Below are 72,089 nucleotides of genomic sequence, written 5' to 3' on the forward strand. Positions count from 1 at the left end.
CCGAGAAGCAGAAACAAACCACCGATGTCAATGTGGACACTACCATAGACCCCAAACTATTTCAAGAATGGCAGCAATTTCATTCCATCATCAGTGGATTGGAATGTTCAAAAGATGGGGACACTTCCAAGACAAATGATACGCAGGACATCACTTCTCCTCAGGTTCTAAGTGGAACCAGCGGCCCACCCATTTCCCAGGATGTTGAGGTAATTCCTAAAGACCCTTCCGATCAAATTGTTCTCCAAGTGGAAGATATTCCTCCCTTGGATGTTTTCTACAGCCCAAGGCATAGAGCAGTTGTGAAGCGATCAAGGAAAAGACGAAGGATTGATCAACCTTCTATCTTTCTAGAGCAAACAATCACGGGTAATGTAGTATGGAAGGAGGAATTGGACCCCTCCGATGACCTAACAAAGCTGTCACAGTATGCAGGTGCCTATTCTGCAGCGACTATTGATAAGGCATCAGAGGTAAGTCTTCTACTGAAGACTAAAGATCAAGAAATTTTTGCACTACAGGCAGAAGTGACCGAGGCAAAACAGAGGGCAGCGCAAGCAGAGGAGCAGTTGCTGGTACAACAACAAATGAATGATCAATTAACCCAGCAATTGCAGGAAGAAAGGCAGAGGATCGACCAAAGTGCGATCCAGAAACAAAAGGAGTTATCGGAGGCATTGGCACAGTTGAGGACAACAAATGAGCTGATGATGAAAACGAAGGACGAGCAAATAGCTCAATTATCATCATGGCTCGAAGTCATAAAAGGCACCCAAAAGGTGGAGGATTTCAGAGCAGAGGCATCGCAAATAAACAGTGCTTTAATATCGCAGATTAGACTCCTGTGTAATCAACTCACTGAGGCAGAACCATTGTGTGAGCTAACCACATCCATTAATCAGCAGGTAGATAAGGCCATGAATGAGTTAGACCAGGCCGATGAGATCATAAGTGGATATCTTGACTGGCAAGATTCTGATGTGGGAAAAGCAGCGAATTTGCCTAGAATCCAAGAAACATATAAGGACATACTCTTTACAGAATGGCACACTCAAGTGATGAAAGCAGAAAGGGCGACTTCAAGATGTAAATTAACTGCCAGCAATATGATTGATCTAATCAACAACACCCTCTACCTGGAAAATATGATCTCCAGGTGTACACCTGGAAGAATAACAACAGCAAATGTGATTGAGCAAACAAGTTATCCTGACTTAGAGGAGAAGGGGAGATTAATCGTTGGGGTTAACACTTTGACTTTCGATGCATATTGGCTCTTTCTGATCAAGCCACATACACATAGGTCTGCCCTCAAGTGTTTGACTGATGCACTCGGGTGTATAATTCCCGATATTCAAGATGCCACATACACTGCTCAGCTCAGTTCGCGCCTCAAAAAACCGCCTGAAGTAGAGCCAATGCTAGCGATAAGTCAGCTCAGGTTCAAAGGCAAAGAGCCTACCTGATGAATCATTGCCGCCGATTGCCAGATCGCTCCAGGAAATAGGATCAATATTTATTGATACCAATTATGTAGGATTTCTGTTTATTAAATATTTAGATTAGCTTAGTATTTATAGACCCTTTCATTGTTTTGGAAAGGGTCGTAAAATTTTGTAATAGACTTAAAGACTGAAGTTTGCACTACTGTGCTTCAGCCTATATTCTTTTATGAAACTCGACCAATCGTTCTTAATTTGACAAGGAAGTTTCTTTATGCAATTGCGCACTACTGTCTTTTGTTGGGGATGTTTTCTGAGTCGAAGGAAGAACTGCGACATAGCGATTGATATATGGGAGTGTTAAGCAGCTTATATGGTACTTTTATCTGTATCTGTATTCATTCCTTTTAAATGAATTGTTGTGTAATTATTCTTGCTATTGTTGAATACATGTATGTGCTGTAACAGCAAATCTCTATCTCATTCCACTATTGGATGTTTTGCGATATGCCTTTTCCTTTAATCATGCATGTAACAATGATATAAATGATAAAGTGTGGTAATTTCGCTGTTATCGCTTTGCGTAACTATTTATGCACAACACTCTTGAATGATTTAATATCTATGTTTTAGAGATGGAGTCATCTATATGCCTGTCTTAAAGCACAGATCATCAAACGCTACACTTTAGAAATCAATAAGTCCCCGGGATAGATTATAGTTATTATATTTTGCTAATAGTTTTATTCGTTCGCTTATCGCCAGCATATTCTATAAGTCATTCATCCATCCCGTTTACCTATAATTTTTGGGAAACTGGTCCCATTATCCCCAGTCGGAGCCACTATTCCAAACGGAAAAGGAGCTGTACTAAGGTCCGGACCGGGTGGTTTCCCCTATGTTGTTGCAGTGATTTTCGAGGCATCAACAGGATCATAGACCCTCTCTTTGATGTTTAGTATATGCTCTATTTTGACATTTATGGTTATGATTGGTAGTTTGTTCTCATTAAATTTTTAAGTCTTTCCTTCTCAAGTTGTGGAATTTCATTTTTTTGGATCTGAGCTAAGTAAAGGTCAAAGCGGGTAGTCTCAAGTTCCTTTTCAAAATTTTATAAAAAATTATATGGGAAGACCTTAATATTTTGGGTGAGGAGCTTAGACATTGTTAAAAAAATCAAAAAAAGTATTGGGGATAAATGGGCATACCAGTCCTTTGAAAAAATCTACAATTTGAGGGGAGGGTTATTGAAAATTTAAGCCATATTAAAGAATATCATATACAAAGGGAATCCAATTTGATACTGAGAATGGGGATGAGAGGTATTAAAAAAAGGAACAACCACCTCTTTTAAAGAGGTATTAAAAAAAAAAACCCTCCACCTCTATGGAATAAATACAAAACATCTCGGGACAAAATTATCCTTGAACAAATGGAGCTTCCCCCAATAGTGGAAATTGATTTTGCAGAGGTAAATACCATCTTCTCTACCATGCAAAAAAGGCAACCATTTGCTGATTTAATGGGTTTTGGCCAAAACCAAAAGCATTACGTCAATGGATATTCTCCTCATGGACAACTAACTATGACCTATACCTATGCTCCAAAGGATTCTTCATTTTACATTTTGATACAAAGAAATAATATGATTTTGTTTTAAATGAAGGGCTTTGGTTTTGGGGAAATGTTGAACTCTTTATAACCCCATGGTTCTCAGAATTTGATGCAACAAGCATGGTGGTCTTAAAAATGTTGTTTTGTGTAGGCTCACAAATCTTCCTCTTTCTTTTTTGCACCATAAGGTTCTAGAGGATATAGGTAACACTTTGGGAAAATTCAAAAAGAGGAACAGTGACAGAACTGAGAAAGGCATTTCACCTTTGCTAGAATATGCGTGGAGATTGATTTAAGAAAAGGCTTACTAGATCACATTATTCTAAAACACAAAGATATCTAGTGGTCCTAATTTATGGACTACGAGAACACAATTTTCAAATGTAGGTACTATTTCCAAAGAAGACATTTGAAGAACAGATGCCTACACATAAAAAAAACTCCCAAAAAAAAGGCAAATAACCAAGAGGATGGTAGTTTACAGACAAATATACTCTTGAGATGGAAGAAGAACAAGAAATCATGGATAATTCAGAAAAAGAGGAAGGGGGCATTCAAGATCATATTGATACTACTTATAATCAGTGTGGGACATACGTAATACTGATACAAGTGACAAATTTAGAACAAAAAATTAATCAAAGGGAGGATGAAATAGGGGGTATAAAGCAAGCCCATGTGTCAGAAGGATTAGAATCAGACAAAGAAAACCCACCAGAGTCATCGATGGGTGTTTTGGCCTTGTTTCCAGTGGATCCCAAGCTCGAGGTCTGGCACTTGGTCCAAAAGAAGAAGGGAAAGAAGGGGAATACTGGTGATGCATACATTACTCGTTCTCCCTAATGTACTATATTTATATTTATATTTATTTTTTACTTTTTTGTTGGAAGAATGTAAGCATATACACTAGTGGTATAATCAATGCAATGATTAACCACACAAGGATCTGGGCAGATCCTTGATGAATGCACACTTTTTGTGTGTATATATAAAATGTATTTTCTTTTCAATATGAATGAAATAACTAGTTTCTTTTCGTAGGAAAAAAATGTAATTTAGTGTTTTTATGATTTTGGTATAGATATCCTTTTGTTGTCTTTTTTCTTTTTAAACTATAATTTACTAATCATTCACATTATAAACAAAATTAGAGTACAAGCATTAGAGTGAGGAATAGTAGCCTATAGGAAAGAAACCACTCAAAAACTCCCAGTTTCACTAGTTTGGCCATTATGGAAATAATCTAAACAAAAATATATAGAAACAAAGGTCCCAAAATAGGTCGATGCATCTTTCTATTAACCTATACCTAAGATATTGACAAAAAATACAATAGATAAAATGAAAAAAATCCTTAACTAGAATATGGGGCCTATATTTGTTGAGATAGTGTCATTATTCCATATTCCTCAGTAGTAGTGGTAAGGGGAATGCTAGATAACAACATGTCATTACTCAGTCTACCTTGTCTAAGATGACAGGGTTGGTAGTATTTTCCCCAAATGATTCTACCTATCCCACCTTTAAGTCTCCCTTCAAAGTTAGTTCCACTTTGAAGTCGATTCCATTACCCCCTAGCACATCACTTTGAATTTTCTTTGAAAAATTCTCAATTCTTGAAGAGCATCATCATGAAGAGCTTGAGCTCTCTCCAATGCTTAAGCTAAAATGACATGGGTTGTCTAAAATATATTTTCAATCCTTTCAAACTTTGTTTCCTTGGTGCATGAGTGAAGGGGTTATGATAGCCAACCTTCCAACTCATCTAAAAATTTCCTTCTATTAATCCTTTACATTTTTCTACTATCCACTTTTCCACTTCAATCATCAACTGACATGCCTCCTCTGAGATCAATTCGTGGTTGCATTGCTTTGCTACCCTAGTGTGTCTTGTTTCTCTCATTGAATGGTGGATGGGAGGATGAAGAAGCTCAACCTGCCGAGCCATGACCATGTTTCTTCTTGCCTCCTTGACTCTATCCTTCTCCTCTTAACATTTTTTCCCCCAATTTCTTAGGTTTCGCCAAAAATTAAAACCAAAACCCATAAAATTGATTATATAAAGGGAGATTACCCTCAAAATAAGACGAGATTAGAAATCGCTTCCATAATAATTGGTCAGTTCTCTATGTCTTAAGATGTGTTAAAATATGGTCCCATTCTACTCTTATGCCCCTTGGAGTGGGCTCTTTCACTCTACTTTTATACCGAAGAGAAAAACTGTGAATGCATTGACTGAGAAACCAACCAATAATAGTACTCAATATAACTATACCATGTTTTCTCAACACCCAAGAGAGAGGTATTTTGTGATGATGAACTTGTCCTCTTCCACTAGTTTTGATGAGGCATCTTGTCTGAAGCACAAATCCACTAGTTCTCTTCACCTCCCTTTGCCTATAATTCTCATAAATGCCCTCGATCTTAATGACTGTGAGGTTGAATAGGTCTCTAGAAGTCTCAACTTGGATCGTACTAGCATTCCCTTTGGGGGTGGGTTATTGCCTCATTTGGCTAAGTCTCATGCTAGGGATTTTACCATGCATTAAGATGATACCAAGGTATTTTCCTTCGAAGGGGGAAATGGGTGACATGCATCAGCTATCATGTCTCCCTCCATATTTACCCAATCTAAAGACAAAATTATTTATTTCAAACTTTTGTATTTCAATATAATTACCTTTACTACATAAATATATTATATTTTATATAATTACATTATTTCTTGATTCTATTTATAAGATATATTTTTATATCCACTATAAATTAATAACGCATTTTAATATTTACCCTATCCATATGAATTATTCCATAACTCTTTTGAGATTATACTTCTTTCTTTGTGTTGTAGAGGTCAAATTTTATATAGGACTATAAGGGCACTACAAGTTTATGCATAGAATCATATTGATATAGATTGTGTAAATGATTTTGAATTTTTAAAACTTGGAACAGGCGGTGGAGCTCGGGGAACCCTAGCCATGGCGGAACCCTAGGTCTACATGGAACCTGAACCGGTGTTTATTACCAGCGGCAATGGATATGGTATGTTGGAGGTATACCACACGGGTCTAACCATGGTTTAGGCTTTTAATATTGGTTTTGGACCTCAATATCATCAGGCTTGTCGGTTGCTGTCTGTTTGTTTGAGGATTACCGTCCATCGGCATTACAACTCCGTTTTCTCAGCTGCCTACCTTCCCCTGGTTATAGGTGGTCAGTTTTATACTGTCAGTTACAATGGTCGAAGAAGACCTCGTGGACTACGAGGAGGACCCCATGCCAGAACAGGAGATATGGGCTCATCAAGCTGGCCCGGACATGGGCCCCTGGCAGAATAAATCGCTACGGATGACAACTACAATTCAGTCTCTGCAACACCCCTCCTCCACCAGTAAACAACACCCTCCTGATGTCAATGTTGATGATTTACCTGGTTTGGAATGCCCTCCCCTCTCTCCGGCCACTCTGAATCTGCTCCGAACTAGTCTGCAAGCATCGCCCACTTTTGACTCTCCCTTGACTCATCCCCCGCAACATTCTTTGCCACTGAACCATCCATCCTACTCCTTGGCTCCGGCTAGCCCCTCAAACCCCCACACCCTGCTCAGTCCTTCGTACATCCAAGCTCGTGTAGCTACAACCCTCACTCCCCGATTAGATCTGGCTGCTTCAGTTCTCCCATTCCAAACCCTAGACCTGCAATATCTGCCCAACAAGGCTCCTTGGAAGTGTGCAGAAGTTTACTCAGAGAACATCCGACGGGTCGTCGAATGGACAAGCCCAAAAAGGGTCGGTGCCTCAAAGCAGTGGACACTGACATAAATTTGACCTTTGGAGAAGACGTTCCTATGGCAGACACTATGGACACGGCGAGGAAAGTTCTTGTTTGACGTGTACGAGGCAGGTACTATTCAGTGGAGCATCTGCGTCAATGGACCATGGAGATTTGGGGTTCTCTATTGAAAGAACTTCCTGTGATTAGGGTTTTGGCCAGAGGTTGGTTTGCCCTCCGCTTTCATAGGGAGGAGTGTACGGACTGGATATTATCGCGCTACTCGCATATTGAGCTTGCTCCTGTACTGCTGAAGAGAGGGGATCCACTCTTTGATTCGGAGCGTGAATAGTTGGGAGCAGGGCCTATTTGGGTCAGACTTCCAAGTTTGCCCATATAGTTTTGGACTCCTCAAGTTTTTAAACGTATTGGTGATGCATTGGGGACTAAGCTTGAGCACGATCAATCCTATGAAAAGATCCGCATTATGACTATGGCAAGGATATTGGTACACCTTGATACCAGGGAGGGGCTTGAAGAAAAAATCACTCTTCACAGGAGAAATTTCTCGTGCAAACAACTCCTGGACTATGAAGGAGTCCCATTTCGATGTAGGAGGTGCCACAAAGTGGGTCACCTATACAAGGACTGTCCACTGCTTTCATCAGTGACTTCAGAGACCTCTCAGGGGACCAAACACCATATCTCTAAAGAGATGAATAAGGGAGACTAGCAATAAGGACAGGCTCCACCTGAGGCTGTGGCGGGCGCTACACAAAAGGCAAAAAATCGGCGAAAGGCTCCGACCTCTCCTCCGCGGACTCACTCCAAATCTGCTGCGGAAGCGCCTCCTCTTCCGGGTAATGGATCTGTTCCCATAACCTCTGTACATTTTTCAGATGTTATGTTTGCTACTCTGTATTCATCTTTGAATCCTCCTTCCACTGCTCTTTGTTCTATCCCTACCATCCCTTGCTCCATATTTCCTCCTCCCCCTACTTTCTCCACTACACCTACCTCCCACAGGGATTTTTCCACTCCTCCCTCTCACTCATCCTCCCCATCTGGGTCGGGATCCCATCCCTACAACCTCAAATCCAGATCCTGACATTTATCTCCACAATATGGATTGGGCCACTCCCCCATAAGGACCAAAAAAAATAAACCTACCAGAGGGTGCCCATCCAGGATCAAAACAACCATCAAGACGACAGTGGCTGATGTAGCGAGGGGACGTCAATACACCTTTGAAAGGGCACTTAGAGCAATTGAGCCCTCCATCCCTGTCTCCCCATGATTTGGCTCTCCTACAATTGCAGGGGATTAGCCAACCCCACAAAGAGATTGGCTCTAAAACGCCTTTTACATAGTTCCAATTGTGACATCCTCTTCCTACAGGAAACCCTTGGCTCATCTGACATCATTACCAAAACCCTTCACTCTATCCTTCCGGGCTGGGTTTTTCAGGGATTGGATGCTATTGGCAGATCCGGAGGTCTTGCTATAGGAATAAACCCTAAATCTGTTAAGCTCATTTCCTCTTGGGGTGGTTTGGGCTTCATTGGAATGGATATTTATGCGAGTGAGCTAGGGTCCCAGTTAAAAGCGATAAACATATATGCCCCTAATCATAACAGAATGGAGTTTTGGAAAAATTTGTTGGATCATAATCTGTCACAAGCACCACCATTATTGGGGGTGACTTAAATTTTTCATTGGGTATGGAGGAATCTTGGGGACATCACTCTCAGATTGACCCTATATCGTACTAGATGAGCACTCTACTAGATACCTTTAAACTTGTTGATGTTCCTATGAACAAGAAATTGCCCACATGGCATAACAGGACGATGGGTGAGGCTGCCCTGGGTCGGAGATTGGACCATTTTTTTATTCATGAAGACCTTTTATGTACCCTACCCTTATAAAGATAGTGGGTTGGTACTGGAGGATCTTCCGATCATCTCCCCATATATCTTCAAATCTCTAGTCCCTCAAAAAATCCCCGAGCTCCCTTCAAGTTCTTTACTGGATACCTAAAAGACCCAGATTTCATCAATCTGGTAACTGAATTCTGGAGAGCACAACCCCCTCTTAGGGAGCAAAGAATGGTGGCTGATTTTTGTGTTCAACTTAAAAAACTTAGGACTATGACAGAGGGATGCTCAAGGCAGAAGAAATTGAGAGATGAACAGAACCTAAAGGACATTGAATTACAGATAGCTCAGCTCACGGATGAAAAGGGACTTGGATACTTAACGGATGACACCAAAATCCAACTGATATATCTGGAAAACTAAAAGGCAAAGATTCTACTTGAAAAGGAAGAATAGTGGAGGTTGAAAAGTAGGGCTATTTGGCTACAAGCAGGAGATGGAAATACTAAGTTTTTCCCAAATTTTGCCAATGGTAGGAAGGCCTCTAACACCTTTTGTGTTGTTGGGAAAAGTATCCAGTACGGAATGACCCTATCCCACTCTAAGGGTGATAGTACCTCAGCAACAACCGAATGCAAAGCTATTCAAGATTACTTCTTTATGAGATGTAAGAGAGAGGAGAAAGAGATCCACTAACCGTTATCTTCCGCTAATGATTGATCCAATCTTCCCTCTTTGCTGCTTGCTCCCAGCTCCTTGCTCTTTCACTGGCCCAGCTACATAAAGATCCTGCAAAAGCAAAAGAAAGGGAAACTACAAGAAGCATACATCCATAATTGATTCAAGGATTAGAATAAATCAAATATACAAGCATCAATACGCCATTGAGACACATGCATATAGAAGAACCTCAAATGCTTTATTTAATGGAAGAAGTAAAGTTCTGAGAGTGTTACAACCATAAGAGGCCCAATCCAGCAACACCTCCCAGCAGAAAGAAATCTCCTCTTCACCTCCTTCAAGCAAATCACCCAATAGTTCTATACTCAAACCAACAGCACTTCCTTACAGTCACAAGATTCCAGCCTCCCTAGACCTCATGAGAGAGCTCTATATATAGGAGTTTTGGAGAAAGGATGAGTCAGCTTGAGGTTGGCATGGAGCTGACTAGTGTCCTCTCCCACTTCAGTTATTCTTCAGTTCTTGAGTCCACTTGGAGGTTCTTGCTTCCACTTGGAGATCTAGACCCTCTTACTCATCACAAGGCGAATTCCTTGATCCAAGTGTCATTTTGGAAGCTTCCTGGGCATTTGACACATTGAGGAATGACTGTGCCACTTGGCCAATCTTGCCCAGTGCAGGTAGCCTTCATTGCTTTTGACATTCAGCGCAGGTACAGAGTGGAGCAGTTGACATTCAGCGCAGATGCTCAGTGGAGCAGCTGACATGATCCAAAATTAGCTTGTTTTTGAGTGTTTTCAGGTGGAGAACTGATTTTCAGTGCTGTGGTTTGCTGACCTTGTTCCTCTAGGGGTAGGAAAATCATGCTTAGGGACTTTGGATCCCTTAGATTATTGACATTTCATGCTTCATTCTGTAAGGCACAAAAATGTCTATAACAGTTGCCCCCTAAAGTATGAGGTCGTTTATCGGGTGAAATGCTTTATCAGGAGGATCCAAATTTCATTCAATCGCTGAGAGGCGCCCTGTAATAAATACAATACAATACATTATTTTTCATTCTGCTTTCATGATCTAGCTGAGGCGGGCGCATTCCCATGCTCAGCTTTATAAATTCATTTTGGTACATATAACAGACGACCGTCTGATGGTAGACTGATAATTCTCTGCTGAAATTATCATCCTTTGAGTAGGATGATCATCTGCTGCAATAATGTACATATCAAATGTCTTTATATTTCCTGAATATATATCGCAGCCCGGATGGATGAAACTAGATCCGGGGTCTTCAAACTCGTTCGATCTTCACTCTAAGTACAAGTCGATCCATGTGAGAATTGCGCTGAAGTCGAACATGGAAAGACATCGCTTGATTACCGGTCAATAATGTAAACCGTTAACAAGCGCGAGAGGAATCACCGATAATGATAATGACCCTCAAGGTACTGCAGTACAATTCACGTGGTGTGAATATAGGACTTGGCGTCGAACACCACGCAAAATCTTCTGGTCGAAGGTCATTGATGTATACCTGTCGCCGGAAGTGAGAAACTTGCCATTGAGGCATGCAAGCTTCAAAGTACTGAGGGGGTGTTCCTAGATCAACTTCTTGGATAATGAGCTGAAGTCGACAAGAAGCGATCCGTCAAAGGAGGGCCTTAATGAATCCCACATCAGTGACACAGAACGGAGCTAATGATTTTAGTGGAGGTGAAAACAATCTGGGAAATATGATTCAGGGTGGTGATCATGGGTGGATGAAGGACAATGTATGGTAGTGGATGGGACACGATTGACTCTTTCTGAACAACATCTCTTGAACATATAACGACACTGATGCGATGGATCGGTAGCATTGCCCCAAATGCGGATGGTTTGGCGAAGACCATGGTGATGAGACCGGTGAATGAAACAACCCAACCCGATGTGATACGGAGGACAAAGTGTCATGTTCAAGAGCGACTTGCTACCATTAAAGCTTTGAGGTTCTCCCAATTTTTCCCCAGTCATTTCTGACCAGTACCTCTTTATTTTTGTCAAGCTTGAGGAGGATAACATATGCTTGTTCTATAACCTGCCCTTCGGGCAAGCCCATCGCTATGTTTTAACGAGCTTAGCGATAGGGAAACTCGTTCTCGTCTAAAGACAAGTTTGTCGCTATTTAATCATTTTAACGAGTCTAACGACAAGGAAAACTCGGTCCTTTTCATTTTTAGAGATTCTGAAAAGGCACAGAAAGTTAACTCCAAAATTCCTTTTTCGTCATCTAATCCCTTAAGTCCGAAAAAATATAAAACAATACAGAAGGGATGAGTTTTCGATAACTTTAACGAGCCGAATAAAACAAGCGCTCGACCTTTTTGTGCAATAATCCCTCAGGTCCAATTAAAATCTAGAGGAGGGATAGCTCTTCCGGTCACTTTAACGAGCTGGAAGGCCAAAACTCAGCAAACTTTTCATATTTTACGAGTCAAGAGAAAAGAGCTCAAAGAAGACTCGTCTTTTGAGGAACGAGTGATAAACAGGGATAGCAGCAAATTCCAGGTACAGGTTGGAATTTTCCAATCACGGCAGTGTCACAAGGATGGCTAGGTGAAATCACTCTTCGCAGCTGTTCCTCAAAATGGGTAAACAATCATATGGGGGTGAACGATTGGCCAAATGGAATGGAGGTGGCAGGTGCAAACACGACCAAGGCTTTTTTATGGCTAATAAATTTACGATCACAATGGTTATTTACCGAAATAGGTTCATTTTTTAATGAGCTTAAACTCTGGAGGAAACTCTTGCTCACGCTTTTCTATTTTTTAACGAGCATAAATTTCGCGGTAAAACTGCTCGATCTTATGTTTATTTTTTAACGAGCATGAACTATGTATAAAACTGCTCGGATATATGGTCAAATTTTGATTATTTACCATTACTAGCTTTTCTCTTTTCAAATACAGTACTGCATTTTCAATTGCTGCAACAAACTTTGTTAGAAATGAATAATGTTTGCATGAAAATGAGATTATAACCCTAATATTTCACTTTGAACTACGTAAAAAGCCATTAAAAGGTGTTTTTACCTCTCATTTACCATTTCATTTGCATTTGGTTTGTTGGATCTCTGGAGGTGCCTCTTCCCCCTGATTTTCACTAGCTGATTCCGGGAGATTCTGCGGACGATTTTCGGCGCCGTCTGGACCAGGTAGGAGCTAAACCCTAGCTCTTTCTTTTCATGGTTTTATTTTCCTATTTCATTCCTTTTTTCCGGTCTTTCTGAGCCCCTGGGGTTTTTCCAGGGCGCCCTAGGTTCAGCGCAGGTTCCCCATTCGAAACCTGCACTGAAGGTCAAGTTGCCTTAAGGCAGACTGACCCTCAGCACAGGTGGGAGACTCTCTGCCTGCACTGGGCTCAGAAAACTGGGTCTTCAGGTCATTTTTTGATGAATTTTCGCCAGTTTTTCATCGAAATCAGGAACTTACCCCTTCCCTTGTTTGCTTTGCAGGGAACTTTGAACAAAATGTCCCTCACATGGCGAGAACGAGAACATGAAGAGGAGGACATGATTGCCCTCCATGACCCGGTCACGGTGAACGCGCTGCGGAACTGTGGCCTGCTGAAGTTCTTCCGTATCTCTAGTATGAGAGCACAGATTTCTTTGCTGCAGTATATGCTTGATGCTTGGGATCCTGTTAACCAAGTATTCCAGATTAGGGGAAAGGCCATCCCCTTGACCATAGAGGACATGTACTTCTTGACTAGACTGTCAAGACGAGGTGCCCCCATTTCCTTATCAGGTACGGCCCGGGGGACTGATTCCACCAGAGATTATGTCCGCCAGTATTGCAGGGAAGGTTCTCAGCCGAGCAGAGACGGCAAGATTGTTATCCGTGAGATTATTGATCGGGCTCTCAGGTCCATTCTGTTCACTATTGGTAGGATGGCCGGCAGCGCAGCTCTACATGTTGCCAACAGGTCTTATATGCAGCACGCCTTGGAGTGTCTCCAACCGAAAGTATTCAACTGGTGTGATGCAGTACTTGTTCAGATGAAAAGTCAATCGACCAAGGTAAAGGACGGGAAGCTGAAGAACTTTGTATTTGGTTCTATTCTGACTGCCTTCGCCTTGGAGAAAATCCCACTGATGCAGCCTCAGTATATCATACTCGACTTGCCTTCTCCGACCGAGCCACGCATGCAGAGGTGGGTCGACCACATGTCTAGGCATGCTGGTCAACCTCAGATTACTTTTACTGAGGCCTTCTTTAGGTGGTTCGAGCGCCAGGAGATGGCGTTTTCCGAGTATCCATATGTGGGTATGGATTTCCGAGGTGATCCGGATTTGGTGCTACCGGATGGCGAGCAGTGGGGCGCCATTGGTAAACTCCTTGACCATATTACTGTTTACTGTTCTTATTCATAATGTTGATGTGCTTTATTCTATCAAGACTTTTAATTGTACTCTTGGGTGCATGCAAATATTGGTCCTGTTCGTCCAGCAGTTCATCCGAGATCGCCAGCTGCTGCCCCGGCAGTGGAGCCTGCTAAGAGAGTTGTTATCCGCGACCTTGACGATACTGAGACCCTTACAGCTGTGCAGGAGCAGGTTGAGAGCCTTACTCGTGGTCTTCCGGATGTACAGATTGATGAGTTACCTTTACAGCTGCAGCGGCATACTATTGGTGTGCCTAGACGATGGACTCGTCTCTTGCGCATGATTGCACAGGCCGTGACATACTATCATGAGCACCATTAGGCTAGGGTGCCCCCTAGCATCTTTTTGAGTTTTTAGGTCATATGACCAATTTTGTCTTGGTTACAGAACATTATGTATGAACTTATATAAATAGCTTATATATTTTGATTTTCGGGTTTTATTCTGTTTGATTTATATGATCCATATGTACAATCTTTGATGATGTGTCCTTTTTATAAATGTTGCAAATGTCTATCTAACACATAGTTTGCTAATGAGTCGGTTTTTTAAGTTTCTTGAAATATGTTGATATTGAATTGAATCAAATCGTCTTTCCAAGATCTTAACCCTTAGGAACATGCGATAAATAGCTGGATTGCGAACATAATATATACCATTGAGTTGTAGTATTACGAGCTGTGAGTCTAGCCTGAAAATTAGTTGGCGTATGCCACGTGTGATGGCATCAGAGAGTAGTTCTATCAACGCGCTATACTCAGCGATGTTATTCGTTGATTGCCCAATACATACACCTCTGAAACTTACTAACTTGCCGCTTGGATCAAAAATGGCCCAGGATGCGGAAGATAGGTTCCGCGAACTACGACTCGCTCCGTCGGCATACCCAACACATGTCTCCAGAAGGTTCGACATCTGCAACAAATGGAAAAGGTGGATCACTCGACCAGAACAAATGCTTTAGCGAAAACAAAATACAACAAAAGCATGCAGGTTACTATTTAAGCATAGTAACGCTTGAGGTACAGCCCGTTGCGGGGCTGCGCCAGTGGAATTCCATCGTAATCCATTAACTCGTAGGCTCCTTTTGCTAACACCCTTTTAACAATATAGGGGCCCATCCATAAGGACTTGAATTTCCCTGCTCCCAATTTATCGGATTCTTGGTCATAAAGCAAGACCAAATCACCTTCTGAGAAGACACTGGGTTTGACATTTTTTTCGAACTGAGCCTTGACTCGTTTCTTATGGGCCTCGTTAGCCAAAGCGGCGTCATGACGGGTTTCATCCAACTGGATTAATTCCAAGAAACGAGCCTCTTCCTCTGAAGTTCCGGGGAGGAGATCGATTGCGAGTTTAAGCGACGAAATTTCGCACTGGATCGGTAAGACTGCTTCCAGGCCATACACCAGTTGAAAAGGTGTGAACCCGGTGGCATTCTTTACCGAGGTTCGGTATGCCCACAAAGCTGAGTACAGGATTAGGTGCCACCTTCTTTTATGAACCCCGATCATCCTTTGCAACATACGCTTCAGGACCTTGTTGATTTCTTCAACTTGTCCGTTGGCTTGCGGATAGTACGGGGTAGAGCTGTCGTGAGATAGCCCTAGATTGGCAGCTAATTCGACCATCATGTGATTGCGAAAATGCGACCCATGATCTGTAACTATGGCCTGTGGTACGCCGAACCTGGCGACTACATGATTGAAAAAGAAAAGGGCAGCTGTTTCACCAGTGTTATCCAATGTAGGCATCGCCTCGGCCCATTTGGTAAAATAGTCAACGGCGACTATTATATACCCATGCCCCCCGGTCGAGGTGGGGTTACATTGCATGAAATCGATGCCCCACTTGGCGAAGGGCCCAACAGCAACTATCGGCTGTAAAGGTGCGGGTGGTCGTCTGGTTTTGCTATCAAAAATTTGACAAGCATGGCAACCTCTGACTGCGTTTATGCAATCTTTGAACATGGTTGGCCAGAAGTATCCTACTCGTAAGATTCTTTGTGCTGTTGCATATCCAGACTGATGCCCCCCACACGTGCCTGAATGACAATCATTCAGGGCTTTTTTGGCCTCCTCATGGGTAAGGCACCTCCTCAGAACTGTATCGACACCACGACGGTAAAGTGTATCACCGACGATCATGTAGTCTTTTGATTGGTATCGTATACGTTTTTGTTCGGAGCAAGAGGTGTTTGGCCTAAATTTTTGGGTTTGGAGATAAACTATGATATCTCCATACCACTCATCGCTTACAGATATTAGAAACAAACTTTCGTCCACGATTGACTCTTCCGATGTTTCATCGTTGGACAACGATGGGAGATCGCATAACAATTCTGCGAAAACTAGAGTTTTCTTTGATTTGGATTTTACAAATTCCATATCAAACTCTTGAAGGATCACTATCCATTTTGAATATTTGCCCCCCAGCAACTGTCACGACAGTATATAAGTCATGGGGTTGCAATCTGACAAGATGGTAGTTTTCCGAAAGAGGACATAATGTCGAAACCTTTGAATCGCTTGAACAGCCGCAAGCGCTAGTTTTTCAACATAAGAATATTTACTTTCTGTATCGTTTAAGTTTTTACTTAAATAATAGATAGGATGTTCAATTCCATCGACTTCTTGAACTAAAACCATCGCAATGGTCGTATCCGCCGCAGCTAGATACAGGTTAAAATCTCTTTGATAGTCCGGGGCGTACATTAATGATGCTTTTACTAGACAATCTTTCAGAGCATCAAAGGAAACTTGCGCCACCTGGTCCCAGACAAAAGGTACATCCTTTTTCAATAGACGAGTATAACCTTTAGCAAGTTTTGCGTAATTTGGAATGAACCTCATCAGAAAGTTTGCTTTCCCTTGGAGTTTCTGAATCTGAAGCAAAATTAATGATTGCCTAAACCTTACAGGGGTCGAGACGAATCCCCTCCTTAGAGACTACAAAGCCAAGTAAACAACCAGAACCGACGCAAAACACACATTTGTGCGGATTGAGTCTTATCTTGTAGTGTCGGCAACGTAGAAATATTGCTCTTAAATGCTGCGGATGATCAGTCCGCTTTCGCGAATGAGCCGGAAGATCGTTGAGATAAGGTTGAACAATGTTCTTGATGTCATGGAAGGCATAATTCATTGCCCTCTGAAACGTCGCCCCTGCGTTCTTTAAACCAAAGGGTAATTTTCGATAAGCGAATGTGCCCCACGGACAAATAAATGCAGTCTTTGACTGGTCCTGTGGGTGGATATTTATTTGATTATACCCGGAAATTCCATCCATAAATGAAAAGATTTCACATCCGGCGCATTCATCAATTATCTGGTCGATGAAGGGTGTAGGGTAGTTGTCCTTCGGACAAGCTTGGTTTACATCCCTATAGTCGACACACACTCTAATCGTCCCTTGTTTTTTCATAACAGGGACAATATTCGATACCCAATCGGTTAGAGGAACCGGGTAGATGAATCCAGCATGGAGAAGTTTTTCAACTTCTGCATTAATGGCAGCGGCTTTCTTCGGGTGCACTTGCCGAAGCTGTTGTCTTACTGGTTTGACATCAGGATACATTTTAATTTCATGTTCAACTATACTCGAGTCAATGCCTGGCATTTCATCATACGACCAAGCAAAGACATCTCTAAATTCACGAAAAAGAGCATTATATATTTCCAGTTCTGAAGGGGAACAACCTTTGCCGATATAAATATTCTCTACAACATCTGTTTTAGTTGAGATATTTATGGCTATAGTCTCTTCAATATTGGATAGGTTTCGCTCCGAATCCACCGTATTTACAGTATTTGTTAGGAATTCAAATACTGAAGGGTGATAAAGGTCACCTTGAGTATCTTCTTCATATTCCGGAAGAAGGGAACGATGGTGGTGATCATTCCATGGTGCCCCCTCAATCATCATTGATTGTAAGATTCCTTCGTCAGTCCCATGTACTTTCGACCAAGGATCTAATGGGGTTCCATATTCTCTAGACCTATCTACCCAAACGTTTGACGAGCGTTGATTTGGGCTCGCCTCCCATGCTTGAAACATTGATTGCTACAATATTTCTAAAGGGCTTGGGGACAAAACCATCGCATGATCCATGTTGACCTCCGTGGAAGATATCATGTTGCAGGTTGCTACAAACGGTATATTTCCCATATAAATAGGAGGTGGTAGCGCGAAAGTTCCCATCAATGTGGGGTCTTTCAATAATCCTACTCCGATATCTTGAATCGAATGGTTACTCTCATGGATCATGGGAATGCTTCCTGTAACTTGTGAACCATTAGGGAGGAAATTCTGTTGGTCGACGATCGTTATCCCTCCTTCAAACGGGAATGCGATCTTCCTAAAATAAGTCAACACGACCGCTGCCATGGCATAAATCCATGGTCTACCCAGTAGGATGTTATAGTCAAGATTTCCATCAATGACCTCAACATCAATTTCTATTGTCTTTCCTCCTAGTTAAACTTTCAATTTATTAAGGATACCGTATGGGGTATAAGTCCTTCCGTCAAAAGCTTTTAATGTCGTCGAAGATCGCGACAAGGTTGGAGATCCTAAAGTTTTCCAGCAGCTCATCGACATAATACATGTCGATGCCCCCTCATCAATAATTGTTCTGTGAACAGTTTTGTTGAGGGCTTTCACTTGAATAAGGAAAGCTAGTTGAGCTGGTAACTGAGGATCATATCCCTTGTGATCAAAGGATACAAGATTGGAATCCTTAGGATCAACCCCACCAATAGCTGATAACAATGCCTACCTTTGGGTTGGACAATTTTGTAGCACCTCAAGAGTCGACATAGTGGATGGCGATTGAGCCAAATCTTCCACTATGTTATAATGCTACGCCACTCTGGTGCGAGGATTAAATGTCGATTTGTGTACTACACCCTTTGGCGGTTTTATTGCTAATTCAGGGATGATGGGTGGTACAACTTCTGCGGAAGTTGTCGTCGAACTGCTTGGTTGATCTTTACCTTTTTCGTTCGACAGCTGAGGATTCCCATAATCTTTGTTCCTTGTCGAAATCAAAGCATCATTCTGCTGTTTCGAAACCGACAACATGAGTACTTGCGACGGGGAAGCATTTCCACTATCAACCAGATTTTGACCTGGGTTGGGAAATGGATCAGTTAACACAGCTGAGGTTTGGGAACTTTTAAAGAACCTCTTTAACTCAGCTTTGAATGGGCAATTCTTTGTGTAATGATCCTCTTCATCACATATTTGACATGGATAATTTTGTTTCCCTTTCCCAGGAGGGTTTGAAGAATTTTTTCCAGGGGATGACTCACCCTGTTTCTTCTTCTTCCCTTTGTTTTGTTTCTTCTTGCTTCTTGGTTGATTGGTTTCTTTTCCCTTATCTTCTGATACAACATTTACTTCCGAAGCAAGAATTTCTCCTTTTGCATTTTGATCCGAATTCTTACGGGCTTTCTTTGCCGAAGCCTTTATCGATTTCGTGTTTGCTGTGCCAATCACGCCATCACCGGCATGAGAGTCACTATTTGATTTAGGAGGGGGAGGAATTGAAAATTCCGGTCTAGGGGCGTTAGGTATTTTGTTGTAGAGCGTGCCGGACTGAGTATAAACTAAGTCCAAATATTGTGCACGAGCAATAACTTGCTCCTCTGTTACGACTCCCCCCTTGGCCACATCTTCCGTAATAGCCGGAAGTAATGACTTTATGAACCATTCAGCTAATAGCTGATCGGGAACATATGTTTTCACCATCCTACGACGACGACGCCACTCATGTATATGATCAGATATATGGGTAGCAGTTGTCTGTTTGAAGTTGGTTAATATTTCTGTTCTCGTTTCATACCTTATCGGTAATTGAAAATGGGTTAAGAAAGTCATGGCTAGGGAACTAAAATTGTCGAAAGAGGCTCTTGGCAATTCAATATACCATTTAGCCGCTGGACCTGTCAATGTCCTCTGAAAAAGGTGAAGCCTTATCGAATCGTCGTTTAGGGTGTTCGACGAACACCACAGATGAAAAGTCATCACGTGATTCGATGGGTCTTCACCTGGATTTCCATTGAATTTAGGAATGTCAGATGGAAGTTTATGAGGAATCGCTGGCCACCAAGGGGCATAAGCAATCGGATCGTTGGTTAACCGGTGTAGATCGGGTAACTCTAAAGTCGCCACGAATGGTAACTGTTGATTCAGGTTAGGCGAAGCATAACCAGGGTACGATGGAATCGCTTGAGCAGTTGGCCTTTGCATACCAGCATAATGTAATTGATGTTGGTATGACTGATACGGTTGGTGGATTTGACCACTATAAAGTGGTTGGTTTTGACCGTTTTGGATATACGGTTGTCCACTATTCGCAAATATCTGCTGCTCAGAACCTTGGTATACTTGCTGGAATTGCGGTTGTTGGTATTGCACAAGCCATGGTTGTGAAGCCATGTTTTGTTGTGCCATGCTAACCATTGGACCGAGGTGTGGGGTAATTGTACCCGTTTGTACTTGTGTCGCCCCACCAGTTGGCGATTGTGGTTGTGACCCATGATCAAGTGGCTATTGCATTACAACCTGAGAAATCTGAGGTTGACATGCAACAGGTATCGCTTGAATTTGTGACACTGTTACAATAGCCGGTGTGGTTGGGATGTTCGTCACAGGTACACACTGTTGCATAGAATATACAACCCTTGGTTGTTGAGGTAGCATAGGTACCCAACTACTTGATGCAATTCCAGTATAACCTGAATACTGTTGAGAACTGCCGTATGGATATCCTCCCAGAGGAGGTAATGAAAGGGCATACTGCCCCCCATACGGTAGTAATCTGGAACTCAGAGGGATTGTTAGTCCTTGAGGACTAGATGGCCAAAATTGACCTCCATGAGGATCAATCTGTCGAGTCTCAACATAAGAGTTGTCGGGTATTACTCTGGATGAACAAACTGGAACAGACCATACTGTCGAAATAGTCCCTTGGTGGACTCCTTCTAGCGGTTGAGAGCTAGTCGGGACAACTGGTATGCCGGCAAACATCGTCGGAGTGACGGCAGGGGCTTCTGCTGTCGTTGTGTCATTTGACACAGTCCTAGATGATGACGGTTGTTCAGACATTTTAAGTCTATCCAATAGATTGCCTAGCGATTCTACAGGAACTTCCACTTGTGGTGGATTAACTTCTGATGAAGGAAATAGAGTGATCCCGACTCCAAAATGAGTTGGAGTACTTGCTTGCGGATCCTCTGCAATTTCCTCTATCGCAATCAAACCTGGTGGAAGAGGAAGACCGTCAGGTCCCTAAAATATTTCTGGTGCCGAAGAAGTGGTTGTTTCGACAGCGACAGTTGTTTGAGGAACAAAACTCTCTGGACCGGTTACAGATGGAACTGGTTCAGTTATACAAGTATTTGCCCCCAGACTAGGATCAGTATTACTGTCCTTCTGTGGCTGTTGAACTTCTTCTATAGAGGCAGGGTTTCCAGAAATGTTAGGAGTAACCGGAACCTCAGATGAAGTTGGAACGCTTGTTCTAACTTTTAAAGGAGATTTTGAACCGGTTAAACGAGTTCGCTTTGTCCGTACTGTTTTCGATTCCGGAGACAAAGACGGTTGACTCGTAAGCCTCCGCGAACGACGGGGTTTCAATTGACTTTCTTCCACGATTGCGGATTACTCGATCAACCAAAATATTAAAAGGGGAAATTTGTGTTTCCGAATTGAATGAATTTTATTAGACGCTTTTAGACACAACTTGCTTTTTCACTTTTTAAGAGTCGAGAAAAAGCTAAAGATGACTCTAGTCTCCTTCGATGTATTAACGAGCCCGAAGTGACAAATGCTCGGTTGGACTTTTTCAGTTATAGAGTTTGAAAAAGGCCAAAAGAAACTACTCTGGAGATCTAGGCAGAGGGTGTGCCAAACTTTTCGCAAAACCACAGAATACGTTTTACGGTACGAGTGGTCGATCTTCGTGAATGCTGTGTTCACTGCATTGCGATTAGTAGGGCGGCCGACACGGTTTCCTATGGATAAAGGTTTTGATCCTATAGGGGTCTCCCAATATATACGCGACAGTACATGGGAACACAAGTCCGTATTAGTGCCACCGACTCTCAGGAGGAATCACCCACCTTCGTCGAGATCGACAGTCTCTACGTTTAACGACGCCGGAACACGTCTCTAGCTTAGACCTCTATGTGTTTGCTTTATGTTTCAAAGCGTTGTTAGGTTCATTCAATATATTTTAAGTTGATCTTTTTAAAGTTTGCCTTTCAAGGTTCACCACGAGATGTTTTGATACAAATTCCTAAATGCAGTCTAAGATGAGAAGCAAGCTTTTTCAATCTTTTCGACTTATGAAAATCTTAACTACCGAGGGAAAAGAGAGATAAAATCTTTTCACACAGATCAAAGAGCATACACTAATGCACTTTTTCCCTAAATCAACATACAAACTTATATGCAAAATGCAAAATGAAAGTATTTCTTTTCTCTTTCTTAATGTTTGTGCGACACAAAAAGAAAGCTGTTGTATAATTTCGAATTCAATTTCAAGTGAAAGCAAACAAGCTTGTCCAAAATCAAAAGACACCTTAAGATTTACTTGTTTCGACACTAGAAATATATAAACTCAAACCATATGACGAAAGAAAAAGCTCAATCAGCTATGAACAACAAATAAACTAACTCTTAAGATCAAAACGACACTTAATCACAGGTCTAGATCTAAGAGGCCACAGCAAGACTAGTTCACTTTCGTTATGGGAAACTGTAAATGATACAAGAAATACATAAAGAACAAACACAGTTTCTTTATACAACCGAGGCGGAATAGTGGCAAGGAAAGTTGGTTTCAGATAGGTACATTGACTGGCAACAGGCAGCAAAACAAGAGTGAAAACAGGGCAAGAAACAGCAGGAAACCCCAGTAGCACTAGGCAAAACTGGTCCAGCGCAGGTAGTACACAGGCAGTTTGACCTTCAGTGCAGGTAGCCCCTTCGGGAACTGCGCTGAAATGCAGACAGCCTTCACACAGCCTGCACTGAAGAACAAAACTTTCGTTTCTCTTGGTTTCCGGGTCACAGATTGCTCAAAAATTCACAGTTTTTGGCCAAATCAGAAGCTATCAGTCAAGTACACACTAAGGGATGAAAAGGAGGATGAAAAGCTATCACTAAGATCTATTTAGAGTCCTTGTGAATCAGCTCTTCAAATCATAAACTTGCCCAGAAACTGAGCTAGAATAGCTGCCCTCTACTTTGCATTTGAAAGATCCAAATGCAGTTCGATTCGATACTCCCTTTGTTTATGAAACGAATAGCAAAAACAAAAACAACCAACAAGATATGATCCCCAGTGGAGTCGCCAATTTGTTGTTGGGAAAAGTATCCAATATGAAATGACCCTATCCCACTCTAAGGGTGATAGTACCTCAGCAACAACCGAATGCAAAGCTATTCAAGATTACTTCTTTATGAGATGTAAGAGAGAGGAGAAAGAGATCCACTAACCGTTATCTTCCGCTAATGATTGATCCAATCTTCCCTCTTTGCTGCTTGCTCCCAGCTCCTTGCTCTTTCACTGGCCCAGCTACACAAAGATCCTGCAAAAGCACAAGAAAGGGAAACTACAAGAAGCATACATCCATAATTGATTCAAGGATTAGAATAAATCAAATATACAAGCATCAATACGCCATTGAGACACATGCATATAGGAGAACCTCAAATGCTTTATTTAATGGAAGAAGTAAAGTTCTGAGAGTGTTACAACCATAAGAGGCCCAATCCAGCAACACCTCCCAGCAGAAAGAAATCTCCTCTTCACCTCCTTCAAGCAAATCACCCAATAGTTCTATACTCAAACCAACAACACTTCCTTACAGTCACAAGATTCCAGCCTCCCTAGACCTCATGAGAGAGCTCTATATATAGGAGTTTTGGAGAAAGGATGAGTCAGCTTGAGGTTGGCATGGAGCTGACTAGTGTCCTCTCCCACTTCAGTTATTCTTCAGTTCTTGAGTCCACTTGTAGGTTCTTGCTTCCACTTGGAGATCTAGACCCTCTTACTCATCACAAGGCGAATTCCTTGATCCAAGTGTCATTTTGGAAGCTTCCTGGGCATTTGACACATTGAGGAATGACTGTGCCACTTGGCCAATCTCGCCCAGCGCAGGTAGCCTTCATTGCTTTTGACATTCAGCGCAGGTACAGAGTGGAGCAGTTGACATTCAGCTCAGATGCTCAGTGGAGCAGCTGACATGATCCAGAATTAGCTTGTTTTTGAGTGTTTTCAGGTGGAGAACTGATTTTCAGTGCTGTGGTTTGCTGACCTTGTTCCTCTAGGGGTAGGAAAATCATGCTTAGGGACTTTGGATCCCTTAGATTATTGACATTTCATGCTTCATGCTGTAAGGCACAAAAATGTCTATAACATTTTGGCAGCTACCCTGTGACATGGACGGATGGGCCTCTACTCACCCTTAATTAGCCAGGTTGGGGAATACTCATTTCAAAAGTCAATTTACTACATCAGCAGCCATCACCCTCCCAGACATCATTAACCTGGCTGGCCACTTCCCTAGGTTTGTGGAACCAGATGATGTGGAGGAATTGATACAACCCCTCACCATGGAGGAGCACTTAAATGGTTCAAGAAGGACAAGAGTCCTGGATCGGATGGCTGGTCAGTTGAATTCTACACAGCCTTTCTGGAGCTTCTGGGACAGGACTTGCTGGTGGTCATTGAAGAAATTCGAACTATAGGACACATCCACCTGTTCAGCCTCAAACCTGCACTTCTTTACACATCCTCTCAGCCTCCTTTTCCTATTCATTTCCTTCTTTTTCCACTCATTCCCTCCATCAAATTGCTCAAATCATTGTATTTTAAGACTTTTTACATGGTTTGCTAATTATGCTAATGACTGTTGTTGGTTTAGAATTTTGGTTCAAAGTGCTGCGTTTCCGCAGCTCACACAGGGTTTCCGCAGCTGATCCCGGTTTCCGCAGCCAACCCCGGATTCCGCAGCTGTTTTATTAAATGATATGTTCCATGTGTCCTCCGGGAAGAAGAGCCACATGGGCAAGTTCATGGAACCAAGGACATGGTGTGTGTCCTTCCATCTCACCCAAACCGGTCATAAAAACCCGTGGTCAACGAGGAGGAAAATATGGTCAACAGAAGTCATTGGCGGTGGCACGGCTCCGCGTGTTCTGTTTTGGAGCACGTGAAGAATAGGTGGCATCTTCCTCAGCCACGAAGACAGTGGGAAACATGAATCCAACAGCAGATTGAATACCCACAACGACCGTTGCCTAAATCCGAGGACGCAGCAAGATTACGTGTTTTTACACAGCTGCTTGAATAGCTTAGTTTTCGTTAAGTTAGTTTGCTTTCCTCTGTTATAAATAAAGCGTCTTTGAACGCTGGATAGTTAGTCGTTGTTGTAATCGCTTTGTAATTTTGAGCTCCCCACTGTACTTTTACATTTGCTGTCAATACATGAGAAGGTTGTTTTACACTTAAGCGTATAACTGCTCCTTGAACCGGCTGAAGTAGGCAGAGGGCCTCTGTTTGCTGAAGCCCTCTATAGTAATCTTTAATTTCCTGCATTTCTCTTTCTTGTTTCATGTATAATAGCTGTACAGATGTCTTTTAATTGCTGCATTTTTATTTCTTTTCAACATGTATATTAGCTGTACATAAACTTTGAATTCTGCTGATTTACATTTCTGCACTTTTGTTCATGACTGATCAGTGTGTTATGCAGGTTTCTTAGGCAAGCCCGGGACAGTTTTCTTTCTTTTCTTTTCATAACTAGTGGCATGCGTGATCGTCTTGTCTATGTTGTTGACATTCATTGTTTTGCAGTTTTGATTTTCCTTACTGTCATTTCTTTAACTTGCACTTTACTTTCTGCTCTTTAGTTATCAAGTTGTTCATTTATTGATGGTTCTTTTTCTATAATCAACTAACTTTATTGGAGCCAAAATATCACTTAGTGCAGCTTGGTTTATTTTGCTTTAAGACTCACATTACTGACCTATTCATAATTGTTCTCACATGATTAAGAAAAGGTTAAAATGGTGTGATTTGTCTCACTTAAATTTCACATTGATTAGATTTACATGAAGAGTTAAAATAGTGTAAAGTAGTGTAAAGTAGTTGTTCTTGCTTTTAATTGAGTTAATATAGATTTCATTTTCATTTTCATCAGCAGCAGAGATACTGGGCCGATGCCATTAGTCCTTTATTTGGTTTTAAGCTTTGATTTTATTACAGTTGTTGTTCAAGCTTTCTTGTAGAATACTTTTCAAGTTTTGAAGAAATCATTTAGAGATCACCACAATCATCCACATTTCACTTGCTTTATTCCATTTCCATCACATCACAGTAGGAAAGATACATTTGAAAACAAACTTAAAAAAACTAAAAACGACAAAATATTAAGAAAACGATTACCTAAGTACATATAGTACACCTCACTTCATCAGTTTACGAGCCCCAGGTTGACATTTAAAAGTTGCAATTTAGACTTCACTAAATTGACCAAACATTTTGGCGCCGTTGTCGGGGAAGTGAAATTAGGTAGCCAATTCTTAAAAAAAGAAAAAAAAAACAAGAAAATTTCAAGGAAGGAAAATTAATAACCTCTCAAAGTATGCTCTCCTCTTGCACCTAGAGTGATCTGGAGGATCAGAAAATAGAAAGTTATTGGTTTAATAGTTTCTTGAGTATGCTCTCTTCTTGCACCTAGAGTGACTTGGAAGATCAGAAAGAGAATTATTACCCCGACTTGAAGGAAAATAAAAATGACATGCATAGAGCAAGAGATTCTAGGGGAAGGTTTTTAGCTAGAGCTAAGAGTTCGATTTTTACAAGTCCATCTAATTCAAGGAATAGACAAGAGACACCTCCATCATCTCCAACTTACAATCCAAGCCCTAGGATTCCTGGAATTCAAGAGGCAGGATTCGACTCTCCCATACCTTCCATCGAATCTGAATTAGAAGGATATCCTTTCCTTTCTTCTACAGAGAGACAAATTGTAATTGAAGAAGTAGAATCATCTAAAGAAGAGGGAGAAATTCCTCCTCATGCACCTTTAGTAGAAGAACCAGAAGACTCTGAAGTCTCCAGGGAAACTACCATGACAGAGGAAGGAGCAACTGGATTTGGTAGAGGTAGAGGTAGAGGAGGAGGAAACAATGGAGGAGGTAGAGGTAACATTGGAGGAAATAGGGATGGGGATAACTCATTTGGGATTCCTATAGTTGATGAGGACTCCCGAGCCACAATGAAAAACATCTCACCATCTGTCCTCCCAAACTTCCATGGGATGAGGAATGAGGACCCTTAAACATTTCTATTTGAGTTTGAGGTAGTGTGTCGAACTTATGATTATCTGGATGACTCTCAAAAACTCAAACTGTTTCCTTCAACATTGAAAGGAGCAGCCTTGAAATGGTTCATGGGATTACTCACTCAATCCATTAGGTCTTGGAATGATATGAAACAAGCATTTTTGGATAGGTACCTGGACTATTGTATGCCCACCAATCACAAGGATGAGGTATTCAAAATGATGCAAAAAGAAGATGAAAATTTGGAGGATCTGCTTGAAAGATTTCAATACAACTTGAAAAGAGCAAAAATGAACAACTTAGATGAGGAGACCTTAAAAGCCCTTCTATTGAAAGCCATTAGAGATGAATGGATAGATATTTTGAACATGATGGGGAAGGGAGATATATCTCAACTTTCACTCAATGATATAGCAGAACTATGTGTCCATCTCTCAAGGGGGAAATCTAAAACTCAAAAAGGGCCTAGAGATCCTTCTCTCATCAGAGCAAACAAATCTACAACTGGATCAGTAAGTAGGGCTGCGATTGGCAATATGCTTGATGAATTTAAAACTGACATCTTAGGGAGTCTTAACGAGCAACTAGACACTCTTAAGATTCACAATAAGCAGAAAGCAGAAGCTGAGGCTTTGGCCATCTTTTACCCAAAGTGTAGGAAGAAACATGCTCTAAGGGAATGTCCCTTGGATGCAAAAGTTGTAGAAACATGTGTAATTTGTTCAGAGAATCATGAGACCAAGGATTGTCCTTCAATCCCTGGGCTCAAAGCTGTCTTTCAAGAATATCCAAATACACTCGAATCTCTCTGTTTTGTCGCAAGGAGACCTTGGTAGGGGCAACAAAATCAACGGTTTAGCAACTCTATGAATTTTCAACCCCCACCAAATTGGAATCCTTGGCAACAACCTTGGTCCCAACCTCAAAATCCTTTTCAATCATGGGTACAAGGTATGCAAAATCCTTATGGGAGATTTGCTCAATTTTACCAATATCCTCCATCTTTTCAAAACCAACAAGCTCCACAACTTCCAAATCAAAATCCACAACTATCATTGCCATTTCCACAACAACAGCAACCTTCTCAACAGAATCCAAACTCTCAACTCTTGCTTCCATTCCAACAGAAGTCAAATCAACTTCCTTCTCAGCCATTGCCAAACCCCAATAATAAAAACCCTCAAAATGCTTACATGATGGAAGGTCAACAGTTTCCTACCTATATGATTGTTCCTCTCAATGAAGTACAACTCAGATCAGGTAGAGTCTTAGATAAGCCTTCTATAAATGCTCAAAAGCAAAGCATTTTTAAGGAAGAATCTCTTGAAGCCAATAAGGGTTCTGAATCATCTCTTCAAAACCCAAACACTCAAAAAGAAAAAGAAAAAGAATTAACCCCCACAACTCCCATAGTTGAGCAACCTGCATCTTTATCCACACCTCCTTTTCCTGAAAGATTACAAATTGACAAAGGAGTGGAAAAATAAATTTGGTTGCCTGACTATAATTTTCTAGATGAATTGAAGAATGTCTGTATCAAGATTCCCTTGTTACAAGCCATTAAGGAAATTCCTATTCTAGCAAAAACAATAAAGGAGTTGAGCCTTAAAAGACCAGGAAGGAAACCAAGAGATACCAGAAGGATCCACCTGGTAGGGAAAATTGCAGATATCATGATGGGAAAAATTACTATGTAGAAATATGTAGACCCTAGTAGTCCAATTGTCAAAACACATATCAATGGGGTAGAAATACCAAATACTTTGATTGATTTAGGGGCTGCTATCAACATCATGAGTAGACAGACTATGGAACAGCTAAAACTTCATAATCTTCTTTTTACACCTACTTTATTGCAAATTGCAGATCGATCAATTATTAAACCAAATGGTGTATTAGAAGACATTCCAGTCTCCCTAGACTCTTGGGAATATCCAGTGGATTTCATGATTTTAACTCCTAAGAGTAATCTAGGAGGACATCCTCTTATTTTAGGAAGACCTTGGCTAGCCACAACTAATGCTTTCATAAGTTGTAGGTCTGGGGATATGTATATTTCTGATGGTAATTCGACAAAGAAGTTCAATCTGTATCCTCCAGCAAAAGCAATTACAGAAATAGGAGATAATGAGTGGGTTGATGATGAAGATACTATACAACCTGTCTTTACCATTTCTGAGATTAGTGAAGATAGTCAAATTCTGAACACATTAGAAAACTTTGAACCATCTTCAGAATATGACCACACACAATTTCAGTTGGATTCTGACATTGAGTGTCTATCATCTAGACAAATGTCTCTTTTCTCTATGGAAGAGTTTGGTAGTTCTGCCATTGATATTTTTCCAGGAAAAACATTAAATATCAACAGAAACTTGGAAAAATCACAACAGGGAAAGATAACCAAAATCTTGCAAAAACATTCTACTGCATTTGCATGGGAGTATACTGATATGAAAGGTATTGACCCTAAGACTTGCATTCATCACATCTACATTGAGGAAAATAGTAGACCAATCAGACAACCTCAAAGAACGATGAATCCAAACCTTAGGGAGATAGTGAAAGAAGAGCTCCAAAAGTTACTTAATGTAAACTTCATTTACCCCATTTCAGATAGCCGGTGGGTTTCCCCTTTGGTTATAGTACCTAAAAAGAATGGTAAATGGAGGGTTTGCATTGATTACAGGGAATTGAACAAAGCAAATTTGAAGGATCACTTTCCTTTTCCCTTTATTGATCAAGTATTAGATACTTTAGCAGGCAAAAAGTATTTCTCATTCTTGGATGGTTTTAGTGGTTACAATCAGATTCAGGTAGCACCTGAAGATCAGGACAAGACCACATTTACCTGTCCATGGGGAACTTTTGCTTACCGAGTACTTCCTTTTGGATTATGTAATGCACCTGCAACATTTCAAAGGGTAGTACTAGGAATCTTTTCTGATCTAATTCATGATTGTGTAGAGGTCTATATGGATGATTTTACAGTCTATGGTAATTCATTTGAAGAGGCATTAGAAAATTTGGAAAAAGTCCTTATAATATGTAAAGAAACAAATCTTTCATTAAGTCATGAAAATTGTTTTATGATGTTTACTGAAGGGATTGTTTTAGGACATCATATTTCAGGAGATGGAATTAAAGTTGATAGATCAAAAGTTGAAGTCATCTCCAAGTTACATATTCCAAATTGTCAAAAAGATGTTAGAAGTTTTCTTGGATTTACTGGATATTATAGAAGATTTATTGAAAACTTCACCAAGATAGCATCTCCACTCTTCAAATTACTTACAAAATACTGTGAATTCAAGTGGGATCCTGACTGTCAATCTGCATTGGAAAATCTAAAAACAAGAATATCTGAAGCACCCATTCTGAGAGGGCCAAATTGGAAACTTCCTTTCCATATTTCTACAGATGCTTCAGATACAGCTCTAGGAGCTGTGTTGGGTCAAAAAGATTTAGTTCCTTATGCCATTTACTACACCAGTAAAAATTTGACTCCCACTGAGTTAAATTATACTGTAACTGAAAAAGAGTTCTTAGTTGTTGTGCATGCAATTAACAAGTTTAGACATTACATAACTGGCTATGAAACTTTTGTCCATACTGATCATTCTACAATTAGATATCTCATGAAAAAACCTGTTACTAATGGCAGAGTTACAAGATGGCTTTTACTTTTACAAGAATTCAATATTACTGTGTTAGATAGACCAGGAAAACAAAATACAGTAGCTGATTTCTTGTCTAGAATCCAAAATACTAACGAAGATTCTCCCGTAGAGGATAAGTTTCCAGATGAATATCTGTTTGCAGTAACTAATAAAACTCCTTGGTATGCAGATATTGCTAACTATTTGGTTACAGGGAAGCTACCTCCACACTTATTTCCTAATGAGAAAAGGAAAATCATTCAGGAGAGTTCAAAGTATTCATGGATTTCTAATGAATTGTTCAAAACAGGGCTAGATTGTGTGATCAGAAGATGTGTTCGGGAAGATGAAATGCCTGACATCCTTAAGGCATGTCATGATGAACCGTGAGGTGGACACTTTGCTAACAAGAGGACGGCCTATAAAATCCTTTCTTTAGGATATTATTGGCCTTCTCTCTTCAAAGATGCAAAACAATATGTTAGAAGGTGTGACAGCCGCCAAAGAGTTGGGAGACCAACTCTTTCAAATGAAATGCCATTACAGCCACAGGTACTCATCGAACCCTTTGAAAAATGGGGGCTTTAGATTTCATTGGACCTATTATTCCACCATCTAAACAAAAGAAGTATATACTGGTTTGCACTGATTATGTTACTAAATGGGTAGAAGCCAAGGCATTGCCTTCTGCCACTGAAAATTCAGTTGTTCAATTTCTTTTTGAGGATATTTTTACTCGTTTTGGCGTCCCAAGAGAAATTGTGACAGATCAGGGAAGTCAATTTACATCTAACTTGATGGAGAAGCTGATGGAAGAATACAAAATCAAGCACAGAAAATCTACTCCATACCATCCGCAAGCAAATGGTCAAGTGGAATCCACAAAAAAAGTTCTTGAGAGCATCATCACCAAGACTGTTCATCTCCATAGAAGAGATTGGGCAGAAAGGCTTCCTGAAGCCTTATGGGCCTATAGAACTACATGGAGGAACACAACAGGACATTCTCCCTATGAACTTGTTTATGGGAAAGAAGTCTTGCTCCCCATTGAGTTCCAAGTCAAGACCTTCAAGATGGCAGTTCAGTTGGGGATGAGTCTATCAGAAGCCCAAAAGCACAGAATGGGGCAGCTGAATGAGCTAGATGAAATAAGACAAGATGCAATTTTAAGGACTGATCTAGTTCAGCACCAAAGAACTAAGTGGCATGACAGATATATCAAGGAGAGAAAGTTTCAAAAATGAGATTGGGCATTACTGTTTGATTCCAAATTTAAAGACTTCAAAGGAAAATTTCAAACTCATTGGCTTGGACCATATGAGACTGATGAAGTCTTTAGCAATGGAGCAGTTTGAATCAAGACTATTGATGAGTTTCAAACTCCTCTCATTGTGAATGGCCACCGATTGAAAATTTATCATAAGCCACTCTCAAAAGAGGACTTTGTCAAAATTTTTCAAGAGAATTCTGCAATGAGGCTGGTGGAGAAGAATTCTTCTCCTCCATCAGCCTAGTCTTTGTTTCTTTCTGAATTAAAAAAAAAAAAAAATATGTGTATAAGCCTGAAAACCAATCCCAGATTGGCGGTCTTATACAGAAAATATGGAGTGAAAATCAGGGACACCTGACACTCTATATTTTCCAAAAAAAATCTATTTCTCTCCATCTTCACTCCACTTGTCATTTCCATCTTCACCTCCATCTCATCTTCATCTCCATTCCACTTCACTCCACTATACTTCCATCTCATTCCACTCATTTCATTCCATTCCATCAATAAAAGTCCCTCTCAGGACTATTTCATTCAGTTAGTTGATTTTCTAACTAAATTTGTGCAGTTAAAGGGGTGTTGTCTCAGTTTCCGCAGCTGGGAACCGTTTCTGCAGCTCGCACCAGTTTTCGCAGCTCGAAACGATTTCCGCAGCCAGCATCACTCTGTCTCTACAGCCAGCAACACTCTGTTTTCAAAAAAATTACAGTCAAAGGTCAGCATCATCATCACTAAAGGCAGCAAAGATATGAGGCATCTGCAAGATCAGAAAGCAATAATGGGTCAGCAACCGTAATCAACAAATGGCAAACTTATGAAGGTATGATCAAAATCTTTTCCAAACAACAATTTAATGTCATTTTATGCATAGTTATTAAATCGTGGAAAGAGCCACTAAATGCAATGATTCGGTAAGATCATCCCACTCCTCCTCCATGATAATGCTTCATCCACCTCATACCTTTCTAACGGTCCCCTAATCATCATTAATTCAAAACTTGAAACGGGGCTGCTCCTCCATTACTGGCCGTACCTCTGTGACGTAACCCAATGTACCACGACTCTCCTTACCACCATTTCTGCAGCCAACGCTGAGACGTGTGTGTAAGCCACCCGACTCTAAAGGATTCGGCCGTTATTCCGTCCACTTATCACTCCATTTCCGCATGCATTGAACTCATTTCTCGTGTTTGTCTTCTACTCCCTCGTACTCACACCATTTCCACTCTCATTTCCGCTGCAAACTCCACAACTCTGTTTCAAACCCCGATTATAGTTCTGCAATACGCCTTGCATTACATTACGGCTACTCCACTTACAGCCGTAATCCACCTGTTTTTTCCCGTGAGCATCCTCCTTGAGCATCCACACACAGTCAAAGCTTCAGCCGAAGTTGAGAGCCAAAGATGGGGAAGCTTCTTAGAGCTGAACCTGAGGGTCCAAAGTATTTAGAAGGGTATCCACAGACGAAGGAAGCATTAAAGAAAGCAAAATGGTTGAAGTTTATTCAAAAATTCAGAGGGTATAATAAGGAGGTAACGAAAGCATTTGCTCGATCCTTGAATGGACACACCGTGGAAGTAGGGGACCTGAAATTCACAACAACAGAGAACACCATAGCAACAACAACCAGTCTACCTCAGGAGGGAGAAAGATGGTTTAAGAACAGAGGGCTAGAAGATCAGGGATGGAAAGACATGCTTAAGAACCCAGGTATGGACACTTCAATATTCACTAAAGGGATTCCTGTGCATGTAATTAAAGAGGGATTGTTTGCGCTTTTGTTACCTGTTCAGAAGTTTATTACATGCGAAGGTCACTTTGGCACCATGTATATGTATCATGCAAGGATTTAGATGAATTTTATGGAAGGCCATGCCCTTAATTTACCTTACTTTCTGCTAGCAAGTCTAAAGAAAATGAGCTTTGCTATTCAGAAACATGTAGGCCATATTGAATCCCACCTTTATCATCATGGGCTCATTAGAATTCTCATTGAGGATCAATTGAAAAATAGTTACGATACTTGGGAAAAGTTTTTGATCAGAAATCACTTCCAAGAGGTGACTAAAACCTCTGCCAGTAGTTCCCAAAAATCCCAAAAAGAAGTAGGAGGAGAAAAAGAAATGTTACAGCCCAAGACCTTCCTATAGTAGACACTCAGGAAACTGTTCATGAGGAAGAAGAAGAGGGAACTAGAAATAAAAAGCAGAAAAAGGACAAAGGTAAAGCAACTATTCAAGAGACATATCCATCCCCTGAACCATCAGTAGAAGAAGAGTCTCAAACTTTGGCAGAAAGGTTAGCCCATCTCCAAACTGCTGCCTCAGCAAAGAAACGAAAAGAAAAGCAGAGTGCCCAGAAAGAGAGCACTAGTCCACATGTGAGGAGGAGCAGTAGGCTCAAAGGAAAGAAAGTGACCCAAGAAAAACAATCACACTTTATTGATTTAGGTGAAGGAACACCTGAAAAAGGTCCAGCTCAGCAATTCATTGAGGCAAGTCCTCCACGTGAGGAAAGTCCTTTTCAGCTGGAAAGAGAAAACAATCCTCCTTTTCAAGAATTTGAGTTCAGGCGGAGACAAATACCTGAGGTAGACTCCACCCAGCAAGAAGCATATAACTACTTAGAGTCCTTGGAACGATCAGTTGCAGGACCAAGAACTACCTTGCCACTTGATGCACAAGTGCAATCTTTAAAACAGGAAGTGTTTGAGCTAGAAGTCCTAAACAGGCACATTAAACAAGAAAATGAAGCATTAAAAGAACAAAGCAAGGTGGACAAAATTGTCCATGACAATACCATGCTTCACTTAGGACTCTGGCAGAAGAAGAACAGAAAATTGAAGAGAAAATGTAAGAAGCTGAGCAGAGCAATGATCAATTTGAAATTCAGGTGTTTAGTCAGAAAACCAAGGACAATTTTAGCAGCCAGGAGAAAGATAAGAAGGCTAGATGTTTTGGCAGAAGCATCTGAGCACATGGATTGAAAAACAATGACAAAGTTTTGGTTGCATGAGGACATGCAACACCTTCACAGTGGGGGTATGTTGAGCCTCAAACCTGCACTTCTTTACACATCCTCTCAGCCTCCTTTTCCTATTCATTTCCTTCTTTTTCCACTCATTCCCTCCATCAAATTGCTCAAATCATTGTATTTTAAGACTCTTTACATGGTTTGCTAATTATGCTAATGACTGTTGTTGGTTTAGAATTTTGGTTCAAAGTGCTGCGTTTCCGCAACTCACACAGGGTTTCCGCAGCTGATCCCGGTTTCCGCAGCCAACCCCGGATTCCGCAGCTGTTTTATTAAATGATATGTTCCAGGTGTCCTTCGGGAAGAAGAGCCACATGGGCAAGTTCGTGGAACCAAGGACATGGTGTGTGTCCTTCCAGCTCACCCAAACCGGTCATAAAAACCCATGGTCAACGAGGAGGCAAATACGGTCAACAGAAGTCATTGGCGGTGGCACGGCTCTGCGTGTTCTGTTTTGGAGCACGTGAAGAACAGGTGGCATCTTCCTCAGTCATGAAGACAGTGGGAAACATGAATCCAACAACAGATTGAATTCCCACAACGACCGTTGCCTAAATCCGAGGACGCAACAAGATTACATGTTTTTACACTGCTGCTTGAATAGCTCAGTTTTCGTTAAGTTAGTTTGCTTTCCTCTGTTATAAATAAAGCGTCTTTGAACGCTGGATAGTTAGTCGTTGTTGTAATCACTTTGTAATTTTGAGCTCCCCACTGTACTTTTACATTTGCTGTCAATACATGAGAAGATTGTTTTACACTTAAGCGTATAACTGCTCCTTGAACCGGCTGAAGTAGGCAGAGGGCCCCTGTTTGCTGAAGCCCTCTATAGTAATCTTTAATTTCCTGAATTTCTCTTTCTTGTTTCATGTATAATAGCTGTACAGATGTCTTTTAATTGCCGCGTTTTTATTTCTTTTCAACATGTATATTAGCTGTACATAAACTTTGAATTCTGCTGATTTACATTTCTGCACTTTTGTTCATGACTAATCAGTGTGTTATGCAGGTTTCTTAGGCAAGCCTGAGACAATTTTCTTTCTTTTCTTTTCATAACTAGTGGCATTCGTGATCGTCTTGTCTATGTTGCTGACATTCATTGTTTTGCAGTTTTGATTTTCCTTACTATCATTTCTTTAACTTGCACTTTACTTTCTACTCAGTAGTTATCAAGTTGTTCATTTATTGATGGTTCTTTTTCTATAATCAACTAACTTTATTGGAGCCAAAATATCAATTAGTGCAGCTTGGTTTATTTTTCTTTAAGACTCACATTACTGACCTGTTCATAATTGTTCTCACATGATTAAGAAAAGGTTAAAATAGTGTGATTTGTCTCACTTAAATTTCACATTGATTAGATTTAAATGAAGAGTTAAAATAGTGTAAAGTAGTGTAAAGTAGCTGTTCTTGCTTTTAATTGAGTTAATATAGATTTCATTTTCATTTTCATCAACAGCAGAGATACTGGGCCGATGCCATTAGTCCTTTATTTGATTTTAAGCTTTGATTGTATTGCAGTTGTTGTTCAAGCTTTCTTGTAGAATACTTTTCAAGTTTTGAAGAAATCATTTAGAGATCACCACAATCATCCACATTTCACTTGCTTTATTCCATTTCCATCACATCACAGTAGGAAAGATACATTTGAAAACAAACTTAAAAAAACTAAAAACGACAAAAGATTAAGAAAACAGTTACCTAAGTACATATAGTACACCTCACTTCATCAGCTTACGAGCCCCGGGTTGACATTTAAAAGTTGCAATTTAGACTTCACTAAATTGACCAAACACCACCCGCCCATCAACTTCACCTATTTGGCTTTGATCCCTAAGACAGATTCACCTACCTCTTTTAACGATTTCCGTCCCATATCCCTTTGCAACTATCTGTATAAAATTATTTCCAGAATCATAGGCAATAGCATCAAGCCCATTTTATCTAACCATATCTCTCAGGAGCAATTTGCTTTCCTCCACCATAGACATATTCAGGATGCTATTGGCTTAGCCCAGGAAGCCCTTCACTCCATTAAGCACAAAAATCTGAAGGGACTTACTCTCAAAATTGATCTATCAAAGGCTTTTGACAAAGTGAATTGGCTATACTTCAAGATGATTATCACTCACCTGGGTTTTCCACCAGCTCTTATCAACTGGATCATGGGTTGCATCTCCTCTGTATCATTTTCTATTCTCATCAATGGGTCTGCAACTACATCCTTTAATATTGATAGAGGGATAAGGCAGGGATTCCCTTTATCTCCACTACTTTTCCTATTAGTTATGGAAGGATTGAGCCGGCTAATTGATTCAGAAAAAAGAAGAGGGGGTCTCAAAGGGCTAAAAATTATGGACCACTACTACCTGACACGTCTACTATTTGTAGATGACATATTGATTTTCTTGAATGGTAGTGTTCTGGACACCACTTCAATGTATGAGATTCTAAACCTCTTCAGCAGAGCAACGGGAATGGAAGTTAATAGAGATAAATCCACCATCTCTCTATCAGATTGTACACAACAGGAATCATAGCCAGCCATTCAAAAATTTCCATTTCAGACTACTGAGCTGATGGAGGGGCTCAAATATCCGGGCTTCATGCTAAAACCAGATGGGTACAAAATCGCTAATTGGACCTGGCTTATCACAAAAGTGGAGAAGAGAATAAACTGCGGGTGTCACAGGTTCCTCTCTAGGGCAGGCAGACTAATTCTGATCAAATCAGTCCTTGAAGCCACTCCGGTTTACTGGATGTCACTTGCCTGGATTCCAAGAGGGGTCCTTCACAAAATTCAACAAATTTGTTGCAAATTTCTTTGGAATGGAAGAAAGGAGGGAAAACCTTTTGCCTGGCTGAAATGGACCAAAATTGCTACTCCGAAGAAGTGGGGAGGTTGGGGTCTCAAACTACTTCCTGCCTTTGCACAAGCCTTGGCTGCAAAATAGACCTGGTTATTAATAAAGCAAAAAAGTCTTTGTATTGAGTTATCCTACATAAATATATCTGGCCATCTACTATTATAGACTGGATTAGAAGTCCAACATGGAACAGAAAAGGTATTTCGGTGATATGGAGGGCCATACTAAATTCACTTCCCATTATCAAGGATGGACTGTTATGGAAAATTGGAAATGGAGCCTCAGTCTGCATTGGAATTGATCCATGGACTGGCAGTGGAAACTCCCATCAGCTACCAATTGGACTGATAAATCACTTAAACAACAGATGCATTAAGTATATTGGGCAGATAGGTGATCAACAAAATACTACTTTTCATACATAAGCATGGCTGACAGAGCAGAACTGGAACATACCACATGAATGGTGCGGAACATGGCAAAACTATATCCAGGCACTCATAGAAACACATGTTAGATTAAAGAATGAAGAGGATGAACTCATATGGGCACACTCAAAATCTGGACAATACTCCTCAAAGCAGGGCTATGATACCATCATTGTAGATAAAAAATCGGAGGCCTTAAGGAGCTGGTGGGTATCAATATGGAAATTAAAAGCTCCATTGTGCACCAGACCGTTGATGTGGAATATTTTAGAGAATAAGATCCCCACTGGTACCTATTTAAAAAAGAGGGAATTTTTGGGACCTACCTGGTGTGTCCTATGCCTACAAGAGGAGGAAATGACCCAACATCTTTTTCTCTCATGTCCGACCACCAGGAACATTTGGACTCAAGTCCTACAAACTCTAAATCTGAATATGAGTTGGTAGGGCATAGATATTATAACAGCTTGGGACAGCTGGTGGGGTACTACTACTGTGAAAAATACAAGAAACCTTCCCCTCTTGGTCTCATGGCACATATGGCTCAAGCGAAACATCAAAATATTTGAAGACAATCCAGTGAACTGGAACCTGCTCCCTCCGAAAATCTGCACTGCTTTTAAAGAGCTACCAAATGATGAGTGCCAAAAGAGACCTAGACATATTCGACAGGAACAGATAAACACAACAATTCCTTGGGCCTATTTTGATGGTGCTGCCCAGTAGCATGGATGTGGGGGAGGCATATGTTTTTACCTCTCAGATTCACACTTTTACCAGATTAGTATGGGATTGGGACCGAGCATAAATAATCATGCTGAACTGATATCTCTTCGCCACCTGATATACTTTGCCATTCTGAAACAATGCAGAAACATACAAATATTTGGGGACTCAAAGAATGTGACTGATTGGTTTAACAACACAACTTTTTGTAATGCTTACACTTTGAGATCTATTTTGGAAGAAATTGTTTTTTTCAAAACATTCTTTGATCATATTTCTATTTCTCATATCTACAGGGAAAGAAACGAAACTGCAGACAGGCTATCGAAAGAAGCGATGCATCGTCCACTAAGAGAGTGGATGATCACTGAGCATACACCTGCAGGAATCTATCACTTCTTCCACAGGCCATACATCGATGGGAGACTACAGAGGGGCAACAGTCCCTAATTATCAGCATCTTGATATTGAAATTTTTGAAATTTTGATACAGTTTTTAAATAGTATTTATGAGTAAATAATTGTAAATATGGTCAACATAATACACACCCACGTGGGTGAATATTTTTGAACTTTTTATTGAGGTCTTGAACCAACACAGTACACCCATTGGGTTTCATTGTAAATATTAGTTTATAACAGTGGATAGACAACCACGTTACAGCATATGCCTTCAGGCATCTACAACATGTAATTTCATCAATGAAATTATGAATTTTCTTTACCGGAAAAAGATTTTGAATTTTAAATTTAAGATCACATAATCTATGTTGTGACAATATAAAAGGTCATTTAAAAATTAATTAATATCGTTAATGGTTAAATAAAATAATATTGGCACTTGTATATATGTATATATATATATATATATATATATATATATATATATATATATATATATATATATATATATATATATATATATATATATAAAGTGCCTCAAGGGCTAGATGTGAAGTTCTTTGATATTGTTGCTAGTTATTATTGATCATAGGTTTGACGCTCTTCCATTCCCTTGGGGTAAGGCCCCGTAACTAGGGCCGAGGGTTTACCTAATTACCTAATTTACCATCTACAAAATGTGGAAAAGTACTCTGGGTTTCCGTGCTTTCATTATATATATATATATATGCTAAATTTGTAGATGAATATATAGTTGTATAGGTTGTGTTAATTAATTTAAATTTAAATTTAGAATTATATAATCAATTTTGTGGAAATGTTAAAATAAATTGTATTTAAAGATTAATTAATACTATCGAAAGATCAATGAAACTAATAGTAATAGATGCATATTTGTGTGCATGTAAATAAATCATGAATTATGAGACACAAAGGCATGCTGTTAGGATTTATCACCATGTGTTATTTATGTAGTAGCCCTTCTCATTTATATCATCATTTCAACGCTAAAGAGTTTACATATAATAATGAACTTGGATGGTTTGTGAGAGGGTTTCTAAGCATAAATATAATCCATTTTTATATACTTCATATTGAAATGGTTCTTTTTTTGTATTGCATTTGGCTTGGGACATGGCTTCTAATGTCTTTTAAGCATAACTACAATCCATTTCATATACTTCATATTGAATGGTTATTTTTTTGTTGTATTATATTCATGTGGTTATAGTTGGATGATTAGCAAGGACATATTGACATAGTTAGGATTCAATAGATCCGGAGTTTGAAGGTGTTAATGGCAGGTGGATTTCCCAACCCTTCAACATTTTTTGGTAAAATGATTGAAATGAAATTAGAGTTGTAGAGACTTTAGGATGCGTAGGATTTGAAATTCCTAGCCTAGGGGTGATCAATCACTGTCATTTGGTGGAGCCTGGGTGTGATCAATCACTGTCATTTGGTGCATACTAGGGAATTGGGATCGATCATGTGGAATATGGACATAATTAGCATGTGCATAATTATAATGAATTAGGGAGAAATATTTATGCAATTGGGATCGATCATGTGGAATATGGACATAGTGAGCATGTGCATAATTATAGAGAATTAGCGAGAAATATCTATACAAGTAGTTTGTCAATTTGTAAGTGTACATACATAGAATTAATCAGGAATCGTAAAAGAATATTTGAGCTTAGAGTGTATGGGTGATGAAATGCAATTTCTTTTCTTTTACTGCTTTTTATTATGAATTATTATAATTTTTATTATTAATATTTTTCATGGTTTTTATTAGTTATTTTTGTATTTTTGAATTGTTATTGGAGTTGAATTATTAACATAATACATTATTTTTGTTTATATTAAAAAAAAAATCCGAAAAAAAAATTTAATATAAAATATTTGATACTTTTGGAATTTTTAATTTTAAAATTATTATAATATTTTTTTTTAAATTTAATATTAATATCAAAATATTATTATTATAATTATTATTATCAAATATTATTTAATAAATTTAATATCAATAATAAAACATTGTAATATCATTTTTTATTTTATTTTTTTAAATTAATAAAAATTATTATTATTATTTTGAAAATATTACATAAGTTATATAGATGATACATGATTGTGTTATGAATGTTAAAATTTATTTGGTGAAGAATTTATTTCCTTTGTTCTATACTTCAAATTCTTAGAACCCAGTTATAATTGGTTTATTTGTGACATTTATGAAATAATTCTATTAGATGAAATAATACGAATCAATCTTTTTAAGTTAATAATTCTCCAAAACTTCTCACTCCAATTAAATAAATAAATATTATTATAATTACATCCTTAAAAAATATTGCAATATATTTATAATAATTTAGCTATTATTATCTCATTTGGAATGATGTTATAAATATAATACTTTTCATGAATATTTTTATTTAAAAAGTAACGATACTTTTAAATATTTAGAAAAAACTTTTAAATGTCTATTTTTTTTTTTAAATTGATATTAACTTTTTTAACCTAAATTAAATTAAATTAATAAAGAAATTAAAATATTCTTATATTAATTTATAAATAATGTTTAATATTAATTTTTTTAAAAAATTGATATTAATTTTTTTAACATAAATTAAATTAATAAATAAGTTAAAATATTCTTATGTTAATTTATAAATAATTATTGATATATTAATTTTTTAATAAAATAATGTTTATAATTTTAAAATATTTTTTAATATAAAAATAAAAACTCCGTAAGCTACCAACAAATATGTTGTCAGAGGCAATAAAACCCTGGGACACCGTGTACTCTTGGGTTGGTTAGCTATGAGATGAACTGGCACTGTGTACACTTGCGTTGGTTATGAGATGAACTCTGGGATGGACTTGTCTCAATTGCCATTATCAACCGTAATTATGCCCAAATATAAAAGCACATAATTTTAATTTTTATATGCGAAAATATTTTAAATCAAAGTCCAAATAATAAAAACCCTGATGTTTTAAAATATTATTAAAACCATATTAAATTAAATGAATTAATTTATATAACAATTTTAAAATAAACATTAAATTCAAAAAATAACATATGATATTTGTACAAATTATATTTTTTTAGTATAATCTGAAACATAGCTTATCAAATATTTATATTATTTAAGTTGTAAATATTATTTAAGTTGAATTTACAAATGAGATATAATAGGATGCTATGAAATGCAACTAACACTAAAAACGATTAATTCTATGAATAAAAGCTCGATAGAATTCACTTTCTAGAATACCGTAGATACATTTAAATTTCTTTAACAAAACACCTAGAAAGTTGCGGCTACATTTAAATTTCTTATTCTAGAAGATTGTGGCTACATTTAAATTTAAATTTAAAGTTCTTTAAAAACAAAGCACCCAGCACCGCCTCCTCCAACCCCGCTTCCTCTAACCGTCACTAAGGTATCTTTCAAATGCTGAAGTGCAGATGTATCGTGCAAGGACCCCAAGTTATGATGCTGATGGTATGAACACGGAACATTCAAATAAAGATACATCATCTGGAGAAATTGATACATCATTTGGGGAAATTGAAATTGAAAGAATTCCTGTGCCTGTATTTGATCATCTTCAGGATTTTAAAAAAGTCCAAGAGGCAAGAGCTCCTTTTCCTAGAAGCATTCCAAATGCGAAAGCTATGCACATCCATTAACTTAAAGATGAATACACACAAGATGGAGTTATTGGTATGAATCTGAATTGCGTACAAATACAACGTTCAAGCAGCAGTAGTAGCTGCAGTTCTCTTGGTCATTTTTCTGGGACACCATCAATGGTTGCAAATGGCTGTCATCAGGGTTTTATTTTGATTCTTCAGCCACCTATGGTAACTCTACCCTGAAGCCAACATTATCTCAGAATGCAACAGTAGCACCACTAGAGTCATCCTTAAAGAAATTAAAGGTAAATAATCAGGATTTCAATGGGAAGTCTACTTGTCAAGCAGAAAAGCATTTAAGCACAGGACCATTGCCATTGGATATTCCTGGATGGAGCAGAGTCGGTACTGGCAATATCCAGCACTTGGTTGAAGACCATACACGCTGTGCGGATCTTGCAGTGAGTGGCCATCTTGAAGGAATTCTGCCGCAAGATGGGATTGAGGCTGCTGGAGATGCTTGTAGCATTAAACGTCAGAGCAAGGAGGGGGCTCTGGAGAAAGTGGACCACGATGAGAATGCATGGGAAGGAGGCATGTTCCCTTTTTGTGATGAAGGTATGCCACTTTTATTTTGAAATTTAAGGTATGCTTTTATTAAAAAATGTTTTTCGATGTCAGTGTGGTTAAGAAGATTTCAGTAGAACTAATTGTATATCCTGATTTAACAGAGTGAGCACTGGCTCATCCCAATTGTTCTTCTGGTTTGTGTTGGTGTCACCCTGCACTTGACCTACTACAAGTTATCGATGCTTGATGGTTGTTTAAAACTGCAGTGTATTATTTGTTTCCAGCTATTGCTTCGGCAATTGAAGAAGCTAAATTTGAGATATTCATAGCAAGTTGGTGGATATGTCCAGAGGTATATCTGCGTCGCCCATATGATGTTAATGATGTTCAGCCAAGCCAACTCACAGCTCGGTTGATTTAACATTCTTTAAAAAAATACCTATTCTAGAAGGCTGTGGCTACATTTCATTTAAATTTCTCTGGAAAAACACCCAGCCATTCAGCCAGGCCAACTCATAGCTCTGTTGATTTAAAATCTGTATGTTCCTCTTCTCATAATATTCAGATCGCTATTGGATTGGTCATTCTACTGTCATTTGAATTTCTTTATATTTCAATTGTCGGTATTGGATTGATCTTTCTCTTCTACTTGGAATTTCTTTATATTTCAAATACGTGCCTGTATGAGATGTTTCTGTTTCACGCGCCTACATGTATGCCATGTATTTTTTTTCTAGAATTGATTTGTAACATCTGGCTCTTAGTTTTGCTTGTTGAACTACAGGTTTTTTGTTTTGTCGTGTACTGTATTTTTTCCATGATGATCATTACGGCTGGAAATGCGCACTAGATCGATGTAGTGTCAAGGTAATAGAAATCATGCCGCGCTTATTGATAGTATCTCAAAGAAATTTTTACTTAATTCTAAATGTTAAGGGTTCATGATTTTCAGGTCATGAAAATCTGGATCGAAATAGGACAGAGATAAGAGGAATTCCAAAATCTTTCTCACCTCAAGGTATCACAGGTACGAAATTCTCATTTCTATTTTAACAAAAAGAACCACAAAATTTTCAAGAAAGAAATTGAAATTTATTCTTCATGAAATTGATTGAAATTTGTTCTTCATGCAACTGATTTTATGAATAGACAAATCATAGTTATTTATGGAAATTTACATTTCTTCCTCTTCATCTGAAAAGTTTAAAGAAAAAAATTGTTACAATTTAACTTCTGTATTTAAAATTAGAAGTCTATTTACAAAATTCGCTATAATTACAATTGGATTACTAAGTTGATGAATCAGTTTTATTATATATGTTAAATTGAAACATAATATATGCTCAGAAGCATTAAATGATGGTTGTTGTTCGAGAAATATTTGACGGGCCGAGGCATTCGAGAGAACGAGGCACGGGACGTCAAAGAAAAAGGGTTACCCAAAAGGTCGTGTTCGTCCTTACTGGTCTTGGCCTTAGAAGGGGTGGGCGGTTAAGATCCTATCGAGGAGATTCTTAATCCCAATAGAAAATCTCCTTCACTCTGCCTAGGTACTAGGAGTAGGAGGTCAGTGGATGCTTTATCATATGTCTACGAGCCCCAAAATCTACAGTCTATCATTAAGGAAAATGGTCCTCGGGAAAACTCTGAGGCCAACTTTTTCCCTTCTATAATGAGACAATACCTCTATTGTTTTAGTCGAGTTTGTCGATTACTATAGCCTTATCCTAGTGTCTTTTTCGGTCTCCTATTCCCAAACTTTTTTCCTGGTTTAGATATCCTAGTATAGTTGGTTCTAAACCATGTTACTTGGGAGCGGGAGCGGGAGCGAAAACGGGAGCAGGAGCGACCATTTTCAGAAGCTCCCGGTTTGGGAGCGAATCCGGGAGCGATTTTTTAAAAATATATATATTTTTTATATTTTTAAATTTTTGATACATATATGTCAACAAAAACATGTAGAATGATGAATTAGACATAAAAAACATAAAAAAACATAGATTGATCATTGAACCATATCACATCAATCATCTAGAAATTATAATCGTCATCAACCATGTCCACAAGTTAGTAAAATACATATTACAACTGCAACATATTGAGTCTTATAAATCATGATTCATCAAATTGAATATTAAAGTTTCAACTTCAAGCTTTCAGAATTGAAAATTCAATAACATTTATCATCATTGATCACCAAAGTTGTACTTGTAAGCTAAGTTTAACCATTACAAGAAGTAATATCAAAGATATTTCTAAGTCCTAACTTCTAACTGTTAACATGATATGAAATGTTAAAAATTTATAAAATGAAACATGAATAATGAGATGAAATGAAACAACTTTAGTCTTTCACAAAGCATCATATTCATAATTCACAATCATTACCAATGAGTTATAATTGCCAAGGCCCAACTTCAAACTTCAAATTTTCATTGTCACAGTGATATAATGTTTACAAAAAATATCATTATGATATGAAAGAGTCAAGAGTCAAGAGTCAAGGACTCAAAACTCAACAGTTATGAAAACTAAAGTCTAATAGAAACTAAAAAAGATAAGTAAACTGTAAATCTACATGTGGCCCTTGCCACGAGAGTCTCCAGGAGTATAAGCAGGTCGTGGTGGTCTTCTAGGAGTCTCCCGCACAGACCGACGACCAGAACTAGAACCTCCACGCGAGGGTGTAGATGGAGGTGGCGACAGCAAAGGAACAAGACTCGGACCTCGAGCACTGCTACTGGATGGTGGAGGTGGAGGTGGAGGTGGCATGGTTGCTGCTTCATTTTCATCCCTTACAAGTTCCTCTTCTAGTTCTTCAATATGTACAATGCCATCCTCCAAATTGTCATCCTCTGGGTGATTGTCCCAAATTTTATATGTGGGATCCTCATTAGCCCGATCACAGTAATGACTCAACAACCTCAAGGTGTAGTGCACATAAACAAGGCTTTCTGCTCGGTTTTCATTGAGTCTGTTTCTTTTCACATGATGTATATAGTTGTAGGTGCTCCAACACCTCTCTACAGAAGAAGAATTTACAACCTGTGAAAGAACTTTTTTTTCCAATTTTGGCAAAAGTCCGTGGCCGCCATATGTTTCCCACCATGTGAGAGATTCAAATTTATCTTTGTCGTCCATTGCATGGAAGTTACCATACAAACAAGTGCCACTGAAGTATCTTCCTATTTCAAGGCGCACAACTGCACATTCCTCCCTATCAGGTACCAACTTTTCTAATGCTTCCAAATATCCTTTAGTTACCTCTTGATCTAAATGGGGTTTGGACCTAACCCCACCCCCTGCTGCAGGTTGGCCCAACCAAGATGTAGAGTAGTATTTTGGCGTAAGGATATACGCCAAGCAATGTAGTGGAAGGTTAAGCCTATTCCACCGTTCACACACACAATCATGAATCAGTTTGTACAAGTTGGGATCTCTATTATGAACAATGTCTTTTATTTCCCCCAACATGGTATCCATTTGCTCATACACCTCGCCAATCACTGGTTTTTCTGTATCTGCAAACTGAATCATGTGATAAATTGGCTTGGTGAAATCCAATACCTGCCTCACACTTGTCCAAAACTGCCCATCAAGAGCGGCCTCCTCCACCATTTCAAAACCTGCCATGTCAGATACATCTGTAGCCCTTTCCTTTAACACCTGCCAATGTGGACTTGATACCATGCTAGCTAATGCCTCTCTTACCTTCAAAAGGCGCCTGAAGGTGAGGTAATAGCTACCAAATCTAGTCCTCGCAATCTTCAACAACTCCAATCTCGAGTGACTGCGGAAAAGGCCATGGGTATTGCTATGATTTGTAATACATTTTATCATTTGTTTGCCTTTCTTGTACAAATTACTAATCCATTGGTATTGTTCATTTTTGTTTTTGACAATATCATGCAGCAGAAGGTTCAATGTGTGAACCAAACATCCAGACCAAAATATGTTCGGGTATTATCCTCAATAATTGCTCCCGCTGCCTTACAATTAGGAGCATTATCAGTGATGACTTGGATGACATTGTATGGGCCAATACGCTCAATTGTTTCAAGTAATGCTTCTGCAATGTTGATGGCGGTCTTGAACTTGTCTGAGTAATCATGTGCAGCTAGAAAGATGGGACCACTAACAGACACAGCAAGAACACTTATCAATGGCTTGCCTTTTACATTTGTCCATCCATCAGATACAATGGACACCCCATGGTCAGTCCAAGAACTTGTCATTTTATTCAAAGAATGTGATATTTTTGCTTTTTCATGATCAAGGCCAATGGTTCTTGCCTTGTCATACCCAGGGCTCTTGTATCCTTTAGGGGCATCATTTATGGCAGAAACCATTTCGTGCCAATAAGGTGAGCGTAGAACATTGAATGGTATCCCACATGCATAGAGAAACCTGTAAACTTTTGAATCCACATCATTCCTACACCCCTCATCAAGGAAATCTGATATGGTTCTACGCCTTAAAGATGATGACCCTGTGCCTCCATGTCCATATCCACTGCCTTGGGAGGATGCTGAAGGAGTTCTTTGTGATTGTGAGCTTGGTTCAAAGAAACCCCTTGATGTTTTTGTTCTGTATTGAGCTTCCTCCTCTTCCCTTATGTATTTGGCTCTATCTGTTGTTGACACCGCTGTACAAGTTTTGATTCCTATTTGTTTCTCTCCATCCCATGGCCTTTTCCGGCAGAGGTGTCTTCTAGCACGGGTGTATGAACCTGTGTAATCAATGTTGCAATGGGGGCAATGAAATTTAGTGGTTCCACCCCCTCTCCCTGTTTTAGCCCTGTGAACATATTTCCACAATGGAGTTTGGTTTTGTTTAGTTTTTTGAGGGTCATGTTCACCCTCTTCCAGCTCCTCCTCACTGGGGTTTTCACCCATTTGACTTTCTCCGGCTTCTTCATCCCCCTCTTCAGTTTGGGCCCCCCTCTGTTTCCTACTCTCCAGCACCATAATAACCATAAAAGGGACCAGGAAGAGGAAAATGCCAATAAATATAGCCAGGTCCATGGTGTTTGATGTTTGTAGGGTTTTGATTCTTGAATATGCAAATTAATTTAATTTATTGGGATTAATTAATTTAATTTAAATACATGATCTTTAAACTCAAACAACTAAATTAAATTAACTAAATTAACTACCTAACCAGCTAAACTAACTAAATTACTAAGTTACTTACCTTTGCAGGCTTGCTCCTCGCTCCTTGGCACTTGCTCCTCGCTCCTTGGCACTTGCTCCTCGCTCCTTTGCTCTTGCTCCAGCTCCAAACTCAAGCTCAATGAAGTTAGAATGAATTTTTTTTGGCCCATTGGGCTTATAAAACCAAAAAAAATTCTAATTTTTTTTTTTTTTTTTTTTTTTTTTTTTTTGGGTCTGGTGGATTTTTTTCTGCCGAATCGCTCCCGGCCCGGCTCGAATCGCTCCCGGAGCGATTTTTAATGTTCGGGAGCGATCGCTCCCCGATCGCTCCCGGGCATTAAAAATCGCTCCGGGAGCGCCGGAGCGATCGCTCCCTATGTCGCTCCCTAACAGACCAGGGAGTGCGCCGCCCGGAGCGCGATTCGGGAGCGGGTTCGAGGGTGGGGGTGCTCCCCCGCAACATGGGTTCTAAAAGTGGGACTATCAGTGGCAGGCCAAGTGAGCCTAGCTTGGCCTGGTTCTAAAGGAAAGAAGGCAGAACCAAGGAAAAAGCAAAACTATCCGTGGTAGGCTAGAAATCTGCCATGCCTGGTTCTAAACGAAAGAAGGCTCAAGCAGAGCCAAGGAAAAAAGTGGGGCTATAAGTGGCACGCTAGGAATCTGCCCTACATGGTTCTAAAACAAAGAAGGCCCAAGAAGAACCTAAGAAAGAAGTGGGGCTATCAGTGCCATGCTAGCAATTTTCCCTGCCTATTTCATGGTTGTCAGGTGGAAAGAGTCGATTGTGCGGACACAACCAACCTCCCTAGGAGCCTACGACTCTCTAGTGACAAACAAGACAAACAAGAGCAATCCTTCTCTAAACATGCATTTACTATATAAGAAATCAAGTGTTTAGATCCTACCTGTACTCCCACGCTGTTGTAGCAGTCCAGCTCCGCTGATCCGGATGAGCTCCTCCTTCACTTTGAAACCTGCATCCACTAACAATCAAACGATTAAATAGCACTTGATAATCTCATAGAATAAAACATATTTAACACATAGACCAAGGAGTACATGAAACAACTCATAAATAACAAGTTATTGAGAAGAATGGACTCATTTGCATTAATAGGTAACAAAAGGAATAATTACAACCTGAGCCTTGGTGTTGTGCAAGTCCCTCCCAGGGTCCATCAAGAGTTCTCCTTTACTTTGACAAAGCTCACCCACTTCCAAATAGAACAAGAAAAGATGGCAATCTCTCCTCACAAGCTTCTAAATGGGAGTCCTAATTCCTGCAGCATTTACCCTTAGAAATGTATAGCTTCCAACCTCTTCTCCTTCTGGCCCAATGCCTGTATTTATAGTGCTCAAGAGGAATTTAATCAGGTCCACCATCAATGGGATAAGTTCCTCTTTGGATGGGATAGCTCCCTTATTGATGGGATAAGTTCCTCTTTGGTAGGGGTACATGAACCATCTGGAGGCGCTCAATACACGTCGAACAACCTTCTAGAATACTCTAGAAATGACCATAAGTAACTTTTTAAAGATGAAACTTGCGCATTTTGACCTTTACAGGGGGACGCACCTGCCCCTTTACATACAGAGCGTCCGAGGACGCAGATTTTGTGAGCATTGGATGCGTACCCGCAGGTAAGGTTGAGAGAACCTGCGTACCCAGAGATAAATACATTTACAAAGACTTTCTCTCTTTTTGGAGTTTGACATGGAGAGCAGAGGCATAAGACTTGCCTAAGAGGATAGCATGACTGTTGATAGAGCCATACTAACTGTAAATAGCCATGGTGACATTTTTTAGTGTAACAGATTGCCCCCTAAAGTGCAAAGCCTGAAATAGATTAGGGTTTTGTATTATATAGGAAGGGTGAAGCGCTTTATCATTTCAAGGATTATCTCGTGGAGAGCCTGGTCAGAACCTGCAATTTTCAACACAAAATACATGTATAAGATTATATCATCACTGAGGTGGGCATTCCCATACTCAGATCAAAACTTTAACTAACAGACTAACTACTCTGATACAGGAATGATCTTGTAGTAGATCATAATCATAGACTTTTGTAGACACAGTATGGGCGCAGCCATCTGTTTATGATTAGTCTACTTAGATAATGAATACAAAACTCCTCGCAGCCTGGATGGTGGAAACTAGATCCAGGGTCTTCATTTCTACTTCCCGAATTGGTACGATTCTAGCCATGCGAATAAATGAGTTGATGTCGAACATGGTAGAAACCACTCGATTACCAGTCGATGATGTAAACTGTTAACAAGCGTGAGAGAGACCACCAGTAATGTCAATGGTTCTCAAAGTACCCAGTACAATCCATGAGATGTGAATGAATGAGTTGATGTCGAACATGTCACGGAATCCTTTGATCGAAATTCAATGATGTAAACTGACGTCAAAGGCGAGAAACCTGCCATTGATGCATGCAGACTTCAAGGTACTGACGATTTCTAAGTCATCTCTCTAGATAATGTGCTGATGTCGATAGAAAGCGACCCGTTGCAGGCAAGCCCGCAACACGAAATCATTGTTCAAGTTGAAGAAATGTTGCTGTAAGGACTGACTCAGGGATGGTCAAATGGATGACAAGTATTTTGCAGATGAAAGTTTTGCTTGCAGACCTCTTGAACACATAACGACACGACAGATGGCTTGGTGATGAATAACTCAAAGTTAATCCCCGGAACCCGACTGAAGACTTTCAAAGTGGTTTGATCAACTGTGAGGTAAAAGATTTCCCAACCCAGGTGAATGAAAAGTGTCGTGTCCAAGAGTGGTAATAAAGTTTCTTCTGAGACAAAAGATAACAAATAGGCTCATTCTTCTCTCTTTTCCCCCACCATTTCTGGCAAGTACCTCTTTATTTTTAACAAGCTTGAGGAGGATAACATATGCTTGATTATAAGTTCATCCTTCGGATGAGTCCAACCTAGTTTTGATTCGAACCCTAGGAAGGAGTGGTTCGTTCCTGTTTGTAATTGAACAGGTCCTTTACTGTGAAATCTTTAACGAGTCCAGTATAGGAGAAACTCGGCGTTTTTCAATTTTAGAGAGTCTGAAAAACTTAAGAAGACTCCAAGTTGAACTTTTTCGTAGATTTGTGTCCCTCAAGCCCGAAAAAGTATAAAATAATACCTGGGGGAACCGCTTGATCTTGCGACCAAGGAGTACTTTCATAATTAGTGCCACTGACCTGAAAAGTAAAAAGCGATCAAGGACACGTCGTTTTATTTCCATATCGAGTTTGAAACGACAAAAACCCGGCAATCTTTTCCTGATTTTACGGTCAGAAAAGAGCTATAAGGGGATCGTCTTTTAATTCCGTTTTAACGAGTGTAAAAGAAACGCTCGGCAATCTTTTCATGTTTTAGGAGTCAGAAAAGGGCTTAAAAGATGACTCTGATATTTTGGTTCGTGAAAAATGACAATTTTCCCTCTAAATCCCTTTGTCCTGCACAAAAATGACACAATACTCATACCTGTTTAAGATAGGCAAAAATACATTGAAAAATATCCTTCCATGGTGAAAAATGAACAAACTTAGCATTCACTCATCCAAAAAACCTATAAAAAGACTTTTTACCATGTCATTTTACCTTTTTACTGTTGAGGTTGAAAAAAGGGCTTTTGGCAAGAAACTTCCCGTGGTCGCTGCGGAGAATCCGACCGTCAAAATCGAACGCCGTCTCTTCTAGGTATTTTACAACATCCCCCTCTTTAATTTCATCCAATTAAAATTTTGTTTTAGGTTTTAGTTTTGATTTTTGGGGGGTTTTGGGTTTCAAAAATCGCTCTGCGAGGTACGCAGGTGCCCTTAGGGTGACCTGCGTCCCCCGACTTTTTTCCACACAAGAAAAAGGTCGGGGTATGCAGCCCACCTTCAAGCCAGCTGCGTCCCGACGCTCTGTGTCCTGAACGCGGGGTGCGTCCCCCGCGAAAGGCGGAATTTGAAACCCCAAACTCCACAAGCAACCATCTGAATTTTCCAAAATCAATTCTAACCTTCATTTCTTGGTGTGCAGGGCACTCACCATGTTGGATTGGAGAGAAAGAGAGCACGAGGACGTTGATTTAGCCGCAATTAATCATCAACCTTCCATTGGTGCCCTAAAAGCATGCAGACTATATAAATACTGGGCCATACCTGGCATGAGGGCTCAGGTGAGATTCTTGGAGTGGCTGGTTGAGAGATGGAACATTCATGAGCAATGCTTTTATATCGGAGGGCACCAGCTCGAGATAGAGCCCTCTGATATATACTTTCTCATTGGCTTGCCAAATAGGGGTGAGCAACTCAATCTAGCCGGGACTAGGCCGAGTGGCCAATCCCTTGCTAGTCTCCGGGCAGATTGGTGCATACCCAATGCACACCATGCGAAAGGCGTGTTCCACTAAAAAATGTCACCATGACTATTCACAGTTAGGATGGCTCTATCAATAGTCATACTACCCTCTTAGGCAAGTCTTATGCCTCTACTCTCCATGTCAAACTCCAAAAAAGAGAGAAAGTCTTTCTAAATGTATTTATCTCTGGGGACGCAGGTTCTCTCAACCTTACCTGTGGGGACGCACCCAATGTTCACAAAAGCTGCGTCTTTGGACGCTCTGTATGTAAAGGGGCAGGTGCGTCCCCCTGAAAAGGTTAAAATGCACAAGTTTCATCTTTAAAAAGTCACTTGTGGTCATTTCTAGAGCATTCTAGAAGGTTGTTTGACGTGTATTGAGCGCCTCCAGATGGTTCATGCACTCCTAGCAAAGAGGAACTTATCCCATCAATTGGGGAGCTATCCCATCCAAAGAGGGGATTATCCCATTGATGGTGGACCTGATTAACTTCCTCTTGAGCACTATAAATACAGGCATTGGGCCAGAAGGAGAAGAGGTTGAAAGCTATACATTTCTAAGGGTAAATGCTGCAGGAATTAGGACTCCCATTTAGAAGCTTGTGAGGAGAGATTTCCATCTTTGCTTGTTCTATTTGGAAGTGGGTGAGCTTTGTCAAAGTAAAGGAGAACTCTTGATGGACCCTGGGAGGGACTTGCACAACACCAAGGCTCAGGTTGTATTTGTTCCTTTTGTTACCTATTAATGCAAATGAGTCCATTCTTCTCAATAACTTGTTATTTATGAGTTGTTTCATGTACTCCTTGGTCTATGTGTTAAATATGTTTTATTCTATGAGATTAACAAGTGCTATTTAATCATTTGATTGTTAGTGTATGCAGGTTTCAAAGTGAAGGAGGAGCTCATCCGGATCAGCGGTGCTGGACTGCTACAACAGCGTTGGATTACAGGTAGGATCTAAACACTTGATTTCCCGTATAGTAAATGCATGTTTAGAGAGGGATTGCTCTTGTTTGTCTTGTTTGTCACTAGAGAGTCTTAGGCTCCTAGGGAGGTTGGTTGTGTCCGCACAATTGACTCTTTCCGCCTGACAAATTGGTGACCATACTGGGGAATCCATTGATGTGAAAAGTCTTTTCCTTTGTGTGAGCTTTGCTCTGAGAAAATTGGTTTATTTTTCTGGTTTTGGCTCTGTGACTTTGTCTTTGGGTGGGTTAGCTTAGGATTAGATTCATTTTGGTTTTTCTTGAGTTTTTCAGTAGGATGCACCCTCTGAGTGTTGCACAGTGCGTCCCTGGACGCACTGTCGCTGTGTGCACAGAGCGGGCCCGCACCTGTTCTAACGGGTCGCCTGCGTCCCCTGCTAAAATTTGAGAAAATTCCATTTTTTGCATTTTTACTCTTAGATTTTGTTTTGTCTTAGTTTTTACTGCCCAGATTCATTAGTCCCTTGTCAAAGATCTTCACCTGAACTTGTTTCGATAGCATTGAGTGTTTTAGTGGATTTCATCGAAGTGTAAGCCCTAGGGTTTGATTTTTGAGTAGGTCTTGTAGTGACTTTGGCGGTAGAAGTTGTCAAGCCTTAGATCTCTCTAGTTTTGTCAGCATTCTAAGAAGTCAGACCTGTCATAAAGTCTACCTGTGAGAGCAACTTACCATTGAGTTGCCTCTTTGGGCAAATTTCGAAGTGCTTGTTGTTTAAGTCTTGAATTCCATTTTACAAAAAGAACAAAAAGATTTGAGTTTTGTTTTGACTAGTCTTTTGATTCTGCATTAGCTGGTCCTTGATTTGATTTTGGTCAAGTAAAACAACCTAGAATCATCTTTGTGAGCTTTTGCCTTGTTAGGTTTTCTTAGAGTAATTTCCCTTTTGATTTGCTTGTGAGTCAAGTTTTCATAGATTTTATAGCTTTTGAGATTGTTTTTTGTTAAGATAGGTTTATATGCTTAATTAAAAAGAGAAAATACAAAAATATCTCCTTTGAAAAGTTTTGTTTCAAGTAGCTTTGAAAAGTTTTGAAAGAAAAAGAGTTTTTCGTGCACGTAAGGAGTGGTCATGTTTGTATGCTTGAAAAGATAAAGAGAATTGTTTCTTTGATTGTCTTTTCTAAGGAAGTGGTTTTCTATAAAATTTGCATCTCTCAACTCTCTTAGTTAAGAATTTCATTGAAAAAGGAAAGTAGCGTAAATCATCTTAGGTGCATCTTTGTAGTGGTTTGAGTCGAGTCTACACACCATTGGTTTCACTTCCGCTACCTTTTGCCTTTAAGAAAAACCATAAAATTAACGCTTAAAGTAAAATCGACGTAGTAACTTTTATTTACTAGGGCTCTGAAACACCAATTTAGATCAGGCTAGTGTCTTGGAGTAGGTGAGTAATTAACTCTCCAAGACAACAAAACCAAACAAGTAGCTTATCTTGTGATAGAATAAATCCAATTGTCTCATTTGTACTCTGGGAAAGCTCCTCTTAAAGGAGAAGCACGAGCTCGTGTCCGAACCAGTGAGGGGATCAATCCCCCCTCGTTGGGAACGACGCCAGACACGCACGTATTACAAACGGTAAACCTCGGATTAACCATTGTCGAGGAGCCAGGGGTCACTTGTCGGTAAACCTTGGATTATTGTCAAGGAGCCGGCAAGGGGATTGAGCTTGCTACTCTGCCCTTGCGTGCTGTCGGAGTTTAGACTGTTCCCCCAGGTGCATTTGTTGCGGTTGGTAACCTTAGTGACCATTATCTTTAGGATTCTACCGAGGTGACGGTGGAGGGAAGGTCCCACTGTACCTGGAGCAGACGTCGGCTAGACTCACTTGGATTTTCTGGGGGGTTCACTTCACTCGAGACGGTTAAAGTGGAGGAACTTGGTCCAGTCTATTCATTAAGCAGGTTGCCGGGGTAACTGTTCCACCCGCCACTTCTGTACTGAATCCAGCGATGTTGGGCTTCATCACCAACTAGCGCTTTCGGTCTGGAAGGCTACTGTTTGTGCTTGGTTTGACGCCCTAGATTCTTTAGGCGTGTGATTCAAATTTGTTTGGTTCTTTAGAGACTTTAGGTGGTTTGATTTGAAATTTTATTTTGTTTTCGTGTGTAGTAGTTAAAAGTTTTTAGCTGTGGCGGAATTACCGAGACAGTCCCGTAGACTTCGGGGCCAGTCTCCTGAAGTTGTTTCTGTGGCCGAATTGTTGAGAAGATCCCGTAGGCTTAGGGGATCACCTCCTCGAGACGACCCAGGTAATCTAGAAGGTTTAAAGGTCCTTGTAACTCCTCCTAGTGGCAGTAGAGTAGGTTCACCTGAAGAAGGAGAATCTTCCTTGGTAGTCCATTCAGATTACCAAGGCTTAGAGACAGGTTATAATCCCGAAGCTGTTACAGTTTCTGAGCTTGTTGGTAGTTTTTCGTCTGCTAGTGATACAGGCGAAGAACCAGAAATATCTGAACCTGTTACTCCGACTTCTAGTGTTCCTGATTCACCGAGAATAGAAAGAATTATCACCGAAAATCTTCCTACTGGTTTGATTGCTATCAAAGAACTTGCTCCAGAGGAAGAAATAGGCGTCTCTAACCTTGAAGATCAACTTACTATTGATCTAAGGGAGCGTGAATCTATCTTTTACAGTCCTCCTAGAAGTACTACTTGGTACCTTTCGTTAACCAATTATTTAGACAACTTTGGGCTAGGTTTTTCTACACCTCGTACTCCTTTTCCACCTGGAGGTATTCATACTCCTGTAAATATGGCTGGTCCGTCGTCCGTGTTTACTCAAAGTCCTGAATCTTTCTTACATGGCGGTCCTTCTGTTCCCACTGGGTATCAATCTCTTTCTGGTACCTTTGCGGGGGCATCTCCTCAACCCGTTGATCATGGGTTATTAGTTGGAAACAGTGGTAATGTACCATTGGGTGTAGGAGACATTTACATGATGTCAGGTTCAGTTCCCGTTTCCCAACCTCAAGGTGGCCAATTACCGCCTGGGGGGCAGCCTCAGTTAATGCCTGGGGGGCAACCTCAAGGTACATCATTTGTGTCTGGGGGGCAACCTCAAGGTCAGTACGTGCCTATGGGGCAATACATACCTCAAGGTCAACCCCAGCCTCAATATGTACCCCAAGGTCAACCTCAGTATCAATATCAACCTCAAGGATGGCAACCTCAAGGATGGCAACCCCAAGGGTATCAACCCCAAGGGTATCAACCTCAAGGGTACCAACCTCAAGGTCAAGGTCAACCCCAGTATCCGTATTTACCTCAAGGTTATCAACCTCAAGGTCAATACTCAGGTCAAGGTTATCAACCACCTCAAGGTCAATCATATGGTCAAGGTATGGGAACTGCACCTTACAATTATCAATCCTATCCTCAATCCGGCTATGGATCTCAGTATCCTCAACCTGTTACGGGTCAATACCCTGGAATGTTAGTGTGGGATCCGTCACAGGGTCAACAGGTGTTGCAGCCAAGTATACAGTTGGTACCTCAAGCTGGACAACCCGTAGTTTCTGGTCCACCCCAGCAACCGCAACCTGTCCAGTCAAGTGTTCAAACTTCTGTAACTTCGGTAGTTACTCAGCCGCCAATTGCACCTAGTACTCCATCTCAAACGGCTGCTGCAACTACCGCCACATCTACCATACTTACTTCTGGAGTATCGACGGCTCCGGTTTCTACTGTCTCTGTAACCACTCCTCAGACATCTTTACCGTTGTCTGGATCTACGATTCAAACCACGGTCCAGATGCCTGCAGGCCAGCCTGGTATAAGTACGGTTGTCACTACTCAACCTCAATTTGTTCACCAACCGTACCAGGGACAGTACCAACCTGGGCAAGCTGTCCAACAACCGGTTTACCAGTATCAACCGTATCCTGGGTACACTTATCAACAACCTCAACAACCCCAGTACGGTCCGGTTAATCCTGGTTTTCCAGGAGGATATAATATCCCAAATGCGACTCCTGTTCCTAGTTATCCTGGATATCCTCCTCCTGGGCCGGTATTGTGACCCAGAGTTTTAGAGATCCTAACCGGCAGTTACCGTTTATCGCAACTTTGGATTTACCAGACTTGACGCGCCTAACGAACGATCCAATTCAATATCTTCCGTTCTGGCCGCCAATGCCAAATAAGTTGCCCAGCGATATACCCAAGTTCGAAGGTAAGTCTGGAGAGGATCCGTCCAATCACGTGATGACTTACCACCTCTGGTGTGCTTCAAATTCTATCTCGGATGATTCGATCCGCTTACGTCTTTTCCAGCGTACACTCATTGGTCTCGCGGCCAAGTGGTACATTGAGTTACCACGGGCCTCTTTTTACAATTTTAGCCAGTTAGCTACCTCGTTCTTAACTCACTTTCAGTTGCCGGTCAGATACGATAACGGCACGGAGTTATTAACTTCACTAAAACAATCAACGTCCACGTATATTTCTGATCACATTCATGAGTGGAGACGTCGAAGAAGGCTAGTGAAAGTTTTTATCCCGGACCAAATCTTAGCTGAATGGTTTGTTAAATCATTATTACCGAAGATTACTGAAGATGTAGCTAAGGCCGGAGTAGTTACTGAGGAGCAAGTCATTGCTCAGGCGCAATACCTTGACTTAGTTTACACTCAGTCGGGTACGTTACACGAGAAGATTCCGGATCTTCCAAAGTCGAATCAAATCGCTGCTGCTCCTTCGGGATCTCATGCCGCTGATGGTATGATTGGTATCGTGAATACAAAGAGCAAGAAGAAGTCTTCCAAGGCTTCAACTACTCCTATTATCACTTTGCCCGATTCCCCGACAGGAGAGTCTTCTCCTGAACTTACCGCCGATATTCACGCTGTAGAGTCATCTACGGCCAAATCAAAAAACGGTGGAAAGAAGAAAGGAAAGAAGAAGGCTAAAGCAGACAAGGCTCCGAAGGAGAAAACAGAAAAGTCGGAAACCAATGACGAAAAGCGCAAACCTCGATATCCTTGTCTTATTTGTGAAGAGGATCATTTTACGAGAGATTGCCCTCATCGGGCCGAGGTTGTGAAAATAGTCAAAGGTTCTCCCACTCCTGCTGTGTTAAAAAATCCATTTCCGGAGCAGGAGAATAAGATGATAGGTTCTTCCTCGAATGCCAGTGAAGAACCCATTTTGATGATGTCTCATGTGAGGATTGCGACTCGATCGCAAGATTATGGTAGTAAGAATCCTGTTGATGGTAAGGAAGCAGAATCTTCTCACTCTAACCCATCAACCTCAGCTCCTGGTTCCGATCCACTACAGATCGAGAAACCTAACCCGGACTTAGTAATTAAACCGCCCGCCAAGGGTGTACTTCGAAGGTCTGCTTTCAATCCACATGCGAGAGCAGCCCAGAATTACAACATTGTTGAGGACTTAGCTGTTTCACCCTCAGCAATGTCGGCGTTAGAAGTGCTGCAATCATGCCCAGCACAACGAAAATTGCTTTTGTCGGCTATAGGAGCTGTTGATGTTCAGGACCCGAATCTAATAATCTTCGATCTAGAAAATAGTACACCGCGTCTCCCCCATCAAATGGCTTTCCAAATTCCAGTGATAGTCAAAAACAGGCCTATTCATAGGACTGTGATTGATGAGGGAGCTTCTACGTGTATTATGTCGATTCAATGTTGGAGATCCCTTGGTTCTCCTTCGTTGAACCAATCCCCCACCATCCTTAAGGCCTTTGATGGCCGTGGGTTCCGTCCGTTTGGTATTCTACAGGAATTGCCTATAGGGGTAGAAGGTAAAACCGTTAGTCTGGATGTGGAAGTGGTTGATGCCCCTCTAGACTACAACCTTCTTTTGGGTCGAAGTTGGTCATATGCTATGACAGCGGTCGTTTCATCGGTCTTCAGAGTAATTAAGTTTCCACATAACGGTAAGATCGTGACTATTGATCAGCTGACATACTTTTCATCCGACCCAGCCTCTTCAGAGAGTATCCAGCATGTCGGTAAGACGACAATCCCTTATAGGGACGTTGGTGTAGGTTTAGTTAAGGATTCCGGTTTACTGGGAACTTTTCCTCTCCCTCCACTCAGCGTAGAACCTTCATTTGCAACAATTCATATGATTACATCAGAAAACATTATTTATGATGATCCTTGGATTGTCCCATCTGACTCTGAGATAGACTCATTCGGTGATGCTATGCCTTTGAGTCCATATGAAATTGCTTATGAAGCTGTCATGTCTTTTACCGACTCTCATTCAACCGAGATCGACCAAATGAATGTGGTCAGTGAAGAATCACTTTTCACCTCAACCTTAGAACGGATAGCGTTTCCCGAAGTCGTGTCATCTGACGAACAACTTCGCGAAATCCTAAGTGTAGACGATCTACCATGGGAGGATCTCCATCACAGATCTTCGTTTTTACCTAAGGATGATGCATTTGAAAATGATTTTTCATCTATCTTTACCGCTGAATATGTCAAAGACGCTCAGGATCCAACGAAACATTCTGATTCAGAGTTGAATTTAGGGAATATTTCTCGTACTATTCCCATTGATATTTCAGTGAAGCCCGGAATTGAGGAGAACATTCATATAGGTGCCGCATGTACAGAAGATGAAATCCAAACTTACAAGGCCCTATTCCAAGAATTCCGCGATGTGTTTGCCTGGTCTTACGAGGAAATGCCGGGAATCGATCCTGCCATTGTTGTTCATGAAATAAAGACCTACCCGGATGCTAAACCCGTCCGGCAACGGTTGCGTCAGATTCACCCTCGAAAAGCGGCTGCGATTAAAGCAGAAGTCGAAAAGCTGTTGAAAGCAGGTTTCATTTATCCGATCCCGTTAACGGATTGGGTATCGAATATTGTTCCGGTCAACAAGAAACAAGGAACAATAAGAATCTGTATCGACTATAGGGATATCAATCGAGCTTGTCCAAAAGACAACTATCCTACGCCTTATATCGATCAAATTATTGATGATTGTGCCGGAAGTGAAATGTTTTCCTTCATGGATGGTTTTTCGGGCTATAATCAAATCAATATTCTACCTGCCGACCAACCAAAAACGGCATTCATTTGTCCATGGGGGACATTTGCTTATTGCAAATTACCTTTTGGGCTTAAGAATGCCGGGGCCACTTTTCAACGGGCGATGTCTTACGCATTTCATGACATCAAGCACATTGTGCAACCGTATCTCGATGATTTGCCTGCTCATTCTTTACATCGAGCTGATCACCTTGTCCACTTACGAGCAATCTTTATGAGGTGTAGGCATTATCGAATTCGGTTGAATCCCCACAAGTGTGTTTTCTGTATAGAAACAGGTCGATTGCTGGGATTTGTTGTTTCAAAAGCCGGCATTCGCGTCGATCCCTCGAAAGTCGAAGCTATCATCAAATTGCCTCCTCCTTCGAGTTTGCGCCAACTCCAAAGTTTGCAAGGGAAAGCGAACTTTTTACGCCGATTCATCCCAAACTACGCCGAGGTCACTAAAGGTTTTACACGGTTGTTGAAACAGAACGCTCAATTCTTTTGGGACGAGATTGCCCAACAATCTTTTGATGCACTTAAACACGCGTTGACCCATGCACCGTTGTTGCATCCTCCCAACTACAACCAGGACTACTTCTTATACCTCGCAGCTTCGCATTCCACCATTGGAATGGTGTTAGTTCAAGAAGATGAATTCGGAGCGGAACATGTGATATATTATCTCAGTAGGACCTTAAATCCCACTGAGCTAAAATATTCGCATGTGGAGAAATTGGCCCTGGCAGCCGTTCAAGCTGTCCAGCGTTTTCGTCACTACATTCTTCTCCGTAAAACTACAGTTATTTCGGATTGCAACCCTATGATTTACATTTTGACAAAACAACTGCTAGGGGGCAAGTACTCTAAATGGATCGTTATCCTGCAAGAGTTCGACTTGGAGTTCGAGAAGTCCAAGTCTAAGAAATCCTTAGTTTTTGCGGAATTGATGTGTGATTTCCCGCGTGCTGACACAGAGACTGTGGCAGAGGAGTCCATTGCGGACGAATCTTTGTTTCTTATCAGTACTTTAGATCCGTGGTACGGGGATATAATCATCTATCTCCAAACCCAAACCTTTCGGCCTGAAGCTTCAAAGTCGGAACGTCGAAAAATTCGGTTTCAATCCCAGCAATACAAAATTATTGGAGATACACTTTATCGCCGGGGGGCAGACTTAGTTTTTCGACGTTGTTTAACTCACGAAGAGGCTGAGAGGGTTTTGAATGATTGTCACTCTGGAGCATGTGGCGGTCATATGTCTGGGTATGCCACAGCTCAGAAGGTGTTGCGCGCTGGTTACTTCTGGCCATCTATGTTTAAAGATTGTATCATTGCAGTCCGGAAGTGCCACAACTGCCAAGTGTTTGATCGAAAGATGCGCGCACCACCTGCTCCTCTCCACCCTATAATTGCCGTTGGTCCATTCGCCAAATGGGGTATCGACTTTATTACTTGTAACCCTCACTCGGCCGGGGGGCATGCGTATATCATCCTCGCGGTTGATTATTTCACTAAATGGGCCGAGGCGATGCCTACATTCGACGCAAGCGGCAAAACAGCTGCAGTTTTCGTATTCAATCATATTATAACTAGGTTTGGTGTCCCACAAGCAATCATTACTGACCATGGGAGCCATTTTCGAAACATCATGATGACTGAGCTTACAAGCCAGCTTGGTTTGCGCCACGATAGCTCTACTCCTTATTATCCGCAAGCCAACGGTTTGGTTGAGTCTATCAACAAAGTTCTGGTTATCATGATCCGACGAACCATTGGTATTCATCGGTCGAATTGGCACAACATGTTATTTTCGGCGCTATGGGCATACCGAACCTCAGTGAAAACTTCAACAGGGTTCACTCCTTTCCAGCTAGTTTATGGCTTGGAAGCTGTGTTACCCATTGAATGCGAAATCCCATCACTTCAAATGGCTGTCGAATTACTCCCAGCTACTTCCGAAGAGGAGAAACGTTTATTGTACTTAGCTAAATTAGATGAGACTCGACGTGACGCTGCATTGGCAATCGAGACTCACGCGAAGCGAATGAAAGCTCAGTATGATAGAAATGTGACCCCTCGAAGTTTTTCGGAGGGAGACCTAGTGCTATTATATGATCAAGCTAACGATAAGCTAGGTGCTGGAAAATTCGTTCCTATGTGGCATGGACCCTATATTGTAAAGCGAAAGCTAGCAAAAGGGGCTTATGAGCTGGTAGATTTTGATGGGGACTCTTTGGGTAAACCCAGAAATGGACTTTACCTAAAGAGGTATTATGCTTAAATGGTGGGTATGGAGAATTTTTAGTTAGGTTAGGTTTTCTTTCTAGCTAGTATGTTTGTTAGTTAGTCAGTGTGCTTAGCTTAGAAGTGTGTTTTTCGTCGTTATTCTGGCTTATCTTGGTTTTACTCTTGATATTGCAGATGTCGACGCCTCTCCAAACATACATTGGATTTGCTGATGGTGCTTGTCGTAGTACACGGAATATCTCTTCCGCAGCTTGGGTTATCTATTCACCCTCTGACGAGTTAGTTTCTATGCATGGGGTAAGCCTCGGTCAAACAACGAACAACATTGCAGAATACAGTGCAGTGGTTGAATTATTATCCGAATCTATTTCATTTGGAATTCGACGTTTGATAGTGAGGTTAGATTCTGAACTTGTTGTATTACAGCTTAATAGAGTTTATGCCATTAGAAATCCTGTGTTATTAAGGTTGTTTTTGAGAGTGCGTCTCTTGGAACGTGAATTTGATTACATTGAATATCAGCATATTCCAAGGTCTTTAAATACATTAGCAGATGCAATTGCTTCTCGAGTGTTGGACAGACATTTACGATAATCATGCAAGTAAATTTAAAAACATTTCATCACATATGTTAAACAAGATAAGCCGGTAATAGTGATATATATATAGATAGGAGTGTGTCAAAAAATATACATCGTCTTCGATCATAGGTTGAAAAACACCTTATGATCGGCAAAAATGATAAAGTACAAAAAGTCAAAAATGTCACATGTGTCTACAAAGTGACTAGCCAATCACTGGTGGTGCTCCCTATACGACACCACTGCACGGGCTACCTTACGCAAAAATCTCCTAAACGGTCCAGGGACTGCGACTACATAGCGCTGAAGCCTGATAGGAATATCATCCATAGTAGTCTCAGGCATATCCGCCGTCAGACGCTCTAGATCATGCTCCAACTCAGCTAGTACCTCTGCAGCCGCGTCCTGTGGGGCCGGTACCGGTGCAACTGGATGTCTCCTCTCAAAAGGCCGGAGGTTGGCTGGGCGCTGTGGACCAACATCTGCATTTTGAAAATTTTTACTGTCAGTTTTGAGACGATATATATAAAAAACAAAAAAAATACATAATTTGAAAACTTGTGAAAAATAAAGTACCTCTGTCATCCCATTGTTCTCCCTGTGGAAGAACCATGTCCGGATCACCTCGAAAATCTACTCCGGCATACGGAAAGTCCTGGATCGAGAAAACCTGGTCCTCTAACCAGTGAAAATAACTATCAGAGAATCGAACAACCGCCGCGCCCTCGTCAGGATGCCGGGCCATCACCGCAACCCATCGTACCAGCTTTGGCTCCCGAGGACCCAAGATATCAACAGTGAGTTGCTGAGGGATCAGCATCGGAACTCTCTCTAAGGCAAAGCTCACAACTAAAGGCCCATATCCAAAAGTTTTCAGTCGTCCGTTCTTTGCCTTAGTCAGTTGGCTCTTCATATTAGCCGACACAGCATCACACCAGTTGAAAATGGTGCCTTGGTAACAGTCAATCGCCATCCGCATTTGGGACCTAGAAGCAATATGTAAAGCGGCTGCGCCGCAAATTCTGGTAACCGTGAAAGCTATAACTTTGAGTTCACGCAGAGAGATGTGTTTGATTTCCACGCCTTTCGCATGGTGTGCATTGGGTGTGCACCAATCTTCCCGGAGACTAACAAGGGATTGGCCACCCGGCCTAGTCCCGGCTAGATTGAGTTGCTCGCCTCTATTTGGCAAGCCAGTGAGAAAGTATACATCAGAGGGCTCTATCTCGAGCTGGTGCCCTCCTATGTAAAAGCATTGCTCTTGAACGTTCCATCTCTCAACCAGCCATTCTAAGAATCTCACCTGAGCCCTCATGCCAGGTATGGCCCAGTATTTATATAGCCCGCATGCTTTTAGGGCATCAATGGAAGGTTGATGTTCAATTGCAGCTAAATCAACGTCCTCGTGCTCTCTTTCTCTCCAATCCAACATGGTGAGTGCCCTACACACCAAGAAACAATGATTAGAATTAATTTGGGGAAATTTGAATGGTTGTTTGTGAGGATTGGGGTTTCAAATTCCGCATTCCACGGAGGACGCACCCCGCGTTTAGAACACAGGGCGTCCGGACGCAGCTGGCCTGAAGGTGGGCTGCGTCCCCCGACCATTTTCCTGTATAGGAAAAAGTCGGGGGACGCAGGTCACCCGAAGGGCACCTGCGTCCACCGCAGAGCGCATTTTGAAACCTAAACCCCCCCAAAAAACAAAACTAAAACCTAAAATACAATTTTAATCGGATGAAATTGAAGAGTAGGATGTTGTAAAATACCTGGAAGAGACGGCGTTCGATTCTGACGGTCGGATTTTCCGCAGCGACCACGGGAAGTTTCTTGCCAAAAGCCCTTTTTTCAACCTCAACAGTAAAATGGTAAAAATGACATGGTAAAAAGTCTTTTTATAGGTTTTTTGGATGAATTTGTTCATTTTTCACCATGGAAGGATGTTTTTCGATGTATTTTTGCCTATCTTAAACAGGTATGAGTAATGTGTTGTTTTTGTGCAGGACAAAGGGACTTAGAGGGAAAATTGTCATTTTTCACGAACCAAAATATCAGAGTCATCTTTTAAGCCCTTTTCTGACTCCTAAAAAATGAAAAGATTGCCGAGCGTTTCTTTTACACTCGTTAAAACGGAATTAAAAGACGGTCCCCTTATAGCTCTTTTCTGACCGTAAAATCAGGAAAAGATTGCCGGGTTTTTGTCGTTTCAAACTCGATACGGAAATAAAACGACGTGTCCTTGATCGCTTTTTACTTTTCAGGTCAGTGACACTAATTATGAAAGTACTCCTTGGTCGCAAGATCAAGCGGTTCCCCCAGGTATTATTTTATACTTTTTCGGGCTTGAGGGACACAAATCTACGAAAAAGTTCAACTTGGAGTCTTCTTAAGTTTTTCAGACTCTCTAAAATTGAAAAACGCCGAGTTTCTCCTATACTGGGCTCGTTAAACATTTCACAGTAAAGGACCTGTTCAATTACAAACAGGAACGAACCACTCCTTCCTAGGGTTCGAATCAAAACTAGGTTGGACTCATCCGAAGGATGAGCTTATAATCAAGCATATGTTATCCTCCTCAAGCTTGTTAAAAATAAAGAGGTACTTGCCAGAAATGGTGGGGGAAAAGAGAGAAGAATGAGCCTATTTGTTACCTTTTGTCTCAGAAGAAACTTTATTACCACTCTTGAACACGACACTTTTCATTCACCTGGGTTGGGAAATCCTTTACCTCACAGTTGATCAAACCACTTTGAAAGTCTTCAGCCGGGTTCCGGGGATTAACTTTGAGTTATTCAGCACCAAGCCATCTGTTGTGTCGTTATGTGTTCAAGAGGTCTGCAAGCAAAACTTTCATCTGCAAAATACTTGTCATCCATTTGACCATCCCTGAGTCAGTCCTTACAGCAACATTTCTTCAACTTGAACAATGATTTCGTGTTGCGGGCTTGCCTGCAACGGGTCGCTTTCTATCGACATCAGCACATTATCTAGAGAGATGACTTAGAAATCGTCAGTACCTTGAAGTCTGCATGCATCAATGGCAGGTTTCTCGCCTTTGACGTCAGTTTACATCATTGACTTTCGATCGAAGGATTCCGTGAAATGTTCGACATCAACTCATTCATTCACATCTCATGGATTGTACTGGGTACTTTGAGAACCATTGACATTACTGGTGGTCTCTCTCACGCTTGTTAACAGTTTTCATCATCGACTGGTAATCAAGTGGTTTCTACCATGTTCGACATCAACTCATTTATTCGCATGGCTAGAATCGTACCAATTCGAGAAGTAGAAATGAAGACCCTGGATCTAGTTTCCACCATCCAGGCTGCGAGGAGTTTTGTATTCATTATCTAAGTAGACTAATCATAAACAGATGGCTGCGCCCATACTGTGTCTACAAAAGTCTATGATTATGATGTACTGCAAGATCATTCCTGTATCAGAGTAGTTAGTCTGTTAGTTAAAGTTTTAATCTGAGTATGGGAATGCCTACCTCAGTGATGATATAATCTTATACATGTATTTTGTGTTGAAAATTGCAGGTTCTGACCAGGCTCTCCACGAGATAATCCTTGAAATGATAAAGCGCTTCACCCTTCCTAGATAATACAAAACCCTAATCTATTTCAGGCTTCGCACTTTAGGGGGCAATCTGTTACACTAAAAAATGTCACCATGACTATTTACAGTTAGGATGGCTCTATCAACAGTCATGCTACCCTCTTAGGCAAGTCTTATGCCTCTGCTCTCCATGTCAAACTCCAAAAAAGAGAGAAAGTCTTTCTAAATGTATTTATCTCTGGGGACGCAGGTTCTCTCAACCTTACCTGCGGGGACGCACCCAATGTTCACAAAAGCTGCGTCTTTGGACGCTCTGTATGTAAAGGGGCAGGTGCGTCCCCCTGAAAAGGTTAAAATGCGCAAGTTTCATCTTTAAAAAGTCACTTGTGGTCATTTCTAGAGCATTCTAGAAGGTTGTTCGACGTGTATTGAGCGCCTCCAGATGGTTCATGCACTCCTACCAAAGAGGAACTTATCCCATCAATAGGGGAGCTATCCCATCCAAAGAGGGGATTATCCCATTGATGGTGGACCTGATTAACTTCCTCTTGAGCACTATAAATACAGGCATTGGGCCAGAAGGAGAAGAGGTTGAAAGCTATACATTTCTAAGGGTAAATGCTGCAGGAATTAGGACTCCCATTTAGAAGCTTGTGAGGAGAGATTGCCATCTTTGCTTGTTCTATTTGGAAGTGGGTGAGCTTTGTCAAAGTAAAGGAGAACTCTTGATGGACCCTGGGAGGGACTTGCACAACACCAAGGCTCAGGTTGTATTTGTTCCTTTTGTTACCTATTAATGCAAATGAGTCCATTCTTCTCAATAACTTGTTATTTATGAGTTGTTTCATGTACTCCTTGGTCTATGTGTTAAATATGTTTTATTCTATGAGATTATCAAGTGCTATTTAATCGTTTGATTGTTAGTGTATGCAGGTTTCAAAGTGAAGGAGGAGCTCATCCGGATCAGCGGAGCTGGACTGCTACAACAGCGTTGGATTACAGGTAGGATCTAAACACTTGATTTCCCGTATAGTAAATGCATGTTTAGAGAGGGATTGCTCTTGTTTGTCTTGTTTGTCACTAGAGAGTCTTAGGCTCCTAGGGAGGTTGGTTGTGTCCGCACAATCGACTCTTTCCGCCTGACAAGGCGTAGAAATCAAACACATCTCTCTGCGTGAACTCAAGGTTATAGCTTTCACGGTTACCAGAATTTACGGTGCAGCCGCTTTACATATTGCCACTGGGTCCCAAATGCGGATGGCGATTGACTGTTTCCAAGGCACCATTTTCAACTGGTGTGATGCTGTGTCGGCCAATATGAAGGGCCAACTGACTAGGGAAAAGAACGGACAACTAAAGACTTTTGGATATGGGCCTCTAGTTGTGAGCTTTGCCTTAGAGAGAGTTCCGATGTTGATCCCTCAGCAACTCACTGTTGAAATATTGGGTCCTCGGGAACCAAAGCTGATACGATGGGTTACGGTGATGGCCCGGCATCCTGACGAGGGCGCGGCGGTTGTTCAATTCCCTGATAGTTATTTTCACTGGTTAGAGGACTAGGTTTTTTCGATTCAGGACTTTCCGTATGCCGGAGTAGATTTTCGAGGCGATCTGGATATGGTTCTTCCACAGGGAGAACAATGGGATGACAGAGGTACTTTATTTTTCACACGTTTTCAAATTATATATATATATATATATTTTTGTTTTTTATATATATCGTCTCAAAACTGACAGTAAAAAATTTCAAAATGCAGATGTTGGTCCATGGCGGCCAGCCAACCTCCGGCCTTTTGAGAGGAGACATCCAGTTGCACCGGTATCGGCCCCACAGGACGCGGCTGCAGAGTCACTAGCTGAGTTGGAGCAGGATCTAGAGCGTCTGACGGTGGATATACCTGAGACTACCATAGATGATATTCCTATCAGACTTCAGCACTATGTAGTCGCAGTCCCTGGACCGTTTAGGAGATTTTTGTGTAAGGTAGCCCGTGCAGTGGTGTCATATAGGGAGCACCACCAGTGATTGGCTAGTCACTTTTGTAGACACATATGACATTTTTGACTTTTTGTACTTATCATTTTTCCGATCATAAGGTGTTTTTCAACCTATGATCGAAGACGATGTATATTTTTTGACACACTCCTATATATATATATATCACTATTACCGGCTTATCTTGTTTAACATATGTGATGAAATGTTTTTAAATTTACTTGCATGATTATCGTAAATGTCTGTCCAACATTCGAGAAGCAATTGCATCTGCTAATGTATTTAAAGACCTTGGAATATGCTGATATTCAATGTAATCAAATTCACGTTCCAAGAGACGCACTCTCAAAAACAACCTTAATAACACAGGATTTCTAATGGCATATACTCTGTTAAGCTGTAATACAACAAGTTCAGAATCTAACCTCACTATCAAACGTCGAATTCCAAATGAAATAGATTCGGATAATAATTCAACCACTGCACTGTATTCTGCAATGTTGTTCGTTGTTTGACCGAGGCTTACCCCATGCATAGAAACTAACTCGTCAGAGGGCGAATAGATAACCCAAGCTGCGGAAGAGATATTTCGTGTACTACGACAAGCACCATCAGCAAATCCAATGTATGTTTGGAGAGGCGTCGACATCTGCAATATCAAGAGTAAAACCAAGATAAGCCAGAATAACGACGAAAAACCCACTCTTTAAGCTAAGCACACTTAACAAACATACTAGCTAGAAAGAAAACCTAACCTAACTAAAAATTCTCCATACCCACCATTTAAGCATAATACCTCTTTAGGTAAAGTCCATTTCTGGGTTTACCCAAAGAGTCCCCATCAAAATCTACCAGCTCATAAGCCCCTTTTGCTAGCTTTCGCTTTACAATGTAGGGTCCATGCCACATAGGAACGAATTTTCCAGCACCTAGCTTATCGTTAGCTTGATCATATAATAGCACTAGGTCTCCCTCTGAAAAACTTCGAGGGGTCACATTTCTATCATACTGAGCTTTCATTCGCTTCGCGTGAGTCTCGATTGCCAATGCAGCGTCACGTCGAGTCTCATCTAATTTAGCTAAGTATAATAAACATTTCTCCTCTTCGAAAGTAGCTGGAAGTAATTCGACAACCATTTGAAGTGATGGGATTTCGCATTCAATGGGTAACACAGCTTCCAAGCCATAAACTAGCTGGAAAGGAGTGAACCCTGTTGAAGTTTTCACTGAGGTTCGGTATGCCCATAGCGCTGAAAATAACATGTTATGCCAATTCGACCGATGAATACCAATGGTTCGTCGGATCATGATAACCAGAACTTTGTTGATAGACTCAACCAAACCGTTGGCTTGCGGATAATAAGGAGTAGAGCTATCGTGGCGCAAACCAAGCTGGCTTGTAAGCTCAGTCATCATGATGTTTCGAAAATGGCTCCCATGGTCAGTAATGATTGCTTGTGGGACACCAAACCTAGTTATAATATGATTGAATATGAAAATTGCAGTTGTTTTGCCGCTTGCGTCGAATGTAGGCATCGCCTCGACCCATTTAGTAAAATAATCAACCGCGAGGATGATATACGCATGCCCCCCGGCTGAGTGAGGGTTACAAGTAATAAAATCGATACCCCATTTGGCAAATGGACCAACGGCAATTATAGGGTGGAGAGGAGCAGGTGGTGCGCGCATCTTGCGATCAAACACTTGACAGTTGTGGCACTTCCGGACTGCAATGATACAATCTTTAAACATAGATGGCCAGAAGTAGCCAGCGCGCAACACCTTCTGAGTTGTGGCATACCCAGACATATGACCGCCACATGCTCCAGAGTGACAATCATTCAAAACCCTCTCAGCCTCTTCGTGAGTTAAACAACGTCAAAAAACTAAGTCTGCCCCTCGACGATAAAGTGTATCTCCAATAATATTGTATGGCTGGGATTGAAACCGAATTTTTCGGCGTTCTGACTTTGAAGCTTCAGGCTGAAAGGTTTGGGTTTGGAGATAGATGATTATATCCCCGTACCACGGATCTAAAGTACTGATAAGAAACAAAGATTTGTCCGCAATGGACTCCTCTGCCACAGTCTCTGTGTCAGCACGCGGGAAATCACACATCAATTCCGCAAAAACTAAGGATTTCTTAGACTTGGACTTCTCGAACTCCAAGTCGAACTCTTGCAGGATAACGATCCATTTAGAGTACTTGCCCCCTAGCAGTTGTTTTGTCAAAATATAAATCATAGGGTTGCAATCCGAAATGACTGTAGTTTTACGGAGAAGAATGTAGTGACGAAAACGCTGGACAGCTTGAACGGCTGCCAGGGCCAATTTCTCCACATGCGAATATTTTAGCTCAGTGGGATTTAATGTCCTACTAAGATAATATATCACA

At 40.7% G+C, this 72,089-nt stretch overlaps 1 protein-coding gene across 1 annotated transcript; it reads left to right on the top strand.

Moving 5' to 3' along the window:
- The first annotated feature begins 6,296 nt into the window (after positions 1–6,296).
- Positions 6,297–44,021, top strand: LOC149191852 (uncharacterized). Its single transcript, XM_089406754.1, has 3 exons — positions 6,297–6,492; positions 43,437–43,835; positions 43,949–44,021. The coding sequence occupies exons 1-3, from the start codon at positions 6,297–6,299 to the stop codon at positions 43,951–43,953; spliced, it is 600 nt and encodes a 199-aa protein (XP_089262880.1). The 3' UTR covers positions 43,954–44,021.
- The last annotated feature ends 28,068 nt before the right edge of the window (positions 44,022–72,089 follow it).

This window comes from Pinus tabuliformis, chromosome 2_2, assembly GCF_031772625.1.
Source record: "Pinus tabuliformis cultivar Carrire ecotype Pingquan chromosome 2_2, CPIR1, whole genome shotgun sequence".
NCBI lineage: Eukaryota > Viridiplantae > Streptophyta > Pinopsida > Pinales > Pinaceae > Pinus > Pinus tabuliformis.

What these genes read in the sequence shown, in the direction of transcription:
- LOC149191852 (XM_089406754.1), top strand. Translation starts at nt 6,297, where the DNA reads ATGGTCGAAGAAGACCTCGTGGACTACGAGGAGGACCCCATGCCAGAA. An exon ending in CAATGTTGATGATTTACCTG is followed by an intron (nt 6,493 to 43,436) that starts GTTTGGAATGCC and finishes TTGATTCTTCAG; the next exon opens with CCACCTATGGTAACTCTACC.